The sequence below is a fragment of the Melanerpes formicivorus genome, unplaced genomic scaffold, assembly GCF_026170545.1.
Source record: "Melanerpes formicivorus ecotype bairdi unplaced genomic scaffold, bMelFor1.0.p_v2 SCAF_30, whole genome shotgun sequence".
Lineage (NCBI taxonomy): Eukaryota > Metazoa > Chordata > Aves > Piciformes > Picidae > Melanerpes > Melanerpes formicivorus.
This window is the reverse complement of record NW_027142382.1, coordinates 461,890-533,978: the sequence shown is the minus strand read 5'-3', so window position 1 is coordinate 533,978 and position 72,089 is coordinate 461,890. Positions and strand designations below refer to the sequence as shown.

The 72,089-nt window shown below is 41.0% G+C and overlaps 1 protein-coding gene across 3 annotated transcripts; it reads right to left on the bottom strand.

Annotated features, from left to right (window-relative positions):
* Positions 1-19,271: 19,271 nt before the first annotated feature.
* GK (glycerol kinase) lies at positions 19,272-64,297 on the bottom strand. Of its 3 annotated transcripts, XM_068155038.1 has the most exons (21): positions 64,132-64,297; positions 55,955-56,028; positions 55,172-55,278; positions 54,516-54,593; positions 53,222-53,301; positions 51,845-51,982; positions 51,244-51,353; positions 50,597-50,663; positions 49,487-49,504; positions 48,507-48,542; positions 47,828-47,895; positions 45,616-45,658; positions 44,891-44,971; positions 42,872-42,950; positions 40,966-41,062; positions 39,226-39,310; positions 31,869-31,989; positions 28,273-28,416; positions 26,581-26,661; positions 24,807-24,893; positions 19,272-21,721 (listed from the first exon to the last, which is right to left on the bottom strand). In XM_068155038.1, the coding sequence occupies exons 1-21, from the start codon at positions 64,207-64,209 to the stop codon at positions 21,708-21,710; spliced, it is 1,686 nt and encodes a 561-aa protein (XP_068011139.1). In that variant the 5' UTR covers positions 64,210-64,297; the 3' UTR covers positions 19,272-21,707. The 3 variants fall into 3 exon arrangements, with proteins under 3 accessions (XP_068011139.1, XP_068011141.1, XP_068011140.1); XM_068155040.1 differs by lacking the exon at positions 24,807-24,893; XM_068155039.1 differs by lacking the exon at positions 49,487-49,504.
* Positions 64,298-72,089: the final 7,792 nt, after the last annotated feature.

Below are 72,089 nucleotides of genomic sequence, written 5' to 3'. Positions count from 1 at the left end.
CTCTTGAAATTCAGGGAACAATAGAGGGAGTGACTCCAGCTGTTGTAAAGCAAGATAAACTCATCCCAACACCAACGGGTGGTCTTTGTTGTAGATAAATAGCTGTATCAGCTGAGTGTGCCACTGGGTTGTGCCTGTGTAGATCAGAAAACCACAAAGGTCTCCCTCAGCCAGTCAGTCCAGCAAGGCCTAAGTGTTTTCCATGGTTTCATCTGTTCAAGCAAAGAAAAAAAGACAAACAACAATTTCCATCCTGCTTCTCTGCCTACCTTTCATCATAAAGAAATGTTGCATCAAGACCATAATTTTCATTACTTCTGCTTTGCTCTAGACACATTGCACATGGGAGACAATAAAAACTGCCCCAGTCAGAAATACTTCCAGCTTCACCTTAGTTCTGGGCTGCTTGCAGTCAGCAGGAAGCCAGCTGCAGTGCTGAGCTCCCAACCAGTGACATCAGCAGCAGTGGGGCCATGGTCCCCATGGACTTTGTCCAGTGTTTGGGGGAACCAAACTAAAAACCCCACCTGATCTCACTAGAATGTTGTAGAGGTCATGTAGTGCATACTCATTATCCCACTTTGCAAATTTAGTCTTTGTAACCATTAAAACAAACAAACAAAAAGTTTGACTACTATTACAGAGTAGATCATCATAGAATCATGGAATGGTCCAGGCTGGAAGGGACCTCCAAACTCATACTGCAGAGGGGGCTGGACTAGATAATGTTTGGAGGTCCCTTCCAACCCACACCATTCTATGATCCCATGAAAATATCCAGACACTAGCACATAATCATACAAACATCACAGCAAAACCTGTAGTTGAAAGGCTTGAGACAAGATGGTATTGAGAGCTCTTTTCTTTCATTGTTTGCATACAACAGCTGTATTTTGCTTAAAGAGTAAAAAAATCCCTACCCCCACCATAACAGGTGTTGCTTTCATATATTTTCCTTCCAGTACTCTCATCATTCAGCCCATGTCCAAGCACCCAAAACTGGCACCTCCAGCAATATCATCAACCTCCACTTACAGCCACATTCTCTTGTGTGCAAGGTTTTAAACAGCTGACAGCGTGGGAGCAGGGCAGCATCTGCAGCTGTGGCACCTTGCCCAAAGTGCTGTTCAGAGGGTCTGAGCTGTCCCTGCCTAGCAAAACCTGCACAGCTCGTTCCCTCTGTAGTGCTGAGGGAGAAAGCAGAAGTCCAGCATTACATTGGCAAGAGCCACCTCAGTGGGCAGCTCCAGCCCACGTCTCCAGCTGCACCAGGCAGCAAGTACAAAAGGTGCTTTTTGGAGGCAAGTGCTCTGATCCAAAACCAAAGGCAAAATCTGACATAAAAGATTTGTGACATGCCACAGTGCCTTTTATACTTGACTAGCTTGGAACTGCACCATGCCATTTTCCACAACACTCATTATTAAGGCACTGAGCCATGGAAGGGACTCCAACTTAAAATTAGAAACAAGTCCTACATCTCTTCTGAAATGGTCTCTGTTGCTACACAGGAAAAAAAAAACAAACAACAACCTGGTTTTCCTGACCATGGGATCTGGAGGTGATGTTCTGTGTCATCTTCCTTGTTCATACCTAAGACCATCTGTGTAACTGGCAGCCTAGGCTTAACAACAGCATTTCTAAACCTCTCCTTCATTCATACCCTAAGACCACCTATGAAACTGGCAGCCCAGACTTAACAACAGCATTTCTAAACCATACTTATCACTAATTTGCAGCTTACAAGTTGGTTAAACCCCGGAAAGCTTCACTTTATTCCCAAGCTGCTGCTAGGCCCCTGCAGGGGCATGCCACTCTCAACCATGCCACTCTCAGTTCATCTTTCCTCTCCCTGCTCACCCCAGCCTGCTCTGCAACAGGGGTTTTCCTCAGGTTTCCCTTTCCACTCAGCCCTCCTGCTGTTTGGGAAGCAACAGGAAACAAACTTCTTTCCTTCTGATCAGGCAACAAGCATTTAGGTTTATTCATGTGAGGAGACAAGGCAGGTGACACCAGTAGCAGAATAAGCTACTAGGCAGAATCTGCATCTTGAGTATAATTTTAGTATTGGGGTAAATAAGAGACATGGAGCCTCATGAGCAAACAAAATCCCCAGGGAAAAGCTCCTTCTGAGCTAAAGGCAGCCCATCTGGTCCTTAGCAGTTCAGATGAAATTAAAAGAGGTAAATGGAAAGTCTTTAAAAATACAGAAGAGTAATGCAAACAGAATCATCAAATGGTTCAGGCTGGAAGGGACTTCCAAAGGCCATCCAAGTCTGACCTTCCTGCAGTCAGCAGGGACATCCCCAACTAGATCAGGGTGCCCAGGACTTCGTCCAGCCTCACCTTCAGTATCTCCAGGGAAGGGATCTCAACAACCTCGCTGGGCAACCTGTTCCAGTGTTCCACCACCCTCATACTGAAGAACTTCTTCCTGATAGCCAATCTAAATCTGCCCTTCTCTAGCTTGAAGCCATTTTCCCTCATCCTGTCACCACAGGCCCTTGTAAACAGTCTCTCTCCATCCTTGATATTTTTCCCCCCTCTAATAAAGCCTCTCTGCACTGTATTTCATTTCTACTAAGTGGGGCATCAAAACCTGAAATAATAACAAGTGAATAAATAATAGATACAATGCTATTTTTAACATTCAGATCATCTTTTACCTGGAAAGAAGAACTGATAAGGGGTAAACCTCTGGTAGCAGGTTTAGGGCTTCTATTTTTTTGGTTGATCTTCGGAAGTCCCCAAAATAATGCAGACCTAATGCTGCCAATTTAGAATCATAGAATCATAGAATCAAAAAGGTTGGAAAAGACCTCAAAGATCATCAAGTCCAACCTGTCACCACACACCTCATGACTACTAGACCATGGCACCAAGTGCCATGTCCAATCCCCTCTTAAACTACCTCTCTTCAGGTAGTTGTAGACAGCAATAAGGTCTCCCCTGAGCCTCCTCTTCCCCAGGCTGAACAATCCCAGCTCTCTCAGCCTCTCCTCATAGGGCTTGTGCTCAAGGCCTCTCCCCAGCCTCGTTGTCCTTCTCTGGACACGTTCAAGAGTCTCAATGTCCTTCTTAAATTGAGGGGCCCAGAGCTGGACACAGTACTCAAGGTATGGCCTAACCAATGCCAAGTACAGGGTGTTGTAGTCTTGATTCATTCACAGGATCCAAGTGGAGATATTTACTGGTACCTTACCAGGTGAATCCAAGCAGTGTCAAGGGCAAGGCCTGCTGTGGTGCTGCACAGCTCTCCCTAGGATGCTCCCCTTAACTTCAGTCATGTCATCAGCATCTCTAGTAAATCTAACATGAAATGTCAAGGTTTACAGTTAATATTCCCTAAACAATTCTTGGTTTCCTTCCTCCACCCCCACTCCCCCACCCCCCCCCCCCCCACAGCATTGCATCTCTGTTGAGGAAAAAAGGGTTATTTGGAGTAGTTTATCATGATGTCAGTAGGCTATTAAAGGGAAAAAAAGGGTTATCTGAAGCAGTTTATCATGATGGCAGTAGGCTATTAAAAGAAAAGCTGAAATAAAGTTTTGAAGCAGAACTAGACAGAAGGCTTAAGTTGTGGATTTCCTTGTTCTATATGTCCTACTATTCCTACCACTTCTTTATGTCCCACTATAGGGCTGTTTAGTCTTGAGAACAAAAGGTTGAGAGGGGCTCTTATCAACATCTATAAATATCTGAGGGGTGGGTGTCAAGAAGAGGATGCCAGGGTCTTTTTGGTGGTGCCCTGTGATAAGACAAGGAACAATGGGTACAAGCTGCAGCACAGGATGTTCCATCTCAACACCAGGAGACACTTCTTTATGGTGAGGGTGACAGAATCACAGAATCAACCAGGTTGGAAGAGACCTCTAAGATCATCAAGTCCAACCTAACTAATCAACTAGACCATGCCACTAGGTGACTCATCCAGTTTTTTCTTAAACACTAGAACAGACTGCCCAGAGAGGTGGCGGGGTCTCCTTCTCTGGAGACATTCAAAACCCACTTGGATGCATTCCTGTGTGACCTGCCCCAGGTGATCCTGATTTGGTAGGGGGCTTGGATTCAATGATCTCTGGAAGTCCCTTCCAACCCCTAACAACATCCAAAGAAGATACATTCTTTCCCATGAAGCAGTGAAAGAAAACCGAAAAGAGCATAGCTGTAAGAAAAAATATACTCATGAAACAGAGAAGGAAATGAAAAACTGGCACTGAGAAGCCCATGAGCTAAGGAAAGAGAAAAAAGGGGAGAGATTTTTTTTTTCTGAATAAAACTCCGTGCATTTAAATTTAAAGGGTAAAGAAACAGAAGACTGGTTGGCAACCAGTCTAACACAGACAAGATGCCAAATGAGCACTGAAAAGTGGCAAAGTGTTCTGGCCTAGCCAAGCTGATGGATGAAATACAGACAGTGTGTCCCAGCTCTTAATGTTGCCAGCAATGAAAGTATCTCTGGATTGCCAATACCACTAGGAATAAAGTTATGTAGACTCTTGTCCTCCCAGAGGTTAGCCCAACCACCTACCAAACTTACCTCCTATCTTGAAGTTTGATATTGTATTACAGCACTCCCTGTGTTGTCCAGAACTCATGGATGTGTGTTGCTTTTTTTTCAGGCTGGATGTTAGGAAGAAATTCTTCATAGAGAGAGTGATTGCCCATTGGAACGGGCTGCCCGGGGAGGTGGTGGAGTCACCATCACTGGAGGTGCTTAGGAGGAGACTTGGTGGGGTGCTTGGTGCCATGGTTTGGTTGATTAGATGGTGTTGGGTGATGGGTTGGACTCGATGATTTCGACGGTCTCTTCCAACCTGGTTTATTCTAGTCTATTCTAGTCTAGTCTAGTCTAGTGTTTTTCTTGTTAAAGGAGGGGGGAGGGGATACAGAAAATGAAATGTCAAGCACATTAACTGCACCTCACTCTGGATGCTTTCATGTCCAGATAAGTAAGCAGCCTTTTGGTCCATCTCCCTCTGCTAACCACATTGCCCCTCTGCAAGGTAGGACAAGTCTATATGCTAACTCAGATCAGGTAAGGCCTGTCTGCACTTCCATGGTGATGTTCTGTGCTGAGTACAAACAGGGACAGAGCTGTGAAGCTTCACAATACCTAAACTGGGGACATGACAAAGCTGTCAAGAAAATACTTTCCCTGCTCAAAGACCTTTTAGCATGTTTTTGTTAGAAAGCATGATATCCACATCCTAGATTGTCCTCATTTGAAGAAGGAAACCAGAAGGCAACCTGGAACAGGTTGCCCAGGGAGGTGGTAGAAGTCCCATCCCTGGAGGTTTTTAAGGCCAGGCTGGATGTGGCTCTGAGCAACCTGATCTACTGTGAGGTGTCCTTGCCCATGGCAGGGGGGTTGGAACTAAGATGATCCTTGAGGTCCCTTCCAACCTTAACAATTCTATGATTCTATGATTGAATACCAAGTGGAGAACCATCAGTCTCATAGGGATCAACCACACAACTAAACTACAGCAGGGCTGCACCTTGTCCTTCAAGGATTGAATACCTAGTGGAGACCCAGGTCTATGATTCTATGATTGAATATCTAGTGGAGAACTATCAGTCTCACAAGGATTAACTACACAACTACAGCTACAACAGGGCTGCACCTTGTCTTTAGGCTGTGTGGGCAGCCAAGAAGTGAATGGTCCAGGTCCTGAAAGCACACACACAGATGCAGGTATTATGAAGATTCCTGAGGGGTGGAGGAAATTCTTAGCCATCAGGCCAGTATCTGATCAGCTATGTTCTCTTTTGCAGCATTTCTGGTTAGCCTACAATTTATTTATACAGGAATCCCCCATGCAACTGCTGTGTATTTAACATAAAACTGCAGTCATGAGAGTCATAACTCAGCTAGTGGTGCAATGTTGGGTAATGATTGGTGGAAAATCCACAGTAATAGAAGGCAATAAATGATCATGTTAGTGCAGGGAAAACAACCCTTTTCTTTTCAAACACAAAGGAACATGTGCAAATCCTCACAGACAGTAGCAAAACCTTCACACTTGTTGTCTGGCAGCTGGAACTATGTATAACTGTGGTGGGTTTCCCAAAAACAAACAGTTGCTGTGACCCTGAGTACAAAATATGTAGCTTTTGAGGGTGGTACAAGTCCTTAACAAGTCAGGCCTCTTCTAGTTCAGTGAATGACCTCCTAGTGCCTTTCAAAAAATAAATATTTCATCAAAATCAATACTGAGGTACAAAAAATTTTGGTACCTTTCCCATTATTGACTAAACTCTTTTTAGAGTTTAAGGCAATGAAACATTTATTACTTCTTCAAACTTTTTTTTTTCCTCCTGAAAAACTCTTACTCCAGTTTTCCTGTCCTGTCCTTTGCTGATTTCACTTTGCTTCAGGCAGTTTATATTTCAAAGAGGCTGTGATGTCAGTAGTACATCAAGATTTGTCCTACTTAAATTTATTCTATCTATTTTACTAGCTCTTCTAAAACAACAATCACTTAAAAGGTTGCAGTACTGGATCTGCATATTCATTGTTCTCATTCATCAAGGAACTCAGGCCTCCTGCTCCTACAGAGGAGAAGGATTAGGCATGCAAATAATTGAAAGCTGATTTCCAATTCTGGAAACACAGCTCCACTTCTCTCTCATTGAGGCTGATGGTAACATTGAAACATAGTTAAAGACCTTTTCCAGATGGAGACATTTCGCTGGATCAGAGCTGTTGCATCCAGCGCTTTGTCCTTGGTATTGTTTTTATTCTTTGTCTGTCCTAAAAGCCAAAGAAACAACAAACCAACCCTCGGTGGAAATTCAATAACTTCTTGTCCTTCAGCTAAAAGATGGGAAAAGCACAAGAGGAAATACAGCACAGATAATGAATAGAGAGACATCTTTTTTATTTACAGATATTTAGCCATTTTAAATCATGTTTTGATTGTGAGTAACACAGTGAGAAACTGTTCTGTAATTATTATTATTTTGTGAGACTTTTAAGCTGTCAGATGGCAATGTGCATGGATAGTTTTGTTTAGCTGCAAAATCAAGGTGCCCTGTAGTCACAGCTCAGAAAGACTTCTTGTGCTATCTGCTCTGATTTTTATACCTCACTTCTTAATACTCAGCATAAGTAGACAGAAATCACTCAGAGCCCAGTATCTGAAGGGGGCCTGTAAGAAAGCTGGGGAGGGACTTTTTAGGGTGTCAGATAGTGGTAGGACTAGGGGGAATGGAAAAAGCCTAGAACTGGGTAGATTCAGATTGGATGTTAGGAAGAAGTTCTTCCCCATGAGTGTGGTGAGACACTGGAACAGGTTGCCCAGGGAGATGGTGGAAGCCTCATCCCTGGAGGTTTTTAAGGCCAGGATGGATGTGTCTCTGAGCAACATGATCTAATGTGAGGTGTCACTGCCCATGGCAGGGGGTTTGGAACTGGATGATCTTTGAGGTCACTTCCAACCCTAACAATTCTATGATTCTATGTCTGGGAGAATTGCTGGGTGGTAGGAAGTGCTACCAGACATAGACATGATCAGCAACTCCCAGAATCACACAGAATCAGAGAATGTTACAGGCTGGAAGGGACCTCGAAAGATCATCCAGTCCAACCCCCCTGCTAGAGCAGGATCACCTCCACCAGATCACACAGGAATGCATCCAGGCAGGTTTTGAAAAACTCCAGAGAGGGAGATTCCACAACATCCCAGGGCAGCCTGTTCCTGCTCCTTGGGCCCCTAGTAGCCCATGACCCCTGTGCATGACCCCTGTGCTGGGCAAGCCATGCAGCATGTCCTATGCCAGCAGCCACTGAACAGGGTTTTCTGGCAACAGCTTCCTTTGAGCTACTAAAAAGCCCAGTGGACAATCAAATCACTTTTATTCCCACTATTTGAATGCAATTTTCTATTATTTAATTATGGTAAGGATGAAGAAAGATGTCATTAGGCACTGGTCAACTGCTCCTTCTACTGATGAAAATAAGGAGAAATTAAGCTGTTTTCTCTTGATCCCAATTCATAGTCTTAGTAACTGCTGGAGTAAACAATCTCTTTAGATGTAGTCATGATCCAGTCAATATGTAGGCATGCTATTGCATCCCTAAACCTTCCTCCCTAACTCCCACTTGTTTCCTACATGTTTGAAAATGTTATCAGTGTACAAACAAGACCTGATCAGGCCCCAAAGAGACTGAGAATCCTGATCAACAGTCCACTATGTAGAATTTATTCTGGAGGAGCTAAGTAAACATCACTTGATTGATTTAAAATGATTAATCATGGCATGGAATAGCAATGTGCTCATCAAAAATTGTTTCTAACTGGCAGTTAAGTTCTGGAGTTTTAACTACTTTTGGGGTGTTTTACAGAAACACTGCGCATTGGACTCACCAGGAACAGCAGAAACAGAATTAAGATGGTGAAGAAGGCCAATGGCATCCTGGCCTGCATCGGAAGTAGTGTGGCCAGCAGAAGCAGGGAAGTCATTCTGCCCCTGGACTCAGCACTGGTTAGGCCACACCTTGAGTACTGTGTCCAGTTCTGGGCCCCTCAGTTTAAGAAATACATTGAGACACTTGAATGTGTCCAGAGAAGAGCAACAAAGCTGGTGAGGGGTCTGGAGCACAGCCCTGTGAGGAGAGGCTGAGGGAGCTGGGGATTCATAGCCTGGAGAAGAGGAGGCTCAGGGGAGACCTTTTTGCTCTCTACAACTACCTGAAAGAAGGCTGTAGCCAGGTGGGGGTTGGTCTCTCCTCCCAGGCAACCTGTGACAGAACAAGAGGACACAGTCTCAGGCTGTGCCAGGAGAGGTTTAGGCTTGAGGTGAGGAGAAAATTCTTCGGAGAAAATTCTTCAGAGAAAGAGTAAGTGGCCGTTGGAATGTGCTGCCCAGGGAGGTGGTGGAGTCACCATTGCTGGAGGTGTTCAAAAAAGGATTGGATGTGGCACTTGAAGCCATGGTTTAGTTGTCATGAGGTGTTAGGTATTAGGTGATAGGTTGGACTTGATGATGTCTGAGGTCTTTTCCATCCTGGTTGACTCTATGATTCTAAGATTCTTTTCAAACTAAAATGATCACTCGGGAAAACAAGCACTTTGGCTCAAAACTCAATCTGATTATCACAGTTAATCTGCAAGAGATATGTGGTACCAAAAAAATTAAATAAAATACAAGTCCCACCAAGCAGTCTGGAAATCACAATGATTACAGGGATTTCACATATTCATCCACCTACTCATATTTTGCTTTCAGAACAGCCTGTGAACTTCATGCATTCTAAAAATGAACCACCTTACTCACTGTTCTGTTCCTCCATCAGAGAGAGAGAAAAAAATCAAGCCACACTTAAGCCAATTATTCATATTACTGATTAAATCCTGAAAAGTAGAAAATGGCTCAGAGCTTGGCAGTCTCTGCTGCACCCTAATATGAATGTGTATATCAACATCTCGGTTAGGTGTCAGTGTGCATGCTTCCTGGAGCAGTTTCAGATTACCTCTGTCTGAGAGCATGAACTAGGCGGAGCAGCGGAGGGAGCTGGGGTTGCTCAGCCTGGAGAAGAGAATGCTCCAGGGAGACCTGAAGGGGGCTACAAGAAATCCAGGAAGGAATTTTTCACAAGAGTTTGCAGTGACAGCATCATAGAATTGTTAGGGTTGGAAGGGACTTCAAGGATCATCTGATTCCAACCCATCTGCCATAGGCAGGGACACTTTCCACTAGATCAGGTTGCCCAGAGCCACATCCAGCCTGGCCTTAAAAACTTTCAGGGGTGGGCCTTCTACCAACTCTTTGGGCCACCTCTTCGGGCCACCTCTTCCTGTGAGGAGGGGAGATTTCAGCTGGATATTAGGAAGAAATTCTTTACAGTGTGGGTGGTGAGACACTGGAACAGGTTGCCCAGGGAAGTTGTGGATGCCCCCTCCCGGGAGGTATTCAGCTCCAGGTTGGATGAGGCCTTGTGTGACCTGGTCTAGTGAAAGTTGTCCCTGCCTATGGCAGGGGGGTTGGAACTAGATGATCTTTAAGGTCCCTTCCAAGCTAAACCATTCTGTGAATCTACAAATCTGTTAAATACATGCAATTGCAGGACTGTGGATTTTTAGATTGGTTTCAGTGTGTCAAGAACCCCAGAAGGTTTCTAAATGTCACCTGCTTAAAGCTGACATCAAGGGAACAGCTGAGAGGGAGCTGCCCTTGGCTGCCATCCCAGTTAAGGACTCAGTTTTTGCCCAAACTGCTTCAGTATTTAGGTCCTATTACTGGAATGTTATCACAGTATCACAGTATCACCAAGGTTGGAAGAGACCTCAAAGGTCATCAAGTCCAATCTGTCGCCACAGACCCCATGACTAGACCATGGCACCAAGTGCCACATCCAATCCCCTCTTGAACACCTCCAGGGACGATGACTCCACCACCTCCCTGGGCAGCACATTCCAATGACGAACAAATCTCTCAGTGAAGAACTTTCTCCTCACCTGGTGGTTCAGAGCGGAAGATCCCAGACTGCTGATGTGACTCCACGTGAATTACCTACTCTTCTTGGGAGCATGGTGACTCACTTGTCTTTGAAGTTCCAGAATTAATCCTCAGAGTCCCTGAATTTGCCCTAAAACTGCCACCTTGCACTGTATATTGGGCATGAATTAAGGGCAGGCTGTGGGTCCCACTGCTGTGAAGCCTAAACACAAAGGGGTGGTGAAGACAACCCTCGTAGTTGAGAAGGTGGTGTGAGGGAGTTCACATCTTGCCTGCTGGTTGCTTCCTATGGCATCTACATTCTCTTGCCATTCTCCACAAGACTGCAGCCAACGCAAAGAGAGAGGGGCACTCATAACCTGTGGTCTCTGCCAGGGTGCTGCAACCATGCAGTATAGAATCATGGAATTGTCAGGGCTGAAAGAGACCTCAAGGATCATTTAGTTCCAACCCCATTGCCATGGGCAGGGACACTTCACACTAGAGCAGGTTGCTCAGAGACACATCCAGCCTAGCCTTAAAAACCTCCAGGGATGAGGCTTCTACCACCTCCCTGGGCAACCTGTTCCAGTGTCTCACCACCCTCATGGGGAAGAACTTCTTCCTAACATCCAATCTGAATCTACCCATTTCTATTTTTGTTCCACTCCCCCTAGTCCTATCATTACCTGACACCCTAAAAAGTCCCTCCCCAGCTTTCTTGTAGGCCCTCTTCAGATACTGGAAGGCCACAATAAGATCTCCTCAGAGCCTTCTCTTCTGCAGACTGAACAGCCCCAACTCCCTCAGTCTGTCCTCATAGGAGAGGAGCTCCAGCCCTCTCTTCATCCTCATGGCCCTTCTCTGGACATGCTCCAGCATGTCCAGATCCTTCCTGTATCACCTCAGGTGCTTGGTTTTTAGGGGAAGCATTAGATGTAATGGATAACCAAGATGAGAATCTTTGTACTGCCTCATGGCTGGAGGGAGAGAGTGGAGCTGGCACATGTGGCTTACCATGTTACCACATGAAAGAGCAGAATTTTGCCTTCCAGGGTTGGCTTTGTGCTCCCAGAGAACTTCCAGGCGCATTGACAGGAGCGATGGGATGAGGCCCAGAAGATTTACTAGTGTTGGTGTGTTCATAGCTAGGCTTTCATTTACATGCAGCTGTAGACACAACAAACAGAATGATTACATTAAGCAACCAGGGTTAAAAGACCCTGACTCTTTTCACTTCTACTAGGATAAGGAGCATAGTATTATAAATAAATAAATAAATAACAGAGCAACATTGCCCACACATATTAAGAAACTATTTGTCTCTTTTGAGTCATTTAAGCACCTAGGGTGTGCCTGCAACAAAACAGACAGTGAATACAAAGAAACATGAAGCAAAGATGATGACTGGATGAGATCCAAAGTGCCAGGCTGCTACCTGACTGATTCAGACACAAGTCACCAACAGAATACTGGTGTCCTTGGTTGCCCAACTACTGCCAAGGGGGCAAAAGACTCTTCCAGTATCTGGTAGAAAAGTAGCTACACAAAGACAAAGTGTAATCTCAGCAGACATCCTAATGGCCAAAGAGAGGGTCCAGGTTTATAGCTAGTGGCAAGCATCTACTGTCATATATCTGTGCACAAGGGGTAAGTGTACTCTCTTAGTCTGATTTAGGCTGATGTCTGTGCACAGCTTGTTTTGTGAGTAAACAAAGGGCTTCTCTTTGTCATACTGCCAAGTGAGCACCTTTAATTAGAAATGGACTTAGCTTTCCTGAGAAATATATGCAGTCAACAAGCATCTTTTTGTTTAAACACTCTAACCATATGGTGCTTTTCAGCAGAGGCAAAACGTGATTAAGAAAGCTCCTGTGCTCAGAAAACACAAGTTATGCTTTAAACCTTTAATCAATCAAAAGCTTCAGATTTAGAGCAGTGCTTACCATATTCATATAGAAGTGAGGGGTTTATATATTGCTACACAATCATTCACAATTGTCTGTCTTTTCACAGAATCACAGGATGGTAGAGGTTGGGAGGGACCTCCAGAGATCATCGAGTCCAACCTCCCCCTGCTTTAGCGGGGGAGTTGGACTTAGATGATCTCCAAGGGTCCCTTCCAACCCTTCCCATTCTGTGACTCTGTAATATAGCACATTAAATACTAAGGCCCTGCCTTTATCTAGGAGCAGCAGTTTGTTCTTGTCATGATGTAAGGTATATACATAAACCTATAAGATACTACCATGAATCCTAGCAAACACCTAATGTGTGGACTTTACCCTAACTCTTATTTAGCTCATCCCTCTGTATAGTGTTTCTTCTGGACCATAGATGCATGACTGCAGTACAGGTTAGGAGGTGATCTGCTGGAAAGCAGCCCTGTGGAGAAGGACCTGGGAGACTTGGTGGACAAGTTATCCATGGGTCAGCAATGTGCCCTTGTGGCCAAGTTCAGTGGGATCCTGGGGTGCATTAAGAGGAGTGTGTCCAGAAGATCAAGGGAGGTTCTCCTCCCCCTCTACTCTGCCCTGGTGAGGCCTCACCTGGAATATTATGTCCAGGTCTGGGCTCCTCGGTTCAACAGGGACAGGAATCTGCTGGAGAGAGTGCAAAGGAGAACTACCAGGATGATGAAGGGACTGGAGCACTGCCTGATGAGGAGAGCCTGAGAGCCCTGGGGCTGGTAAGTCTGGAGAGGAGAAGACTGAGAGGGGACTTAATAAATGTTTATAAACATCTGAAGGCTGGGTGTTAAGAGGGAGGGAGTAGCCTCTTCTCTGTGGCACCCTGTGATAGGACAAAGGGTAATGGATACAAACTACAGCACAGGAGGTTCCACATCAACATGAGGAGGAACTTCTTCACTGTGAGGGTCACAGAGCACTGGAACAGGCTCCCCAGAGAGCCTGTTGTGGAGTCTCCTTCTCTGGAGACTTTTGTACCCATCTGTATGCATTTCTGTGCAACTTGTGCTAGATTTTATGGTCCTGCTCTAGCAGGGGGATTGGACTCGATGATCTTTGAAGATTCCTTCCAGCTCCTAACATCCTATGATCCTGTGACTGTCAGTCCAGAGAAAGGATTAGGTCTATAAGTTTGGATAAGGAGTGTATGCTCTGAAGAGAGTATCTTCAAAGAATGACACTGTCTAACATCTAAGTCTGTCAGGCTGTATCTCACCACAGTAAAAGGGTGAGGGGACAGACAGAGAACCCCCAGCTTCTTGTTCCTGTTCTGCAACAAGAATGCTTTTACTGACATTGAATCTAGACTCAAAGTGATGGACTAGATAAGCAAACCTGAAATAACCAACCAACAATGGTTAGCAGCCTTCTGGACTAATATGCAATGTTTGCACTCTTTTCAAGGAGAGAGCAAGAGACTGGAATTTTGGAGATGCCTGTGAAAAGATGGTAGCTCAGTGCAAGGACCTGGAGCACAGGGCCTACAAGGAGCATCTGAGGGAGATGGGGTTGTTCAGTCTGCAGGAGAGAAGGCTGAGGGGAAACCTCATCGCTCTCTACAACTACCTGAAAGGAACTTGGAGCGAGGAGGCAGCAGCCTTTTCTCCTTGGAGGCAAGCAAGAAGACTAGAGGAAATTGTTACAATCTGCACCAGGGGAGGTTTAGGCTGGATATTGGGAGATATTTCTTCATTGAAAGGGTTCTCAAGCATCGGAATGGTCTGCCCATGTTAGAGGTTGGAATGGATCTCCAGAGATCATTGAGTCCAATCCCCCTACCAAAAGCAGGATCACCTAGGGTAGTCTGCACAGGAATGCATCCAGACAGATTTTGAAAGTCTCCAGAGAAGGAGACTCCATAACCTCTCTGGGCAGCCTGTTCCAGTGCTCTGCCACCCTCACTGTAAAGAAGTTTCTCCTGATGTTTTTCCTTGTCTTACTACTGTGCACCACCAGAAAGAGATTGGGTCCCTCTAATTGACACCCATCCCTCAGATATTTATAGACATTGATGAGATCTCCTCTCAGTCTTCTCTTCTCAAGACTAAACAGCCCCAGGTCTCTCAGTCTCTCTTCATAGGGGAGATGCTCAAGTCCCCTAATCATCCTCATGGCTCTCCACTGGACTCTCTCCAGCAGATCCCTGTCTCTCTTGAGCTGGGGAGCCCAAAACTGAGCACAAAACTCCAGGTGTGGTCTCACCAGGGCAGAGCAGAGAGGTAGAAGAACCTCCCTAGACCTGCTGAACCCACTTTTCTTGCTGCACCCCATTTGCATTCTTGGCCACAAGGGCACCTTGCTGTCCCATGGAGAACTTGCTGTCCACCAGCATCCCAAGGTCTTTCTCTGTGGAGCTGTTCTCCAGCAGGGCAACTCCTAACCCGTACTGATGCCTGCTGTTATTCCTCCCCAGGTGCAGGACCCTGCACTTGTCCTTCTTGAACTTCATGAGGTTTGACTTCACCCAGCTCTCCAACCTGTCCAGATCTCATTTCAGTGCTGGGTCAGGGGTTGGACTGGATGACCTTTGTGGCCTCTTCCAACTGAATGTTTTCTGTGATTTCAAGCAACACAAGAATAAGAACCCATGTCTTATGCACTGCAAAACCTCTACCTTCAAAGTAAAAGAAAAGCAAGAGGCATGGAACTTACTTAGATCCCTTTTCTTCACTATGGGACATCAATTCACTTCACAGTCTAGGCAGTATCCAAGATTAAATATCCATAGAGAGAAAGAAATTACCTACTTATACTTTAATGGCTGCTTTGTGGGTATGGACTGTTAGGCCCATGTGCAACCTTGGTAGCTGAACTTCATGACTTTTAGGTGAATGTTTGTAATCTCTGCGCAATTTCTGTAAGCCAGAACTACCACACCTTTTGGGCTTTTCTTGTGTGATGAAAGAGCTGATTCTCTTTCCTCATATATGTTTAGAACCATACATTTACTGTAAAGCAGTTTGGCAGTGCTGATCTGCAGCATGTAAATGAACTGCTCGTATGCTGATCCTATCTTTGTTTCTCTTGTAAGGTAGCACAGCTCTGACTCATGTGCTTGCAGAAATATTTAAATCAGGATTTCAACATTTTCTTTTTGACAGTACCATGCCATGTGCTGCTGTGATTGTTTCAACAGATGCTGCTCCGAAAGGCGAGTGGCAGTAAGTGATTTTATTTGTCCTTCCAATGAAGCTGTAACAAAATCTTTCAGTAATTTCAGTCACTCAAGGATGTTCTGTAAACTAGGATCATCCTGCTGTCAGGACCTTCACCCTGTTTGTTATATTGATCTCTTACTGTGTTCCACTGCTTTCTGGTAATTCTGGTATGTTTTTCTCTACCTTTTCTACATGCTTATCTCACACAACAAATAATAAAACCCTGCCTGCATATTCCAATATGCAAATCATTTGCACATCAGCTGGGACTCAGTATTTCACATACTCATGAATAAACAAATAATCTATTTCAAGACTGGCAATTAAAAGCTTTCAGCACTATTATAATATGCTTAATTTAATTAATCTGAATTCTATTTAACATTGCTTGGCAAACCTCGCATAGTTTATGTGTGCTTGTTGGTGGAGTATCAGCAGTCAAAATAGATGGTATCAATCAAAGGAATGATTGCGTGATCCGAAACCTGTTGTGGGTATAACAACACCTCACAGAATCACAGAAACATTCAGGTTGGAAAAGACCCTCAGGATCACCAAGTACAACCAATAACCCTACTCTACAAGGTTCACCCCTAAACCATATCTTCAAGAACCATATCCAAATGACCTTCAAACACATCCAGGGCTGGTGACTCAACCACCTCCCTGGGCAGCACATTCCAATGCCTCACAACTCTTGCAGTGAGGTTTTTTTTCCCCTAATGTCCAGTCTAAACCTACCCAGTTGCAACCTGAGGCCATTCCCTCTTGTTCTATCACTAATCACCTGTGAAAAGAGACTAGCACCAGCTTCTTCACAACATCTTTTCATGCAGTTGTAGAGAGAAATGAGGTCTCCCCTCAGACTCCTCCTTTCCAAACTAACCCTCCCCAGTTCCCTCAGTTGCTCCTCATAAGATTTATTCTCCAGGCCCCTCCCCAGCTTTGTTGCCCTCCTCTGCACTGGCTCCAGCACCTCCACATCTCTTCTGTATTGAGGTGCCCCAAACTGAACACGGTACTCAAGGTGTGGTCTCATCAGAGCTGAGTGCAGGAGGACAATCACCTCCCTGCTCCTGCTGGGCACATAATTTCTAACCCAAGCCAGGATGCCATTGGTTTCTTGGCCAGCTGGGCACACTGCTTGCTCATAATTCAGTTACTTGTTGATTAGAACCCCCAGGTCCCTTTCTGCTAGACAGCTTTCCAGCCACACTTCCCCAAGCCTGTTGTGTTGCTTGGGGTTGTTGTGACCCAAGTGCAGGACCTGGTCTCAGTCTCATTAAAGGTTATCCCCTCACAACTCCTCAGTCTGAAGTGCACCAGTGTTCAAATTTCCCATTATTCTTTAAAACAAAAAAACCTCAGAGAATATCTGATGTCTTCAGTTTTGTACTCTGAGCGCTCCAGACTCTTTTCTTCTTTATAAAGCAGTTTCTTCTTCTAAGTCAGTTCAGAGTGGCACAACTGTTTATGAAGCAGCACAGTGGGTGCTGTGTAGAGTGCTGACTAACCCATCCTGTTGCCAAAACAAACAGAAGCAATGGCTTTAGAGCTCGGGTGGGGTGGGGGGAGCACTTGCTCTAGAAAGTCACAACTGATCATGACAGTCATCCTGTCTGCAAGCCCTTTCCTACTTGCACAAGTGTATCTTGAAGGATGGAGATTTCCCGAGCAACCTGCTCCCATGTGTGGCCCTTTTCTTTTGTCAGAGTGGGATTTCCTGTTTCAGTTTGTACTCAGTGTTTCACTCTGTCACTGGGCACCCCTGAAAAGGGTCTGATTCCATGGCTTTAATACTCCCTGCATCAGGTATTTGTGCCTGAGCTCTCCAAGAAGAGCAGCCCCAGATCACCCACCTTCTTCCATCTGACAGAAGCTCCAATACTTTAACCATCTTTGTAGCCTATGACAAGTCTCCCTGTGGTATGTCTGTGTCATTCTCATGCTGGCAATGCCAGCACTGGAACCAGCACTCAAGTATCTTACCAGGGCTGACAAGAGATGCAGAGTTGCCTCCCTTGACTTGCTGGTGATGTTTTGCTTGATAAAGTTCAAGGGGCTGTTGGCCTTCTTTGTTCCAATTGCTGCCTCTACCCATCAGGACCCCCAAGATATTTTCTGCAAAGCTACTTGTTAGTGGGGTAGTCCCAGCGCATGAGGTTGTTCCTCCTACAGACAGGACTTGGCACTTTCTGTTGCTGAACTTACTAACGTTCCTGCCAGCCCATTTCTCCAGCCTGTTGAGCTCCTTCTGGACAGCACAGAAAAAATCATTCCAGCAACACTCCTGTGGCATTTCTGAAACTTTAAAGGGCTGATACTCCTTTGCATGCCCTTATCTCCAGGACTGCAGAGTACTGCTTCCATAAATGCCAGTCAGTTCCAACAGCTACAGATATATAGGTTATGGCTTGGATGCTGAGATGATAGTAAGAAGCTTGTTTGTACAGTGTTCCAGTAATAGACTAGACATTGTATTAACTTTAATTGAACCAAAAATCTTTATACATATATATTGATGATACTAATTAGATTAATAAGGATCTAATGTCAGAATATTCCAGCTTGAAGAATCATGACATTTGAGCATACTCTTGTGCAGCACGGCTAAGGGCTAGGCTGTAATGTGAAACAAAGACACTGAAGTCTCAGGAGCAGAGGGAGAAATCTGATGTTGAGTAATAACATATTACCTAAGGGCTCTGTGCTGTGATGATATTTAGATGACTTATTTTTGGGGGGTGTAGGGGGAGGGATGACTGTGAGTTGTTTCTGACTCACACAACTGGTTTTGATATAGAGGAGTAAAGACTTTGTAAAGAATATGGATGAAGTCTACATCTTTGATGTAATTACACAGCACTACATGTACAGAAGACTACTGGGAGGAATAAGAGAGAATATAGCAGGGACACGCCGCACATGGACCTTCAATACATACACATAGCTCTGTGCTTCTCATCTAAAATAATAGCAATACCTCATGTTCTTGGCTAGTGCCCCCAGCAATGTTTTCTACTGCATGAATATGTCTTCCCCCAGCTCATAATGACTGTTTAATCGCTTGCAACTACCAGATCATGTTCTAAGAGCAAAAAAGTGTTTGGCAAGCTGGCCCCACCATGCAATGCTGTTGGAGACCCTGGGATCTGTAATATGATCATGCTCCTTCTTGTTGTTTTACCTTTGTTTTCCTGCTTTTTCCCAAATATGGTGGGCCTTGCGGTGATGCAATTTCTAATCCAGCCCTTAGAACTGAAGAAGACTCCTGAGCAGGTTAGAGCATGTGTCTGTGACACTTATAGGGTGCTCTGTTGCTTAATATGCATCCGTGTATATCAATCATAGAATCAACCAGGTTGGAAAAGACCTCAGAGATCATCAAGCCCAACCTATCACCTAATACCTCATGACAACTAAACCATGGCTGCCACTGCCACGTCCAAGCTTTTTTTGAACACCTCCAGGGACAGTGACTCCACCACCCCCCTGGGCAGCCCATTCCAATGGCCAACAACTCTCTCTGTGAAGAACTTTCTCCTCACCTTGGGCCTAAACTTGGTGCAGCTTGAGACTGTGTCCTCTTGTTCTGGTGCTGGTTGCCTGGGAGAAGAGACCAACCCCCAACGCCTTATATCAAAACCATTGTGAAAATGTGTTTGAAAGACAAGGTGCCAGAAGAAACGGACAGCTGACATCGGTTTATGTATGGTATTTTAATACCAAATTAATACATTTCTCAAGTAAGAATTTATAAATTTGGCAATTTATAGAAAAAAATAAATCACAGCTTCACAAAAAAGCTAACTTTCAACGTTTTGTCCCCTCCCCCCAACACGCAGTTTACAGTAAACTTTATCTATGTTGGTAGAAAGTTAACAGTGGTGTGAAATCCTTAAAAAATATTTGCAACAGCAATTGAAAATAAAATAATGATTTCTTTTTTTGTTGGTTTTTCTTTTTCTTTTACTCAGTGAAAAAGTAATAGGAATTGTGTTTGTCAGAAAAAGATAAATCAGAAAAGCAGCAAAAAAATCCCTCTTCTACCTAGCTGTGCGCTACCTTGCCTCACTGGCAGAGGCACCACTTCAGCATCAATCGTTCCCAGGTTCAGTACTTCAGTGTTTTTTGGCAAGAAGTCATACTCAGAAGCGTGGTGTCTGAGATGTGTGCTGCCCTTACCCTGTGTGCTCCAAAGGCTGCTGTCACTCCAGTTCCTTGGGGTAAAGTGGTACCACCGGCAGTTTTGCATAAAGATGAAGAGCATAAAGATTGGATTTCTGTGGGTTTGTGTCCATTTTCCACTCATTCTTCACCTCTCCAAGACAAACTGGAAACCCCAGAAATGTTACTAGTCACACCTCACATTTGTGTATTTACAGGAGATACAGGATTTAAGGATAGTTTCACGTGTATAGAAAAATCTCCTCTCTTTGAGTTACATATGCAACCAGAGGACGAAAAACATTCCTTCTCTAACTTCTTAAAAGTCACATTTTCAAAGGACATTGCACTTGAATAATAAAAAGGCAATTAATATGGATTTGATATTAAATATTGTTCAGACCTGAACTTCTGTGCAATCCATTGCTTCAGACACACACATTGAACAACTTGTTTTTTGTTTGTTTTAAAACTAAGCCTACAAAGTTTAACAAAGAAAACACAAACTTTGTAAAGACAAAAATCTCTTCAGAACAAACACAGACAAAACCACCGTTCCCTTTAACTCCTAGTGCATTTAAACACAGCTTTGAAACTCTCCACCTTGTTCCCACATTGAGCCTCACTGTCTATAGTGATCTAATAACGCTATACAAACCCACATTTGCTGTGACCTAACCGATAAGGCTGTTATTTGTCACGGTGTTGGTACAAACAGGAAAGTTAAAGATTATTGTCTCACTCCGTTACCTATGGAGGACAAAAAGTTTCAAAGCAAATGCAACTCAGCAGTCTCACTCCTGGCCTGCAAAATTCCAGTGGCCTGTTTCAGTTGCTAAGAGCTTACTCTTCCAAGCCAAGGGTTTGGGTTGTCCCAGCCTATTTTGTAATAACTTGCTGTTAAAAGTATGGACATGGAAACTGAAAAAGAAATGTTGGTCCCTGAGATATACTAAATGAGATAAAAAACTAAAGTACTGATGTTTGGAGTGGACCCTCTTTAAGGAAAACTAAGTTAGCCTCAACTTTCAAAAATTTAACAAATAGTCAATAAAATATTCTTAAACAGGATGACAAAATATATGCAGGATTAGCCAAGAAAAGTGCATTGTACAGAGCAGTTTCAAGAGTCACCAGTTGCTGAGGATCAAAAATCTGTCTCTGCATCAAATTTGTCTTTCCAAACTAACACAAAAGTACAACATGAAACATGGCCTTACCCAGAACATCTATTTACTCCTATCTCTAAAGGTATAGCTACAGGACTCAGTATCTTAAATACTTATAATGGGCAAACTGACTACTCAGGCCAGAAGCCAACCCAAACTTTTCAACTTTGTAACTGACCGTTTCAACAGTACTCTGTGGACCACAGCAGCAACCTCTCCATTGCCAAACCAGCAGCGATGTCTGTTGCTGAGAATGTATTTTGAGCTCGTGAGACTTGTACCATTGGAGGTGTTTCAGGTTAGTGGTCACTACATTAAAACATCTTTGGCAATCATAGACATATGAAAGGTAATTCACAGGAGCTGGAAGAATTGCAAGATGTTTACAAAGTTTTGTAGTGCATTGTTAACTGTCTGTAGTGTGTTGCATAAAGTACCAAGAGCCAGAAAAGGATGGCTAAATATCTGACATCACCTCAGAAATTGCAGGGTTTTCTATAGCCCAATTTTCTCAAACAAACCAGGAGCTTGTGAAATTTTAGAGGGTGATGTGAGATAGTCCACGCAAAGGCCTCCAGAGTGCTTAGAGTTGAAGGAGAAAGGAGGAGAGTAATGGAGGGCTGAAGACTTAAGTATCAGTGTACCACTGGGGGGTTACTCAGGGACCGGCAACAGATGGATTCATGAATGGATTTAGTCACACAAGTAGTATAATCACATTGGTGCTGGAATCTCTTCAGACAGTAAAACAAAACAAAACAAAAACATTCAGCTGCATCCAGGGAGTCCACTAAGTAGTCTCATTTACCAGAACCTTAAATAAGAAAGAACATACATTAGAAACATAGAATTTACTCTATAACATCAATAACATTCTATAACACAGCTGAGCTGGATGAGGAATTCAGTATAACTATCTTTGTTTTCAATGAATGCAATTATAAATTAGGTGTATCTTGCAGTATCAGACAAGACAGCACCTCAGTGTGTTGGATGTGCATATGTAGGAGAGAGGAGACCACACTATGAAGATGGGTAAATTTTTAACAAGAATTGAAGAAAAGTACTCTAAGCATTTTTTTTTCTGACTTCAGCCTTCAAATCTTCATGAAATACCATTGCAACTAACTTGCAGAACTGCAGAGTGATCCCTAAAGTAAATGAGCATGCAGCTTGGCAGTGACTGTCACAACATGAGAAAATAGGAAGGAAAACCAGAATTTAAAAAGCAACCCCAAGGGCACTGAAGCAGGAAGAACTTAAGATTACTACCACTATCAACATCATCCTCTGTGAGAATAACTTTGTACTCCAGATGTCACATAAGGTCCTGTATACAGTCACTCCCCACTTATATATTGCTTGAGGGCTGCCAGTTTAAGCACTAAATAGCATTTCTTTAAATCTGAGTCTAATGAAATGTATTGTCATTTTCAGTTAACTCTCATCCACCAAAAATGTATAGCTACAGACCGCTGAAATCTCAGAAATATCCCTTCCAAAAGCACTGCGAAAAACTTAACAGACTTTTAGCATGAGGATTCCAGCTGCTACACACAATTTGCTCTAATAGTGAAATAACAGAAAATATTTCACCCCTGGGAGAGAAAAATGAAAACCATAAAAGCAGGCACAAGTAATTGACCCCAATTTGATGAAATGATGAAATAACATCATGAAATAGAGTATTGCTCTTCATAGTCAGTCATCAGGTACTGCATGAAAAGACAGTCAGTCTAGCAGGTCTGTAAATGGATTTTTGCTGCATTAGTGTTCTCTATTCTACCACAGCAGATTTTTTCCTTCACATTTCAGCAGCTATAAAATCATGGCCCTACAGAGGCACATTCAACAGCAGCACTGTTGCCATGCAAGACTTAGTGCTGTTTCAGCACATGAAGGATGAATTCAATCCACAGTAGATTCAGTCCTCAAACCTACCACATCGATAACTGCATTGCAGCTCTGGTGTTTCATTAAAATTTAAAACGCAACAGAATCATTAACAGAGTTTCTGAACTGAATTAGAAGGAAAGTCAGGTCAGCTAGTTCTGGCTTTCAAAAACAAAATTATATTTACCAGAATAAATGTCTGAGCCCTGCTGCAATCAGCAACACAAACTCCATACATTGTGTTCTACCTTAACAGAGTTCAGAAAAACAACTGCTATGTGTCATCAGTGATGCAATTTCTTTTTAGGGATTAATTCCTTTTAAAGCAAGTGACAGCTGGAAATTTCTTGCAACTTCTCCTGTCCCCAGTCTTATCATATAAATAATAATTCAATATATTGGAATATGAAGTCAATCTATTAGTATATACATTAACTATATCTGTTTTTATAGCAACAATAGTTACTTGAAAACAAGGGTAAAAATGGGGTCTGAAGGCCAGAATGGATTAAGCTGAATACATTTTACACTTATGAGTCAGAAAGGCATTGAGAAGATTAGGGATGGGAGAAAAAGAATAATCTTTGTTTTTTTAATGAGTTCCAGCAGTGCAAGTGTAGGTATTTCTGTGCAGGTTAATGATTAGTTGATTTTTTAAAAAAAAACAATAAACCCAGAATTTTAGTTGCTTATCTGCCCACTTAACACTGATCTTTGGATTATTTTAGATATCCTCCATGTGGTGAATAACCTGCCCTGAAATTAACATTCAGGTTTCTTAGTTCAGCTTGTTAAAAATTTACCCACTTATTCATAGCTGGTTTTGTTTTATTCTTCATAATCAACATTGCTCTCATTCAGAGATACATTTCAGAGTTAGTAAATCAATGTCAATCCATTTGTTCAGTTTGATTTTTTGCCTAGCATTTTGTTTATTCTGATTTTACTTCTACAAGCTCAGTCTCTCCCATGCAAGGAAAACAATCATTGAATAGTTAAGTCAGGCTGAATGGCTAGACAGAAAATGCAAACATTATCGCAGCAGCATGCAAGAGTCCTCAACTATCTGTTTAAGTAACATCCCCCCACCCATCCCACCAAATCCAAAACAGAGAAAGAGAACTAAACCACCACCCTCAAAAAGCTTACTAAGCAGCAACTATGGCTATACTGTAAAGTATTTTCTTTGGAAGGAAGCTATGAAACAAGACAGCAAAGAACAAATGATATCACCACAGAAACTTCTCTCTCTTGCCATAAGAATACCTTAATGAAATGGCTTACTTCTGGCATAAGTAACTAACAGTCATCCACACCAAGAACTTTCTTTTAAAATAAAACATACATTAATAAGTTGAAGATGCATCTTCATTGCATATGCACACAGTCCCTTTCTGCAGTTTTGCAGACAGGCCTTTAAGGGTCTCTTCTCTTTATACTAAATGAATTCACCTATCCATCAAGAGCAAAGCACAAAAAGAATATTCTAGAGATTTAGTAGATGAAGATTTCTGACAACACAATAGAGGACCAGAAAAATGAAAGGAGTGCACGAAGCCTTTCGTGCATAGAAGAAAAGTCTTCACCTTATTTAAACAAGACCCTCAAAATAATGTTTAGCATTATGAGAAGAAATGCAGGATAAAGGATGGAACCTTATTCTAACTGCAATGCACACTGTACTGCAGGCAATGCAAAACTCTGCTAGGCTGCTCCAGCCTGTATCCCTTTTATAAACTGTGTGCAGTCTGCACAAGCTCGACAAAGGGAGAGGTCAAAGTTTCATGTGCACTCACAACTACGAATTTCATGGCACATGAGGAAGGCATTCACATGATTCCCTTTGGTACCATATGCCTAATTCACGCCCTCAAACACTCGTGTGCATGAACAACAAAAAGCATCAGTCATTTTTGCTAAAAATAAACAGATGGAGTACAAAATAACCCAACACTTAAACTAGTGTAGACAGCTTTTAAAGTGATCTAGTTCAAAGAACAACTAACCTGAGGCGTACTTTGCTCCGATAAACATTATCATGCTACTCATAATAAAAAACCCCAAAGGCAGACTAGAGAAGATACTAGGGTCACCTGATGTCATCCAGGGGAGGGTGTTTCCAGTCAAGCAAATCAAAAAAGAAATATATAGATATAAATTGCAATATATTTGTTTAAAATCATTTGAACAGCAAAAAGTAAACAAAGACAGTGACATTTGCAGAAGAAGTCAAAGAAATTATGCATAACCCCCACGGCAATTCAGAAAAAGACTCCGAATGTAAGAGTTCAAGTCTGAATTTCACTGTTAGCACTACCCAGGTTGAGCCCATTTCTAGCATTCTTCAATCTGAAGTACTCCTAGTAGGCAAAAGACAAAGTTTCAAACCAGCAACTAAGGAAAATAACATTTCTCCCCTCAGCGTTAAACTAGATAGTCACTGAGGGTAAGTCCTGATGAACACATCTCTTTTCATAGGAGCTGAAGAACAAGATCTAGTTTTGTTTTCTGCAAGGCAGCACTTTCTATCCTTCAAAAGCAAATAATGATACCTGAGACACTCATCAAGCAGTTGGGATTTTAGAATACATAACAGACAGTTTAGATGTAAAGCTACTAAATCATAATGGACAATACTGAAGTGAATCATGTTACTCACACTAAGTTACTCATTCCCCTTCCAAGTAGCCTTGACAGAATTGTTTGCATGATCGTGTTATTAAACAGAATACTTAAATGAACATATAGGATGGTAAAAAGAAAACTCTAGCTTTACCTTTCAATAAAGAGAGTTCATGCAGCTTGAGGGCTGCAACTGTGGATTGTGAGGGGAGCTCACATTTTGAGGATTCTTTACTTAACACTTTTAATTCCAATAGTTTTTCTGGTGAAAGGGAAATGGAAGTGAAGATAAAGCCCAAAAATGATGTGTTGAGGATGATTCAGGACTAAAAACTTACCCTGACATAGTGCTGAAATATAAATTCAAATTCTAGATCATAGAAGACTGTGGGTTTTATTTATTCAAACCTGACAGATGAAAAAGCCCTCTACTTCAAAAGAAAGATCTTGCTCAGTCCTTCAAAAGTCTTTGTATAGTCTCTGTGTGTGAACAATAGGTCTATGCAATCCTTCACTTTATGATAACTTCTTTCTCTTAGCCCTTGTGGCTGAACAATTTTGATGTGACTATCAATCCCTTCTTCCTACACAGCCAACAATAAAGCAAAGACACAGCAAGAAAAACAATAGGATGAAACTTTTTTCCTTGGCAACATGAAGTTTTAGTATAAGAAAGTTTCTGAAGTCCCTGCACTGCTTTAGAAACTCTTCTTTTCTAGGTAAGTTTTTTCTTTTGTAAAGCAATGCTATTCTGCAAAACCTGCAGTTAGTCTTGACTTCATGTCCTTTGCTTTTAGAGCCCTACAATATACTGCTTGTGCCCTCCTTTCAAGAGGAAGACCTACATTTCTATTCTCCTGCTTTGTCTCCACAGCAGTTTTCAAAACAACTGCTATTCTGCAAAATGTGAAGTTAGTCTTGACTTCATGTCCTCTGCTTTTAGACCCCCAAAAGTTACTGCTTGTGCCCTCCTGTCAAGAGGAAGACCTACCTGTCTATTTTTCTGCTTTGTTTCCACAACAGCTTTCAGTAATAATTTAAAAATCATTGGATTAGGTCAGAGATGGTATTTACAGAAAAGGCCACTGAACTCAAGATTAACTACCTAGGCTCAGTGGCTAATTAATAACACTTGACCTGCATTAATTTCTCATTTACCATTTGAAGAACCTTCAGAGGTCTCCCAGCCCATAGATTTCATCACAGCTTTTTTCCATCTGGCATAACGAAATTCGCTTTCTGAAATGGAGAAATCAGCAAAAAGAAAAACCTCTCAATATGAATACAACTACAAACACAACTATTTCAGAAGCAAAGACTACAATATTAGCTTGCCACTTTTTTTTTTTTTTTGCACAGTATAATTTATCTGTACATGACAAGTACTATAAAATGCATATTGGAAAACCCCAAAACAACTACTAAGCAAAACCCCCAAATCAAAATAAAATAACCAAACCCCTCAGAGTCATGCACACTAAGGAGAAACAAACCTTGTTCACCAACAAGATTTACATGTAGGACAAAATAAAGAAATTGTTATTCATGCAGAAGCCCTTCTGTGTTGAAAATACCGAATAGAATAGAATAGAATAGAATAGAATAGAATAGAATAGAATAGAATAGAATAGAATAGAATAGAATAATAGAATAGAAGAATAGAATAGAATAGAATAGAATAGAATAGAATAGAATAGAATAGAATAGAATAGAATAGAATAGAATAGAATAGAATAGAATAGAATAGAATAGAATAATAGAATAGAATAGAATAGAATAGAATAGAATAGAATAGAATAGAATAGAATAGAATAGAATAGACCAGGTTGGAAGAGACCTTCAAGATCATCGTGTCCAACCCATCAACCAATCCAACCCACCTAATCAACTAGCCCATGGCACCAAGCACCCCATCAAGTCTCCTCCTGAACACCTCCAATGATGGTGACTCCACCACCTCTTTGGGCAGCCCATTCCAATGGGCAATCACTCTCTCTGTATAGAACTTCTTCCTAACATCCAACCTAAACCTCCCCTGGTGCAGCCTGAGACTGTGTCCTCTTGTTCTGGCACTGGCTGCCTGAGAGAAGAGACCAACCTCCGCCTGTCTACAACCTCCCTTCAAGTAGTCGTAGAGAGCAATAAGGTCACCCCTGAGCCTCCTCTTCTCCAAGGGATTATGAAGAAGGGATTATAACATCAAAATGGTAAGACAAAATTCTGTACCAAAAATTAAGGAATAATTGAGAAGACAAAAATGCATTTGTCTCTCATATGGACTAATTAGGACAAGTCCATTTCTAGAAGCACTTAGGAACTGATGAAAAGGAGATAACAAAAAAAAAACAAAACCAAAACCACCAAAAAATTAATGCAGGATTTTTAAACCCAAAAGAAGTCTCCCAAAACCAGTCAGTTTGTCCTTGCTATATCTGTGAAAACTCACAAATGCACAGGAGCTTGAGGAGACATCTTTCCAGTAAAAACCTGTTGAGGTTTCTTTAATTGTACTTTCTGTAAATCAAAAGCTACTAACTCTTAATGCCCAGTGCCAAGTCTATTTCAAAAAGAAGAAATTAAAAAATTCTACCACATTCCCCTATGGAGTTTTGTTGTTTTAATCATTTAATCATTCCTTACTGGTTAGTAACGGGACAAAATTAACCAAGTGAAACACACTTTTCTCTAAAGCAAATGCTACAAAGGTGATCTTCAGCATTTGTGAAGGTATTTATATATATTTGGCTACTTTTGTATCAATATGTTAGTCTGCAACAAAGTAAAACAAATCCTGATCTGTTAGGCACAATATATGAAGTTTCAACTTGTTAGATAATATGAGAGTTTTACCCTCTGGGTTGATCTGTGGTTCGAATCGTTCACATGTCACTGCTGTCAAATCTCCAGGATTCAGACTCCAAATTCCAACTCCTTCTGCAGCTCCCGCTGCCATAGCAGCTCCCAGAGCTGTTGTTTCAGGCATTGAGGGCTTTACTGAGGTAAATCAGAGAAGGCCATGATGATTTTTAACAAAGTCACCTTGACAGCATCAGAACTAAAGAGTTATACATGTATCTGGAAATCTATATTTTCCACAACTGCTATGTGCTTCCTTTAAGTTTACCAACTGCAGACCTCATTTTATTGTCATTAACATTGTTATGAGGTTAACTTCAGCAATGAGTTGTTCAAGTATTTGAAATATCTTAGATCACTACTTCCTTCAAGACTGAATCATGCAACTGCCCATTTTCACAGCACTGGCAGGGTTAGAGAACTCTACCATCAGTTTCATAACAGTATGCCTGACAATAAAATACTTTGTTTTCTCCTTCCCTCCTTAAAGCAGTGATTACTGGATGAATTATCAGTCTTGTTCCTGTGCCCTAGATATTGTGTTATCAAAAGAATTTATACTTAGAAAAGGCATCTTAAAGGAAGCTAAATACCTATCTTCTTTGCCTTATAGACACTATAGAAGACCATCCCACTCCCAAATGTCAATTTGTTCACTTAACTCTAGAACTGCCTGCTTCCCTGCTCCAGAGGGCCCTTTAAAGCCTGATTTTATTGATCATATCCTTTCACCTTCTAACTATGTATCTGCACTGACGGCATGAGCCTTAATTTGTTATTGAAGGCAAGGTCTGGTATCTCTAGAGTTACAAACTTACCACTGAAGTCTCACCTATATGCATAAGAGGCAACAATATTTCTCAAAACAATTTTCTAGAGGCTGCACATTAGGCTAGATTGCTACATTCATACAGCAAATTGTAAATCTTCAGTATAGATGGAGATGTAACACATAGTTTACAATAGGCAGCAACTTGAGATCTACTGCAAGTGTTAAAACATATCTTCAGAAACATGCATTCTTCTCACTGGTGCTGAAATGCTCCAGGTTTCAAGTAAGGTCTTTAAAGAGCTTTAGCATATTGAACACATTCTTCAATAGCTAAAACCCCATTTTCATTATTCTAGGGGACTTCTGTGCCATATGATCCTTTCTAAAATGACTGCATTGTTGTCAGATCAGAACAGTGGATTGTAAACTTCTATTTGCCTCAGAGAGAAACAGCTCCATTTGAGTTTGCATATCATATTATATATGCCAAGAAAAGTGGTTGCAGGTTCCCCCCACTTTTGTTGTAATCTCTATTCCCTTCTTCATTGCTGCTGTGGGAGGAAACAGAATGGACATGTTTTGTGGGTCTTCAGTTACACTGTAAATGAAATAAAAAGTTTGTGGAGGCAAAGGAAACAGAAAAAAAAGGGTATTTGCTATTCACTGAAATGCAAGAGCAAATTGTGAATGATGGAGGTACAAAGGTCTGATTTATCACTGAGTAAGACTCTGAGGGCCAACTGTTGCAGGAGGAGTGTTAATTTAATAGAATTATAGAATTGTCAGGATTGGAGGGGACCTCAGGGGTCATCTAGTTCCAACCTCCCTGCCATGGGCAGGGACACATTCCACTAGATCAGGTTGCTCAGAGCCACATCCAGCCTGGCCTTAAAAACTTCCAGGGATGAGGCTTCCACCACATCTTTGGGCAACCTGTTCCAGTGTCTCACAACCCTCATGGTAAAGAACTCTTCCTAACATCTAATCTAAACCTTCACTCCTCTAGCTTGGATCCATTGCTCCTAGTCCTGTCACTATCCAACATTCTAAAAAGTCTCTCAGGTTTCCTGTAGGCCCCTTCAGATACTGAGAGGCCACAACAAGGGCTCCTTAGAACCTTCTCTTCTCCAAACCAAACAACCCTGACTCTTGCAGCCTGACTTCATAGGAGAGGAGCTCCAGCTCTCTGATCATCCTCATGACCCTTCTCTGGACACATCTTAGCACATCCAGATCTTTCTTTTAAAATTGGTAGATGCTTAGAAATTTCATAGTTTCATAGTTTCATTCAGGGTTGGAAGGGACCACAAGGATCATCTAGTTCCAACCCCCCTGCCATGGGCAGGGACACCCCACACTAGATCAGGCTGGACAGAGCCTCATCCAGCCTGCTCTTAAACACCCCCAGGGACGGGGCCTCGACCACCTCCCTGGACAACCCATTCCAGGGTTTCACCACTCTCATGGTGAAGAACCTCCTCCTCACATCCAGCCTGAATCTCCCCACCTCCAGCTTCATTCCATTCCCCCTAGTCCTATCACTACCTGATATCCTGAGAAGTCCTTCCCCAGCCTTCCTGTAGGCCCCCTTCAGATACTGGAAGGCCACAATGAGGTCACCTCGGAGCCTTCTCTTCTGCAGACTGTACAGCCCCAACTCCTTCAGTCTGTCCTCATAGGAGAGGTGCTCCAGCCCTCTGATCATCCTCGTGGCCCTTCTCTGGACACGTTCCAGCACCTCCACATCCCTCTTGTAATAGGGGCTCCAGAACTGGACACAGTACTCCAGGTGGGGTCTCACCAGGGCTGAGTAGAGGGGGAGGATCACCTCCCTCGACCTGCTAGCCACACTTCTCCTGATGCAGCCCAGGATCTGATTGGCTTTGCGGGCTGCAAGTGCACACTGAGAGCTCATGTTGAGCTTTTTGTCCACCAGCACCCCCAAGTCTCTCTCCTCAGGGCTATCCTCCAGCCAGTCACTGCCCAGCCTGTATTTGTGCCTGGGATTGCCTCGACCCAGATGCAGGACCCTGCACTTGCTCTTATTGAACTTCATGAGGTTGGCCTGTGCCCACCTCTCCAGCCTGTCAAGGTCCCTCTGGATGGCCTCCCTTCCCTCCAGCGTGTCTGCTGCACCACACAGCTTGGTGTCATCAGCAAACTTGCTGAGGGTGCACTCAATGCCACTGTCCATGTCCCCCACAAAGATGTTGAATAAGACAGGTCCCAGGACTGATCCCTGAGGGACTCCACTTGTCACTGGCCTCCACTGGGACATGGAGCCATTGACAGCCACTCTTTGGGTGCGGCCATCAAGCCAGTTCCTTATCCATCTAGTGGTCCACCAATCAAACCCATGTGTCACCAGTTTGGAGACCAGGATGTGGTGTGGGACAGTGTCGAAGGCTTTGCTCAGGTCCAGGTAAACGACATCAGTTGCTCGCCCCTCATCTATTAATTTTGTCACCTGCTCATAGAAGGCCACCAGGTTGGTCAGGCAGGATTTGCCCTTGGCAAAGCCATGCTGACTGTTCCCAATTGGTATGACAAAGTTCAATACCATCATAGTGCTGTAGCATTTCAACCCAAGAAATATCAGTGATTCTCTACAAAAGAGAAACTAAAAACTAGATGAAAGATCTAAACCCTTTTTCTATACGAAACCACCCCAACATTCTCAAGCAGTAGGAAAAGACCAGCAACAACTACAGAGCAAGGCATCCAATGTGCCCTCATTAGGGCAAACTATAATCAGCCATTACAAACCAATGTTGCTTTCAGCTTTAAACAGAAAACAGCAGCTGTAACATCACCTTACCTACTGGAATACAGAGAATGTCTGATTGGAGTTGCATGAGGACTTTGTTATTGGTCATTCCCCCGTCTACTTGTAGCTGATTTAGTGGTATCCCACAGTCCTTGTTTATGGCATCTAAAAGCTTAAGTAAGAACAATATATGTTAAGATTTAATTGCAGAGAAATCCATGAATAGCCCTTGTAAAATAATGATAATTCAGCATTAAAGAACTGAAAAATGTAAATGTTTTGAACAGACAACCTGGTATACACTTCAAGAGGAGCTGCTGAATGTTGAACTGTTTTGAAAGAGCAATTGTGAATTTTACATTCCACGAGACAAGGCTGCAAATATAAACTGTTAGTGCAAGATTTTGTAAACTCTCTTTGGCACAATGGACAGCTGAAAATAAATGAAAATTGTTAAAGTGTTTACAAGAGATAATTAACAAAAAATAGAGCATTTAATTCACTGACACCTATCAATATGCTTTTTTTAGAGGGTTTTCCTGAAAATCATAGAATCATAGAATGGTTCGGGAAGGGACTTCCAAAGGTCATCTAATCCAACTACCTCTGCAGTCAGCAGGGGCATCCTCAACTAGATCAGGTTGCCCAGAGCCCTGTCAAGCCTTACCTTGAATATCTCCAGGGGTGGGGCCTCAACTACTTCCTTGGTCAACCTGTTCCAGTGGTCCACTATGCTCATGGAAAAGAACTTATTCCTAAATCTACTTTTCTCTAGTTTAAAATCATTGCCCATCATCTGATCCCTACAGGCCTTAGAAAACAGTCTCTCTCCATCCTTCTTGTAGGCCCCCCTAGAAGGTTGCTATTAGGTCTCCCCAGAGCCTTCTCTTGTCCAGGCTGAACAACCCCAGCACCCTCAGCCTGCATTCATAGCCAAACTGTTTCAATTCCCTGATCATTTTCATGGCCCTCCTCTGGACCCACTCCATCAGGTCCATTTCCTTCCTGTATTGAGGGCTCCAGACCAGGACTCAGTGCTCCAGGTGAAGTCCTACCAGAGGAAAGAGACAGAATCACCTCATTCAAACTGCTGGCTGCACTTCTTTTGATGCAGCCCAGGATGCAATTTACCTTCTGGGCTGCAAGTGCACATTGTCTGCTCATGCCCACCTTCTCATCCACCAGAACTCCCAAGGCCTTGCTGCAGGGCTGCTTGCTATCACCTTGTCCCCCTGTCTGTATTGATAGTGAAGATTGTTCTGGCCCAAGAGAGTTTAGCTTACTTAGGTTACTACTAGTAACTACTTAGCTACTGGTTACACCATGGCACTATCCTAGACGCACCTATGAAATACAGAAGAGTGGTTTTTCTAGGGTTATATAAGAGCAGTCAATTAACTCTTGTTTACACAATGCATCCTTTTTGTTGAGAAAGGCAGGCAATAACTAGTGCAGAATGATTTTGTCATTTTTCACTTTATTTGATTAAAAAAGAAGTGTGCTTTTGTCACCTTTAAATAACAAAGCAACACAGACCATGAAAAAGCCACATTCTGTGCTGTTTTGTAGTTCACAAAGCCACCAGTTACAGCAATCCTTACTGGGAAATGTCAACATGTTTTTTTGTTTTTAAAAAGGAATTTAACAATGTTTGGCTTGTAAGGTAGTAAAAACTATACAGAAAGATGAAGAGATTCTACCTGTTCCCAGCAAGTCAGTCAGCAAGGTCCATTTGCAGAAAATCTTTAAAGCAATTAAATGAATTACCACAGGATAAATAATGGTTAATAGAGGGTAAAAGGCCAGTTTTCATGGTGGCAGCATCTGTCCGTGGGCCTTCACTGCTCAGTACACTAGAAAGAACCTGGGAAAGAGAATCCATAGCACAGCAGCAAAGTTTGTTGGCAGTACTGAGCTAGTAATGCTCTCCACCATTTGTTTCCTTCACATGTATCATTTTAAGTTTGTCTGTGCTGACTTCACTTGCCTTTTTTAGCAGTCAGAACTCCAGCAACACCTCTTAATCTCATCTTTGCGCACAGACACTGCTGGAAGTTCTGGCTGTGTTTACCACTGTGCAAGACCATGTTGGATCTCACTATGCACTCAGCAGAGATTAAAAAAAATGAAACAGAATGCTAGAAATCAGGAAAGGATGAAGGAACAAAACAAATCATGACCATGCTACTGGTATTTCTAATGTACTGAGGTTGGATGAAGGTATCTGAGAGTCTGTGTTTTGTCTAATGAAAGCACTGTACAGTTCCTGGAATTTAAAAATGGATTAATTTTCCATGATGCCTTCTGGAAGGATTAACATAACAACTGTCATCTGCCTGCACAAGAAATGATCTTCCTGTTCCTGAGGAACAGAGTCTTAGGATTGAATGGTACAATAAACCAAGCAAAAACTCCAATGGACATGAAATGTGAGGGCTTTCCTGAGGGATATAAAAGACTTCAATTTCAACTGGAGTTAAAAAGAAAGAACTTTGTTTCTGACAAGACAGAAAAATGTGTCTTTTAAATATGTACATATGTTTTATCTGTGTCACTGGGACTTAAGCTGTTAATTTAAGCATGTCCAGAGACCTGATTTGGCACTCCTCATGCTAAAAAGACAGTGAGTAAAGTACAGGAAAGTGATAGATTTGTTCAAACAGTTAACTTCATCCTCACTCAGACTGAGAGCTTTATTCCACTCCCTCCTACCCTAGCCACATGCCCTATCTCTCATTCTGACATTTGCTATACTTCTCTTTGAGGCAGCTGAGGCCACTAATCCAGCAGAAAAACAGCCCAGCAAAAAGAGGGATGATTTTCTGCTGGAAAGTTCATTGGGCTGTCATGAGAGAGAATTGCTGGGAAGAGGGACAAGGAAAGAGAGACACAGACAACAAACTAGACTATCAGTTTAGGTTCCTGTAATTTTAACCAGACTTCTAGTACCAGAATTACAAGCTCCCTTACAACTTTTTGAGGACTCAGAGGCTAACAGCTTCCAAAGCAGATGTCTGGGTGAAACTTCTGGCATGTCTTTTCCCACATGAACATTTCTCACTCCATGTCACTACAGAAACAGCAAGCTGCTTTCCTCCTTTCACACAATTTATCTGGGTGTTATTTTAAAACTCTGTATGTTTAAATAGGAGCAGTTTCAAAACATGTTACCAAATTCAAGTCTGACTGTTACCCTTTGGGTTATAGGGACTTCATTTTCTCTTCTATTTCTGTGGAACACAGGGAATGTAGATTGATAGTTGATGGTGATACAAAGATTTTAATGCTCTGAACATACTAGTATCAACCCCTTTGATTTGGTTGGAGAATTCATTTATTCTGTGAGAGTGCAGGGTTGCTTTTGCAGAATGCCAGCTAAGGCAATAGAAGATGTGATGGGCATAAAGTGAACCCAGATTTCCCTTGGTGTGTTTGCTGCTCTTACTTAAACTCTTTTCTGTCCTTGCGTAGCAGAAGCAACATAAGCTATCTCCATCACAGCAGACAATACCCATTCTCTCAGGACTCTGGGATGCATCTCATCAGGTTCTGTAGACTTGTGTATGTTCAAGTTCCTCAGGTAGTCACAAACCTGGTCTTCACATGGGAGGGACTTTGCGCCCTTATGCCTACCATGTGGTTTTTTAAATTGTGAGGTGCTGGGATAGAGGTTGCCAGTGAAGACTGAGTTAAAAAGGTTGTTGCGAACCTCAGCCTTCTCCTCATCTGTTACTAGCTCACTATTCTTGTTCATCAGAGAAGGTATGTTTTCTTTATCCTTCCTTTTTCATTGATGTACCTGTAGAAGCCCTTCTTGTTATTCTTTGCATCCATTGCCAAGTTCAGCTCCAACTCTGCCCTGGCCTTCCTGACCTCATCCCTACACAATCAGGCAGGATACCAGGCAGGATACTCTTCCCAGGATACCTGTCCCTGCTTCTGCTGCCTGTACAGCTCCTCCTTGCCTTTTAGCTTGACCAGCAGGTCTTGACTCAGCCACACTGGTCTCTTCCCTTCCTTTCTAATTTCTTACACCTGGGAATTGTGATCTCTTGCATTCTATGGAACATTCAAGAGGAGATTGGACGTGGCACTTGATGCCATGGTCTAGTCATGGGGTCTGTGTTGATAGGTTGGACTCGATGATCCTCGAGGTCCTTTCCAACCTAAGTTATACTGTGATACTGTGATACTGTGATGTCCTCAAAGATCTGCCAGCTCTGTTCTACTCCCTTGTCCCTAGGGGTTCCTACTGACTAACTTCCTGAAGAGTGGGAGGTTTGCTTTCTGAAATTCAGGGTCCTGACTGTGCTTCTTGACTGATTTGTGTCCCTCAGTTTTGTGAATTCCACCAGTGGATGATTGCTGCAGCCTAGGCTGCCTCCAGTCTTGATGTCCCTGATGAGCTCACCTGCATTGGTGACCAACAGGTCTAATATTGCATCTCTTCAGGTAGGGGTGTGTATTTCTTGTCTCAAGAAGTTATTGTCAAAGCACTCCAGGAGCCTCCTAGATTGCCTGCAACTTGCTGTGTTATTTCTCCAGCAAGTGTTGAAGTCCCTCAGCAGAAAGAGAGCTTGTGAGTGTGATGCCTTCTTGTAGCTGGAGTAGAAATACTTCATCCATATGCTTCTCTTGACTGGGAGGCCCCTAGCAGACTCCAACCACAAGGTTCCCCTTGTTGCCTTATCTCCAATTCCTACCCATAAGCTTTCAACTTGCCCATAGCTATTCTTCAGGGACATTCAATCCATTTCTTAACACAGAGGGCAACACTTCTGCCTCTTTTTCCCCTCCTGTCCCTTCTAAACAGCTTATATCCATCGATAGCCACACTCCAGTCATAGGATTCATCCCACCAGGTTTCAGTAGTGGTCACTATGTTGTAGCCTTTGAGCAGCAAGGTAGCTTCCATCTCCTCCAGTTTGATGCCCATTCTGCATGCATTTGTGCAGAGGCCCTTCAGTTGGGCTGTTGGACATGTCCCCTTTTTTAGAGAAACACCCATTAATTCCCTTAAGGTATTTCCCTGATGTTTCCCTGTCGGCTGCTACTACCTCAGGAGCCTCTGTGTCATCTCTGTGAGACTTAAGGCATTCTGCCTTTTCCCTGCATGCTTCAGGGCAATGGGTTGAAGGCCCTTATTAGTCCCCCATCCCACCAACCCTGGTGTGTCATCCCACACCTTGTCACATAAAAACTGAGGATACTCTCCACCTCCCCCTTCACACCTAATTTAAAGCCCTGTCAATCAGTGCTGCAATATTATGTGAGAAGACCCTCTTCTCACTTTGAGAATGATATCTCCTGTTTGATGCCAACAATTCTGGTGCTGTCCAGGTCATACCATAATCAAAGAACCCAAATTTGTGGTGGTGACACCAGCTAGAGAGCCTTATATTAGTGGACTGGATTTGATTGTTCATTCCAGTTTCACTGTCTGTGACTGGAAGAAAGAACAAAAGATGGCCTACACCCCAGAATCTCTCACCACTCTTCCTAAAGCCTTTAAGACTCTTTGAATTGCTCTTGGACTAACAATCATTACTTCCTCTCCACCTACATGGGAGATCACTGGACCCTCTGTTCCACTCAGAAGGGAGACACCTATTCAAAGTGAGGCTCGACAGAACTCTGGGCAGCTTGATCTAGTTGAGGATGCCTTTGCTTACTGCAGAGGGCATTGGACTAGACAACCCCCTTCCAACCCAGACCATTCTATGATTCTATGACTACAACCCTTTTTACTTGTGGGGTGGTAGGCTTTTCTGAGTGTGGACAGTCCTCTGGGTCACCATATTTCTTTTCAAAACAGTTTTTGCCCAGGTACCAACCGTGGCTAGTCCTGCCTGTGCAACCTTCAGCACAAACTGCTGCAGCATGCCCAGATGACTCTACACACCCTTTACCTTGACCTTGCTCAGTGCGCAGGGATCACAGAATCACAGAATGATAGGGGCTGAAGGGGCCTTGAGAGCTCATCTAGTCCAGCCTCCCTGCCAAAGCAAGATAACCTATACCAGATCACACAGAAACTCATCCAGGCGGGTCTTGAATGCTTCCAGAGAGGGAGACTCCACAACCCCTCTGGTCAGTCTTTTCCAGTATTCTGTCACCCTCACAGTGAAAAAAAAAACTCTTCCTCCTGTTTCCATGGAACTTCCTATGCCTCAGCTTCCACCCACTGCACCTTGTCCTGTCATTGGGCATCACCAAGAAGAGCCTGGCTCCATCCTCTTAGCACTCACCCTTTAAGTATTTACAAACATGAATGAGGTCACCCTCCAGGCTCCTCTTCTCCCAGCTAACAAGCCTCATCTCCCTCAGTCTCTTCTTGTAAGGAAGCTGTTCCACTGCCTTAATCATTTTTGTGGCTCTGCACTGGTTTGTCTCAAGCAGTTCCCTGAGGTTCTTCTTGAAGCCAGGGACCCAGAACTGGACACAATATTCCAGATGTGGCCTCACCAGGGCAGAGTAGAGAGGGAGGAGCACCTCTCTCAACCTACTGAGCACAGCCCTTCTAATACAACCCAGGATACCATTGGCCTTCTTGGCCACAAGAGCACATTGCTGGCTCATGGTCAACCTTCCATCCACTAGGACCCCCAAGTCATTTTCCCCTTCACTGCTCTCATCACATCCTGGGCCACTTAAATAGCCTGCTGCAGCTGCAGCTCCACCCCTGCCTCTCATGTCTCTCTCTCGAGATTGGCATGCTAGGTACAGGGGGTTGCTCTGCTCACCAGGTGTAACCCAAGACCCTGTTCACCTATTTCTGCCAGTCTACCAAACTGCCACAGGCAGGGTTTGGCTCCAGGGGCTGATCTTGGAGACTGGTCTCTGTGGTCTGACCCTACGATCAGTTCAGAGTGTGTTTCAAGTGCCTGCTGAGGCCATGGCTCTGCTTACACCTCACCTGCTTCTCTTGCCAGATCAGCTGGCTCAGCAAGGGGGCTTGATCTGCTTGCCATGTGTAACCAGGCTTTGCAAACAAAGAGACCCCATCCACCAATCTTCACTGCTCTGCCCAACAGCTTCAGGGATGGGTTGGCTCTGGAGCCTGGTGTCTATAATCTCCTACACATGCAACTTTTTAGATCACTAGCCTTGTTTTAGTGTCTCTGTTCTGCCGCTCTAAATACTTACAAAATACATTCACTTTATTTTAAGTAATAAGAAGCAGCATCACCACCCCAAAATAATGCATGACCCAACCACATCATTGCAGCTAAGCCCATAGGAACATTTTTTTCAACATTTCATGCAAAGAGAAGAGTAATATCCAAGTACAATATAAAGCATATGATTAATCTTCATTAAATCTTTTCAATCCTCCCTCTTTCTGAAGAGCTACAGTCCCTGTTAGCATACAGATTTACAATTAATTTAGGTCATAATTTGCCATTACCTCTCGTGTTTGAAAGCAGACTGCCTCTAGAGCAGCAAAGGCAATGTGGTTTTTATTTGTAAACTGAGTAAGGCCACAGATGATTCTGTTGGAGAGAAAAAAAAAAACCAGTCAGATATTTTTTTACACTGTTACTCCACACCTTGGCCTTCTAATTCAAAGCTCATTCAGTTTCATTGCATGAGGATTGCTTTATAATATTTTAAAGATTGGTTCTCTTTGATGCAGATTCTCTCATCTCTGTTTTCCTGGCAGATATGCATTCACTGTCCAAGCAATAAAACTGCCAAAACCTTAAAATTTTATAGCTAATCTGCATGCAGATAGTTCATACTCATACAAATTCTAATCTTCCTTTAAGAAGAGGAAATGTATCATTAAGGCTGATTTTTCTTTAAAAAAAAAAAATCATTAAAATCTTGATACATTTTCTAGTGCTTTCAGTTCTTAAGGAAAAGCCCAGCTAGGTCAGTGCTGTGTTCTAAGTGCCTAACATTGTTTTCAATACGTTCTGTTCAGTAGTTGCTTTTGCACCTTCACAGGGATTTTTTGATATGGAAATGATGCTACAGCTAACCACGAGTAAGGTGAATTCTGTCAATGTACTATGAACTGTGGAGCAAATAATCATCCTTTTATTCTATTTCATCAGCTGAGGATGTGGTGCACTACACAGAAATGCTGCTACGTATGGTGCTGGATAAATGCAAGTTCAAAGATATTAAAGAACATTTTTAGTTGTTGCCATTCCAAAGGTCACTTTTAGCAATCACAAAGTTAAGCTTCATGATCTTAAAAAATGTAAAAACATTTAACTCAAAGATATTTTTTTTCTTTCTTACATATGAAGGACATCTAACTTCCAAAGATGGAATTACTTAAAACATTAGGAACTAGGTATTCCTTAATATTTCTTTTCTCACTTCAGGAAAGTTATTTCATATTTAAATTTGTTATGCTTCTGTGATGTCCGTGGCATGTTGTGATTCCAGCAGCAGTAGCCAAGCTCACAATAGGAGGAAAGACAAATAGAAGGTTATTGTTTGAAGCATTAGTTCTAACTAGTATCAGCTAGTTAAGTCTCAACAAGCAGGAAAGGGATTGGAAGGAGCGGAGAAAAGGGTGTTCGACAAACTGGAAAGAAAGCTCGACAGAAGGCAAGAGGAAATGAGAAGTGAAGAGGAATAAAGTAGCCTGTATCATTTGAGACAGTGAAAGCAGCAGCCATGGGAAACTGAATTCAAAAAAACCTCATCAGCACTAAATTCTTCACTTTCTACTTCTGTTGTCTGACAGCTCACGTGTGTGCTGACGTCCTCTTTCTATTTAGCATGATGAACACCCTTTCAGAACCAGAAATGTGTGAGCAGAAAAACCCTGCTGGTCCTGTTAGTGGCAAGAGCAATACAACCATATTTTACTTGTCCAGCAAAACACACAATCTAACTCAGAAGTTTTCCCTTCTCCTTGTCCCACCCACCCCCCTTTTTTTTTCCTTTTTTGTGTTTCAGAGAGAGGAGAGAACAGCTGAGCTAGCCAGTCCTTCTTCTCCCAATAGCAGTTGCTGTTTTGAACAGATTAAGTACAGAAGAGAAATATAGTGGTTGCTTGAAGATACCACACATCACAGGCACACCAAAGGACAAAAAGAACCATTGCACATACTTGGAAGAACTAGTGAAAAATATTTGCAGACTCATTAAATCTCCCTGCAAACACAGTGTTTAGTCAGATCCTTACCCCCTTGCACTGGGTTCCCAGTATGGTGCATACAGTCCTGAAAATGCTGGCACAAAGTAGCAGCCATAAGAGGTCCCTGCTTCTGCAGCCATTTTTTCTAATGCACACACAGAAACAGTCTTCACTTAGCTTTTCACAACTGTACCAACACTTAAACATGTCACTTAAAGGTGTTATGATTTAAATAAGGAAAACCTTCAGAATATGTCAGGTAGCTACAAAAAGAAATCAAGCCACATGCAATTAGAAAATACACCTAACTGTAGCTACAATTAAAAAATACAATGAACTGTAGCACTCTGGTCCTCATTAATTACTTATCCATTTGCAACAATATAAATGGAATGTAGGGCACAGAGAGGTGTGGGAAATGTAAAATGAAAAATCAAACCCAAAACACCAAATCATGTACTCAGCATTCTGACCTAGATTCTGTAAGGTTTTCAAATAGTATCCTGTGGGTAAAGAATTCAACCTTTAAAGCAGTCCAAAAGGTCACACTTGACTTGCATTCAAGTCCAGGCGAGCAAGTAAAATGGGATCAAGACCAAAGGGAGTTGAGAACTAAATTCCCATTAATTTCAAATTGATTTAGAGATCTAGATTCTCACCTTACACATATAACCACAAGGCCAGCTACAAGAAAGTCTGAAGGATTTTTTAACGTCTGAGTAATGACTTTGTGTATGTGAACTAATATTAAAACATTTGCAATTGGAAAAATATATTAAAACACCTAAAACTGTAAAAGAAGTAACATGCAGCTCCTTTATGTAAGAAAAAAAAATATCAAAGTGAGTGGGTGTTTTTTTTTTGCTTTTGTACATTTCTTCTGTTTTCATTCATGAGAGTAGTACAGCAATAGAGAAAAGAAGTAGGAAAGCTTATTTAAAAAGTCTTTTAAAAATGGTAGTTTGATACATCTCTACTTAGGAAAAGAGTGAAGGGAGAAGTAAAGACATGGTCAGGGAAACACAAAGAGATGATGAAGTTCCATGTGACTTTAAAATCACTGAAAGGATTAAGGCTCTTGAAACTCAAACCTTCCAAAGGTCTAGTCAAACTTGTAAAGCCAAGAGGCACTGTAGTGTTTCAACAGCTGGCTAATTCATATGGCAGTACTTTATACTTTTCTGTATGACCTGCACAGGTTTCTTACAGAAAAAAAATAGATTGGTGTTTTAAGTTTTGAATTCTACTTTTTTCCACCATTGAATAAGCTGTCAAATTATTAAAAATACACAATTAATTGCTTTTTAATCCTAAATCTCACTGACTCAGTCAGTTCCAAACTGCCATACTTGCATGCTTCCAGCATTTTTCTCCTTTTTCAGAGTTTGGTATATTCTTAGTTTTTAAAATGTCACGCACCAGCTTGTTTCATTTCAAACAAAGCTGAGAACATCAGCTACCCAAATGCTAAAGGATTACTGTATTCTTAGCCAAAATAGATTACTATCCTCCACAATTCCTTTAAGAGGCATCTTTGCAAACTGAGGTACTCAACCCTATGGATATGGAACATTCCACATAAACCATTGCATATGTAGATCATATTGATGAAAGGATGGATATTTATGTTTAGGATCAAATATGCCCTGGCTTCTGTCATAGAGATGTAGATAATCTTGACTCTGGAAAATTCAGTATTCCAGGAAACCAAGGAATGCACTCTAAGTTTACTATCTTCCTAACAAGGCTGACAAAAGTTTTCAAAGACTGTATTGATAGAGTGTATGAAATACATGTATTAATAAATAGTGATTAAATGGAAGCAAACCAAATTGTTCAAGCACATGTGTCTTCCGTCTTCTCTACTTGAGTATGTTGAACTTTCATTCAACATTAAAGACATCAATACACTGAAAAAGAAAACCCTGAACAGCTCCCAGCTGTGAATACTTACCGATTTCCTGTGAAGACTTAAGAATACCTAGATTGTCCCTCAGCCAGCGAATAACAGCACCAGCTATTGCAACAGATCCCTGAAGGAAAAAGAATCGCAATGACATTAGGATTTTGGTAGCTTTGTGCTCCTTTCTACAAGAATGGAGAAGAGGGGTTTCTGTGGCCTCCAATTGCAAGCTTACAGTTAGAGCTCATAGCACTCCCAAGAGTGCTCACAAACCAAAGTACAAGTTTCTTGGCAGGTGAAGACTGTTATGTAAAAATGGCAGCCTTTTACAAAGGCTTCCTGTAGAAAAGATGAATTTTGCATGACTTTCAGGGTAGAAGGTGTTACCGTGACATTTCCTAAGCAGTGTTCTTGTCTCTCTAACTTAGGTCTTCTGATGAATATAGAGTGATGCAATTTGGTAGCCTCAGCCTTCCATTTCTGACAAATTAAGACTTTTATGTTTTTGATTTAAAAAAAACCCAAAACCGATTTTGTCTAGAGTCCAAATTACAATGTCCAGACAGACAAAAAAATTTCAGCACTTGCATTTGCCAGCCAAATTGCTCTGCTGCCTCAACATTATATAAAAGACATATGCCATTATATCATAGATGAATGGCATGACTTCCATCTCAGTCCAAAGTCCAAATGGAATTCTTTACAAGACAGTGTCAAGTCTACTAGACTAAGCTTCAAACAAAACAGGAGCAGCATTGCATTTTCATTCAAAATCATTGCAAAGATGAGCAGCGATGTTTTCTAACCAGCTAACTATTACAGCAGCAAAATGTACGTTTGATTAAAAGAAAAGGCTACATCCACATTTCTTGCCACTCTGAAAAGTGCCTTAACCACAGCACATGGTATATGATTCTAGAATGGATACAGGAGAAAGGACCTTTAACATCTGGTGAAGCCATTTCTTCAGACAATATCATTAAAAAGTTACAGATGTCCTGATCTAGTTGGAAGTGTTTCTGCTGACTGCAGGGAGGTTATACAAGATGACCTTTGAGGGTCCCTTCCAACCTGATGCATTCTGTGACTCTATGACTGTACGTGGAAGAAGCAAAGCACACATGCATGTATTAGAGCATGCAGAAATACAAATTACTCTCAAGATAGCTCCAGTTCTTGCTTGAAGAACATGGATTAGAAACAAACCTCTCACACACATGTAAAATGAACCCACTGAAGTTTGTCGGAACATGGCCAATACCAAATCAACTTTCCCCAAGGAAGGAAAAGAGCAGAGCCTTCCACATCCTATTAAAGTACTGTAAGCTACAAACTATTCTCCCAATATAGAAAATACTGCATGCTGTCTTTTCCTGTTTCACATGAAAAACATAAGTTCTTTAGCAGCTCAAAAGCTTTGGTGCCAAATAGGAGCTCAGCTGATCTGTGCTTCAGAAGAAGAGATTAAAAAAAAATGGAGTCAGGAGTTAAAAGTAAGAATTAATTTTTCTTCAGAATTTGTATGTTCTTAGAGCTGTATGGAGAACTGAGGAACTAAATTCTGCAAGGAGGCACCTAAGTCTTAGCAGTCAAAAAAAGCTCAATTGTTAGAGTATTCTTGTCCCAGAAATTTGATTTGGATTTTTAAAAGAAGTAAAAGCCATTAGAATGGAATAAAATCCCCAAAATATTAAGCTGTGACTTTTATTATGAGAGGATAACTGGAACAGTCACATTTATCCTTTTTTAATCCAAATTTTAGTAAAAAATTTTGGGATTTATTTATTAATGACATTTACGAAAGATTTGAAACACTGTGTAACAGAAAAAATGTTTCAGCCATCATGATCTAAAATTATGACTGACATAATGTAGAAGCATTTTTATCAGATTACATGATATAGAGTGTAGATAAGGATAAACAAAACCACACATAAGCCTTGAGGCATGCAAGTTATAACACAGAGCTATTTTGACTTCCATGCAACTGAAGATAACAGAAGGATACTAGAAAACAGAAGTAAACCTGAACATGTATCAATACAAGAAGGAAGAGATGACTACACTTACCTCTAGTGCATAACAAACAGGTTTGTCTCTGCCCAATTTGTACGCTATTGTGGTTAGAAGACCATGCTCAGAAAACACAGACTAAATGGGGAAAAGGGAAAGTAAAGGTAGAACATGAACAGAGGCAGAAAATACTTTAATAAAAATAGTAATAAATAAGATACAAGACCTTCACTAAAACCAAAATTAAATATGGAAAGTTTTACCGAAGTAAATTATCAGACACTCTAAATAAACACTTAAGATAGAACCCTTAGATCACTGCTGTTAATGTTTTTTTCCACAAACTGCCCCAGATGTCTCCTCACAGCAAAGAACAGGGTGCCTTTAGAAGGACATGTGAATGAAAAAGAAGCCAAAGCTTTGCACTATTTATTCAACTACAATTACAAAGAAACAATGGGAGAAAATGAAGGGAAGAAATAAAATAGCCAAAACAAGGAGAAAAGCACCTCTGGGTGAGGTTAAGAAATATATACAAGGAAAGAGCAAGAAACTTGCTATGAAAAGTTCTTTTTGGAGGCTTGAGGAGCCAGGAAGTGGAGTCTGACTGAAACACCTTGGACAAATTATTACTTTCTATTCTTAAAGATTTCAGTATGCACTTTTCCTAATTTTTAACAATATAATTGTTGTTAATAAGCTTCAAAAAGGTTAATACATAGTTCACCAAGAACTTAAATAAAGATGCAAAAAAAGCAAACTACTAAAAAAATGCCACTGACCTTCTGACCTGTATTGCACAGCAAGAAACAACCTGTTCCATACCTAGCATGAAAGCAAAGCAAAGTTAAACCCAGGCCATTCAAAGAATAACCTGTTAATGCAATTCATGAATACATGACGCCCTTGTAGAGAATCGAGACACTTTTGCCCCTTGAAGGTTGTGTTATCATTAACTGATGATAAAAATAGCCAGGAAAAGTTGATCTAAATGCAGCCTGCAGCTGAAAAATCTGGTCCCACACCTCTCTCTCTCTAACTACTTTTTGTACAATATTTAATCAAGGAACAGATACGGTTGAAAACTAAGACTGAATTCCTCTTCGGTGGCAGTGTTTACCTACTTCAGTTTAAGCTGAACAGAAAAGCTGCTTTACAAAATAAATATTTCCCAATATCAAATTCAAGCTTTTAAAGGGCAAAATTTAAGGAACTTCTTTCCTGGCCACAAAGCAGAATGTTTTCTTTAAACATATTCAGTTCAAACATTTCTAAAAATGGCTCATTACTTCTTTGAAGCTCACATTGCATACAAGGCCACAGTTTAATACAAGGATTACAAAATATAATCCACTCTAATTTATTCTAAGAATTTATGAGTTCCCTTCCATTTTAATACCCTGAAAATTAAAAGCTTAAAATAGTACTGAAATAGTCTTAAATTATATTTGGAGAGAACAGGGGTGATGAAATAATACAAAAAGGTTAAAAAAAAAATAATTCTCTTGGAATCATATAATGCATCTGACTGGAAGAGACCCACAAAGGTCATCTTGTATAACCCCTCTGCAGTGAGCATGGACATCTTTAACTAGATCAGGTCGCTCAGGCCTCAGCAAGTCTGACCTTGAATGTCTCCAGTGATAGAGCCTCCACCACCTCTCTGGGCAACCTGTTGAAGCACTTCACTACCCTGATGGTGAAGAACTTCCTCCTTATGTCCAATCTCAATCTGCCCTGCTCTAGTTTTTATCTTTTGTTTAGCTGATCTGTTTAAAAGGTCTCTCGTGTTACAAAAGTATTTCATATAAAAACACTTCATCACAGTATTACTTAGAACCATGTTTGTTTTACTAAAATACAAGGCCACTAACCATTACATTTGTGAAGAAATACAAATAAAGTGAAAGTTAATTAGCAACAAGTATAGATTAATGTGTAATTAATCCTGTGGAAGTCCCATACTGTGTATACACTTACATGCTCAGTGAAGCACATGGTTGTAAATGGAGCAGTAAGTTATTTAAGCGGTGAGCTTCTCAACTGTTTGATTACACCAGTTGCCTGATTTAACTGATCAGCTATTTTAAATAGAGGACATGAAAAAGCTGAGAAATAGCAAAAAAACCCACACAAATATAAAATCCTCCAGATTGAGTTAGACACAGGAGCAAAACAAAGCACTAGGACTGAAATGAATCTTTCCAATCTAGCAGTGTGGTGGATTTTTTGTCACTGAAGTAAATGTAATCTAACTCACAGGCCCTGTTTTAATCTATGTTTTGAAGAATTCTAAAATGAAAAACCTCCTCTCACAGAGATATTTCATAGAATCATAGAATTGTTAGGGTTGGATGGGACCTCAAGGATCATCCAGTTCCAACCCCACTGCCACGGGCAGGGACACCTCACACTAGATCAGGTTGCTCAGAGCCACATCCAGCCTGGCCTTAAAAACCTCCAGGGATGGGGCTTCTACCACCTCCGTGGCAACCTGTTCCAGTGTCTCACCACCCTCATGGGGAAGAGCTTCTTCTTAACATCCAATCTGAATCCACCCATTTCTATTTTTGTTCCATTCCCCCAGATCCTATCATTACCTGACACCCTAAAAAGTCCCTCCCCAGCTTTCTTGTAGCCCCCTTCAGATACTGGAAGGCCACAAGAAGGTCTCCTCGGAGCCTTCTCTTCTCCAGACTGAACAGTCCCAACTCCCTCACTCTGTCCTCATAGAAGAGGTTCTTCAGCCCCCTGATCATCCTCACAGTGACTTTTTTCCCCAAAGTGTGCCTCACAAACCATGTAACTTTAGTATCTTCACTATTTAATATAAAAGTTAGGACACTGTTTACTTTGTAGGTCAACACATTTGAAAAGTAGAACTGTAGTTAGATGGTAACTACCAAAGTTTTGGCAATTAGCATGAAAGAGAAGGTAACACTAAATTCAAAACAGAACAAGTGTGTTTATCTTACAGCTTCCACAATAACTTACGTATTTTTTGCCTGCCCATCTTGAAAACACATTTGCCCAACAAGGGCAGCAGACTGGTCACCCAAGCACTGAAAAGAAAGGGTTAAGGTTTTTTTAAAAGATTATTTCTGTACATGAACCAGAGGCTTGAGAAATGAACATGAACAGATGTATTTAATTATAATCTATTAGAAGCATGCAGGTAACTGAAAGTGAGGACACATCTATACAGACAAAGTGTGCTTTTTACTACTCTGTAAGAACTGCAAATCCAATGTTTTGGGCTTCTTGTGGTAAACAATTTAAAGAAGTTAAAATTAAAATTTACTAACTTTATTCACGTTGTATTGGGAAAAAAAGAGAATCTGTCCAACATATCTGGATTATGAACTCCTTTTATATATAAACCAGAGCTTGCTTCCATTTTTTAATGCTCCTCATTTACTGGACATCCTAAGTTTCCAACAGGACTACACATATACATTAAACCTGTCAGCTCTATTTCCACAGTCAGACCTTAACCTAATAATGAAGAATCCAGTCAATTAATCTCCTAAATTTTACTTCATGTTTATCATGAAGTAGAAAGCCACCAGCTTAATTTCTAGCAGGATTCACTCATCTTAAAGGTTTTTCTAGGGGAGATATGTTCATGCAATATCAGATTCTCATGCCAGATTTGAGTTGAAGTAGGACTTACCCCTGAAATAGGTACACCTGTCAAAGCTCCAGATTTCTGTTTTGCAAAAAGAGAAAGAAAAGCTCCAAATTAGCTTTTCATGACTACAATTTAAAGAAACTTGTAATACAAATTTGTAATGTTCAAAGGAAAACAAAGAAGGATTATATAAGTAACATGGTTCAGCTCAGGTGTACATTGGACTTCAGCTTAATGCAGCTCATGCCTAAAACCGCTAAAAAGTAGAGAGCAAGAAATTGGCAATCATATTTTATTTCACCTCAATAGTTCTTAACATAAATTTTGTTGAAAACACAGCATACAGAAAATTTGACTCAGTGTAATTGGTGCAGTCAAGTGTCAAGTGTAAAATGCAAAAGTGCAAGATGGCAGTGTGTAGGAAAAAAAGTGATTGTGATGACACAATAAGCAAAGACAGATGCCTCATTTTAATATACAGCATTCAGAGTCTCATATAGATTTTCATCTAAAAACTCCCACACTGTTTTTCAGTTGTGTTCTTGCAATACAAGAAACTTAGTCTCACAAATGTTTCTGTCTTTAAATTGTTTGTGAAATTGTGAAAACACGTTTCAAGTGAAGCCATGCAAGTGCATTTCCAATCTGATTCTTGTTTCCTTGATTTTTATTTTAATTGACTGCTAATTTAACTATGTTTCACTGTAATAGAATGAATATTTGTAGACAGAATGGTCCATTTTGTTATTTATAAAATGAGACAGACAATATATTTTTAACTTCAAGATCAAAAGAAATATTCAACAGCTTGTAAAATAAAGCAAAAGCATACATCACAATTACATTTTAGAAACAACTTTGGCATGAACTCTAATTGTAGTATCTCAAACGTGGAAATACCTGCTAGATTAATTCATCTAGAAAGCGTGCTTTTAGCTAACCCTTAAACCAATGGAAATGCACAGAATCTGAACAGAATGGATAAGATATATTTTGTCAGCCTAATGGCAACCTCTACTCACCAGGCTAGGACAGATTTTCTACAGTCAGCAAAAGGAAGAAAAAGGAAAAAAAATGGAAGGAAAGAGGAAGAGAAAAGTTCATGTTTGAAGTGACCAGCTGCTTTGTTTTAGTTTCCATTTACCTCACTCATTCAGTTTTAATACAACTCATTCTCATCAGACCTTCACAGCAATAAAAGTCAGCAATGACTTCTAGTGGCATCTCCATTAACAGATTACTAAAAATACTTACATTTCAGGCAAGTTAGAGTTGTATGTTAAATAAAAATCTCATAACTTGTCTTAGTTACAAAATGCATCTATGTTCTCAGTATAAAACAGGGTAAACTACTAGGAATAAGAACATAAAATCACAACATTCAATTTATCTTATTCTGAAGCTACTAAATTAGATGCCACTGTATCAGATGAGTTAGTGCTGCACCAAAGTAAACTTGACATTTCATCCCTATATCCCCATGATAACAAATAATGATTTACTCCCAAGTAATAATCAGAGCTGCACCCAAAGCAGTAAGATTAAAAGGACATCAATATTTCAAAATATGCATTATGCAAATTTACACCACAAGAAGAGTTCATTTTTCAAAAAGAAGGCAACCTAAGGTGTTGCTTGTGAATTTCTAGTTCACAGAAACTAACTGATCTTGCCCTCAGCTATGTGGAAATAAGACATTATGGGTCTTGTCCAGTCTTCTTACTTAGATCATGAAAACTTCTATAACAATGGGTTTTTTTCAGTTGCACAGGAAGCAAAAATACTGTGCTCTAAGAACTTCAATCTCATTCATTTAATGTACTGATTTATACATTGCATTCTGACAAGCATTTTTAAAATTAATAAGTAACTGTAATAAAAAGTCAAAATTTTATCTTTATCAAAAAGTTTTCCCATCTTGGTTTGCCTATTTAACATTTAAAAGAGAAAAGAATGGATTCTCAACTTCATATAATATTATACAGCAGTAGATACTGACATGCTAATCACAAATCAAACAATGCTGGTCTAGAAAAATCCATTAGTCATAATCTATGGAAATTCTGCCAAATCTATCTTGCTATAGTTATATTTTCACAAGATTAACTTCACATACAAACAAGAAAACATACCATCAGACCATATATCTCAGAGGAGCTTCGTACTTTTGGAAGTATTTCCATAGGAATATCAAAGAACCTGAACACAATACAGAATAATTGAGATATATATATGGTCAGCATTAAATCAGAAAGCGTATTGCATTTATTTTCTTAACTAGATTTAAGATGCAAAGAAAAAAGTGTAAATGCATCTTGGATTTTGAGGGTTTAATCCATCTTTTTGTGGTTTTCCACTTGTTACAAAACATGACACTGAATAATGGAATAAAACAGTATATATTTTAGTATTTTGAAGACATATCCAACTCTTTCATGTGAGAAGTCATTCCTCTTCCAACAATACCTTTGTAATTTTGTTGCTAATGATTTTAAATTGAAAGCAGAGACACTATCACTGTAACTGCCTTAAAATTTTGATTACGTAATAAAGAAACTATTAAATATAATTGTTTCCCTGAACCATTCTTCAACCTACAGAAAAATTTGATACTTTTAATTAATTGTAATTAATTACTTAATTACTAATGTTAATAGTAAACACAACAGTAATGGTTGATCTTAGTCTAGATAATAGATTCTTACTATTAAATTAATTTCTTCACACATCACTTATTGAATTTATTTAAAAAGCAGTATTACTGAAAAACTTAGCTTACTGGCAGAGCTCAGGATCCCATTCCAAGGAATGAATGTTGAACAACATTGTTCTGCTGGCATTGGTTACATCTGTACAGTGAACACCTCCATTCTTTCCACCTGTCAAACTCTGAACAAAAAAAAATTGTCAACAGTAGTCTCCAAGAAGAAAAAAAAAACAAGCTAGGTTTTCTTAAAATCTAAACTCACAACGCTTTCAGCTTGTGACTGGGATGTCTGATATTTCCACAATAAGAAAATAGGCAGACTTGTTATAGTGCGACGAAGGCATGAGAATAAGAGTACAACAGCACCTCCTGGATTCTTACATTACAAAGGTGACTAATACACATTTCTAAAGTCTGTGATTTTTCCAAAAGCATGAGAAAAATTTTACAGCAACCTATAACTGGTAACCTACCCATAAGCATCTACAAAAAGTATAGTGATGCAATGACAGTAACAGTTCTCCTTGTAAGGATCTTTAATGAAATCTCCTTAACTTGCATTGACATGATGGTGCAATCAGTGGACATCACGTGTCATGGTCCTTTGCAGAGGAATTTACATGAAATGGAAATTCATTTCAGAAAGAGTGATAATAAACTCACTAATACATACCCATATAAGCCATGAATCAACAGTCCCAAACATAGCTCTTCCATCATCAACCGCTTTCTTAATCTCTTCCACATTATCCAAAAGCCATCGGAGTTTCACTGCACTAAAATAAGTGCTAAGTGGAAGACCAGTCTTAAACTGTAAAATAAAACATTTACTTCAAACACCATGGGAGTATCTTTGCCATGAATATTGTAGTTTTATACCAAAATGGTGATAGTAAGTAAAAATTGAAGAACCAAAACTCAAGAGAAATTACACAAACTTATTATTTAAACAAGCGCCAAGCATACAATGCACAAGTCTGAAAAACAAATGACCAGCACATTAATGGACAAAGATCAAAGCTGATCTAAACACAGGTCAAAGACCATCAATGTGGAAACAGCTGTTTGCAGAAGTCCTGCCTTATCTAGGCTATCTCCATACGACAACAAAAATGAGCAGTACAACACAGCATGGAATTTATATTCTACTAAAACCATAACAACAGTTTGTATTCTACCAGAACTTAAAAATCAAAAAGGGTAATATGATTTTCACGTCCATTTCCCATCTATGGAAATCCATGTACAAACAATGACAACATAACTCATAGAATTGTGACTTTTTTTTGCAAGGATTTTGTTTCCAAATTTTATATATAAATATATATATATATAAATATATATATATATAAATATATATATATATATATATATACATATGTGTATAAAGAATTGATTTGCTCTTTCTAAACTATCTCTCCATTTCTCAGAAATGTATATAAAAGCAATGACAATGCAAATCAAGGAATGATGACACTTTATTGCAATTATTTAGTTTCCAAATTTTTATATATATATAAATAAATAAATTAATTAATTAATTGTTCTTTCTAAATTATCTCTCCATTTCTCAGATCAGTTGCAATTAATTTCAATATTAAGGTGTAAGGGAAGAAAGGATTATACATTTCACATCAATAAATTACTTTTCCAAACAGTTTTTATCTACATGCTTTTCATTTTTGCATATGATGGTTACTTCTCATTGGATAGACAGCACATGAATGCTGACCAGACAAGTTATGAGACATGACAGACAGGTCATGACAGAAAAGTTATGAGACAGTCTCACTAGCGATTTCTCATTTATCTTCTCTAGTTGAATGTATGTAAGGAGCCCTAACCACATAATTTGGGAAAACAAACTTCCCAGTGTCACATTGTTGCAAAATGTTATGTGCCTGTTTTATTATTTGAGAAGATAACGAGGGAACAGAAGCCACAACTGACTTAGTTTTTATTTGGGGAATTTAAATCACACATATACAAAACATCATACACTGCAGCAATGAGTTCAGCTACCATTTAAATATTCTGGACTATCCCTTACCTTAAAAAAGGCTTTGTTTTTTCCTGGAATTCTTTTAATAAGCCGTTCAACTGTTGACTGGGTTCTCAGGTCAAGCCATACTGAGAACGTGAATAAAATGAACTGATCAACTGATTCAGTACAAGAAAAGCTATATGTACAAGCTTCTTACACAAAACTAGAGCTCTTGCCAGTAAAGTCCTATTTTTATTTTTAGCTTTTCACATAGCTGAATAAATATTGTATTGACATTATATTTTAACTGCACTATCATAAAACATAAAAATGGTTAAACTAATTTGATTTAGAAGAACAAACAATTAGAGAAAACAAACAGTATTTTCCACGTAATAGTATATATATACTTTTCTCTATCAGACCACAAGCAAGTGACTAATCTTACTTTGCTTACACCAGAAGACTGTCATTAAACTAAGAGGTCAAAACAAATGGCAGATTGATTATTTACTAATCCTATGAAAACTTTGAACTGAAGTGCTGTCAGTGTTATCAAGGTAGTTGAGTTTAAGATAAATCTGTTAACAACATATATTTGAGTATAGAAGAGTCCTGGCTTTTCAGTGATACTATGCTAAACTAAATCTGGTATTTGATGTGGCCTCAAGGGGCAAATCTAGACAATTACCATTTCTCAGATGACATAATACGAAAAGCTAAGGTAAAGCAAAAATAAAACTTAAAATCACTAATTATTCATTAAGCCTGCTTACCACATTTTCCCTTTAAATCTGAATCAAAAGCATCTTGAAAATGTAGTAACATCCTTCATTAAAAAATAAAAAGTGAAGCAGAACTCTGCTTTTTGTTAAAAGCCCATGAATCAGCTTACTAAGTGATTATTTTAACATAATAGGGTTGTGGGGTTTTTTAAATTTTTGTTTTGTTTTGTTTTTAATCACAGTGGCTTATACAAAGACACAGATATAAAAAAAAAAAAATTCAAATAATTTAGTAGGCAAGGCCACAATGAAATCATAAAATCATAGAATGCACTGGGTTGGAAGGGAGCCTTGAAGGTTGTCTTGTCCAAGCCCCCTACAGTGAGCAGGGACATCTCCATCTAGATCAGGATGCTCAGGGCCCCATCAAATTTGACCTTGAATGTCCCTAGGGAGGGTGTCTTCATCACATTTGTGGGAAACCTATTTCAGTTTTTCACCACTCCCATTCTGAAGTACTTCCTCCTTATGACTAACTTAAATCTACCCTGCTCCAAATCTGCAAAGGAAACTAGGAGAGCATTTTTCTACAGCACGTTTTATGACATTGCATATTCAGAAAGTATAGTAGTTACCAATGGCATTATAAAGAGGTTCTCCAGTTGTCTTGTCCCAAACCACTGTTGTTTCTCTCTGATTGCTGACTCCAATGGCTTCAGGACAAAATAGAAAGAAGTATCCTTTTCAGAAGGTTTGTTTTCCCCTTTTGGGGGGTGAGGGAAGGAAAGGAGAGGTGGAGAGGAGGGAGGAACAGGTAAGGAGGAGAGGAAAGTAAATGGGAAATAAAAAGCTTCCATATGTTTCATTTTATAGTCTAGAAATATTACTTCTAAAAACTCATCCTTCAGCTTTTGCTGATTAACCTATGTGCTCTGAATTTATCTTTTTTTTTTCTTTTTTTTTTTTTTTCTCTTTTCTACCACTAACTGAGACAGCAACAATACTGACACAGAAAGGAGCTCTTTCCAGGAAGTCCTAATTTACATTTCAGAATTTCTTCATTTGTCACTTGTCTCTGGGATTTTGCAAGATTAGGTTAAGTCTACTTCATGGCTTCTGTGTTGCTAATATGCACAAAGGACTTCCTTTTTCATTATTTCCCCCAAACAAACTGCTCTCAATTCCAAATTCACATTTTACTTGAGCCCAGCACATGCTGCTATCTATTTATTGACTTAAAAAACAGAGAATCTGATTTGCTCGACCATAAGCATGTCAGTACTATGAATACCTTTAATGTTAACGATGGGTATGTTCAGTTGTTGAAGTTTCTCACAGGTCCTTTCCACACATTCATGGACAGACTTTAATATTTCCTTTGGATCTTGTTCCACCCATCTTTAATAATAAACACCAAAGGGAAAAAAAATTACACTTAGAAAAAAAATTAAAAATTACAGTCTGAAAGACCAGCTAAGCATTTCTATCCAATCACACCTACACATTATGTATCTAGAAAGAGTGTAATGAATTCCAAACCTTTTAAAGACAGTAAGATGTATTGTCACAACAAAACCATCTGCAGAAAACAAAGAATTTTGTTTTGTTTTATTCAATATAGAGGACTTGGGCAGCAAGTGCTAGATCACTTAAGAAAACAAAAACCAAACACAAACCACCTCAGAGAAGAAATTAAGGGATTTCTATGGACTAAGCTGAAGACTACGACAAAATTGTTGTAGAAATGACTGGCTTTACCACTTAAAATGAGACCTTAAGTCTCATTTAAACTTTAGTTTCAAACTTTCAAGTTAAAAATTTAAATAAGTGAATGAGTGATCAGAGTAAAATACTAAATATTTTTAGTTTACCTAACTTGGAGCACATACCAGACACCCACTGCAAGGGCATTTCATGCCATTTCTTCTACCTCACAGTTTTTTATAGAAGGTGTTATATCCTTAATTAACTTAATCAACTAAATCAACTTCAGTTTTGATAATTCATAGATAAAACCACACAAACTCTACCAAAATGTACACAAATAAAAAAAAAAATCACAGAAAACTCATACCCTTCTCTAGGAAATTTCTGTTGTATCTCAACTTGATGGTGACTCAAGAGCTCTGCTGTTTTTGCATTAAAAACCTGCAAACAAAATACATTTATTTTTGTGAACACAGGTATTTAAACAACAATACATTGACATTTTGTCTTTTGAAAAAACAACATGCCATGATAATTGATAGTAATTTTCTATCATTGGACCAAATATTCATACAATTTGGGTTCAGATATATTATTTTTTGTAATTAAGGTAAGCAAAGGATATTTTTGTAAGCTCTGCTGCTAATTATAACTGTTTTTTTTCCCTCAATGGATTGGGAAAGAACCACATGTTTCATTATGGAGGTTGTATAAATTTAAGTAATGATGCATTTCAGCACATAATTCTCATTAAAATACCCACTGCTGCTATTCTTTATTTACTGCTCTGATATTCTAATGCCAGAGCTATGCCTTTACTCAGCTTAGCTCACTTTTAGGAAGAGTGATTTTAAGAGGGAATCGCATGTACTAGTTTAGAAATCACAGAAGGGAACTGTGAAAAAAGAAAAAGCATCTAAGCAAAATCCAAATTGTTTCACAACAAACTACATATACAGACCTCACTGCAGCAACACAAGACATTAAAAAAGAGAAGCACATGCAAAACAAAAGTTACTTAGATTTGGATATACTACCAAAAAAAAACCCAAACCAAACAGCAGAGCAGAGAATCCTGAGGACTGTACTTATGGCTGTTCTTAAAGAGCTAGAAGTTTAGAGGCTCTGCCTTGCCATAGGAGCTCAGCTAGAATACAGTGATCTACATTAACTGTCAAAAGTAAACTACTATGGCCAAGCTAAGATGACACCCAGCAAAACATCCAACTTAATTGCATGATGAATAAGCCAGAGTAACTGACTGGGCAGTGACAATATTCCTGGGAAATGGCTTTCTCACTTGTACCATGCAGAATCCTTTACTTGAAGAACATTCAGAGACCTAGAAAGTAAAATCTAACAGCAGACTCAGATGAACTGCAGATCATGCCAGTGGGACACTATCCCAACTTATGGCAAGCAGAGTGGGATCAGAATTAGAAACTATTCTTGTGCTTAGGGTACAAAATTCAGTTATACATATCTACTTTCTAGAATACAACTGAATCTCTTCTAGACTTCCTTGGCATTTTTCCACATTTTAAAGGGATTTCTCTCAAAAGTTTCTAATCCATGAACTCTTGATTTAATTTAAATAATATGGTTTACTCTGAAACTCTTAAAACAATTCTGACAAAGAGCAGATGAAATTCAGATTCTCCAGTTCTTCAAAACCTTGAAATATAGCTTTAGAGTGAAACTTTGAAGTTTAGAAACATTCTAGTAATATCTTAGAATCATAGAACAATTGACAGGGCTTTGAGAGATTTCTAGTACAATCTCCTTCTCAAAGCATGGTCAGGCTCTGAGATCAGACGAGGTTGTTGAGGACTTTATCTAGGTAGTTCTTGAAGATCTCCAAGGTTGGAAAGAGCAAACCTCTGAAAAATACCAAAACCTGACATTTTTTCCACTTCACTGTGCAGATGAGAAGCCTTTAAAAGGCACATTGTCATACTTTCCTGTTATCCATTCAAAAGATTACACAGAAAAAGTACCACTGTATTCTTTTTTACCATATTTCCTGAACTGTGTTTCATTTACCAGCTCGTGCTTGACAGGAAGGTATCCTAAACAGGGTAAGCTTTGCCAGTACTTCAAGTTTGGATGGAGCTAATATAATGGGATATGGGTTTTAAAATGCTATGTCATATCATAGTATCATTCAGGGTTGGAAAGGACCACAAGGATCATCTAGTTCCAACCCCCCTGCCATGGGCAGGGACACCCCACACTAGATCAGGCTGGACAGAGCCTCATCCAGCCTGGTCTTAAACACTCCCAGGGACGGGGCCTCGACCACCTCCCTGGACAACCCATTCCAGGGTCTCACCACTCTCAGGGTGAAGAACCTCCTCCTCACATCTAGCCTGAATCTCCCCACCTCCAGCTTCATTCCATTCCCCCTAGTCCTATCACTACCTGAGATCCTGAGAAGTCCTTCCCCAGCCTTCCTGTAGGCCCCCTTCAGATACTGGAAGGCCACAATTAGGTCACCTCAGAGCCTTCTCTTCTGCAGACTGAACAGCCCCAACTCCTTCAGTCTGTCCTCATAGGAGAGGTGCTCCAGCCCTCTGATCATCCTTGTGGCCCTTCTCTGGACACACTCCAGCACCTCCACATCCCTCTTGTAATAGGGGCTCCAGAACTGGACACAGTACTCCAGGTGGGGTCTCACCAGGGCTGAGTAGAGAGGGAGGATCACCTCCCTCGACCTGCTAGCCACACTTCTCCTGATGCAGCCCAAGATCTGATTGGCTTTGTGGGCTGCAAGTGCACATTGAGAGCTCATGTTGAGCTTTTTGTCCACCAGCACCCCCAAGTCTCTCTCCTCAGGGCTACTTTCCAGCCAGTCACTGCCCAGCCTGTATTTGTGCCTGGGATTGCCTCTACCCAGATGCAGAACCCTGCACTTGCTCTTATTGAACTTCATGAGGTTGGCTTGTGCCCACCTCTCCAGCCTATCAAGGTCCCTCTGGATGGCCTCCCTTCCCTCCAGCGTGTCTGCTGCACCACACAGCTTGGTGTCATCAGCAAACATGCTGAGGGTGCAGTCAATGCCACTGTCCATGTCACCCACAAAGACGTTGAACAAGACAGGTCCCAGGACTGATCCCTGAGGGACTCCGCTTGTCACATATAGTTAATAGGAGAGATTAAGTTTTGCGTGTATGTAGCAAGGGATATTTAATTGAAAAATAAAGGAAGTGGCTTAGCAGTACTGGTAGGACTGTGAGATCTAGGCGAGCACTTGGACTTGATCTCAAAGATCTCTTCCAACCTTAACAGTTTTATGATTCTATGAAACTGCCTTTCTGCCAAAAGTGTAGTGACATTTACTAAGTTTTTAATATAAATATAGAAAGATTTTTAATTGGACTTATATGTATCTAACCTAGTAACAATGTTATATATAATTTGGAATTTATTCACCATTAATCATTCAGCATTCCTTGAAACAGAAGGCAGTGCACAAGGATTCCTACTGTCAGCAGGAAATAAATACAGATTCAATTACACAAGGTCATTCACTGAACCTGGAACATGTGGCCCACAGATAATAAAGGGTGAAGCTTTAGCACAGTAAGGCTTTTTGCTTCCCTCTAAAGAAGCTGTTCTAAGAACTATAATCTCTCAACAGAAACAACTCTATAGATGCACAGAATTTTTTCATGTCCAAAGAAAAGAACTAGAAAAACATGCCCTCCTAAACCATCACAAACAAACCCACAAGCTTCTGACATCCCCAACAAAAGCAGCAGGCAATCCCTGTACCACAGGGCAAGGGATAAAAAAGTTTCAGTGAAAGAATACCATGTTCTACAGTGATAAATAGAATACTGATACAGTAAAAGATTCAAAATATAAACAAGTCATTACATTTAAAGCTGGAAGATGACAAACAAAATGGGGAATAAATAGAAAAAATCAAATGTCCCTTCCTCCTCTCCCTCCCCCCATCAAAAAGCCCCAAACAAACCAACTCAAAAATTCCCACAAAAACCCACAACCCAAAACTACAAGCCAACCTGTTGCCAAAAAAAACCCCACATTTTCTGTGTTTCTCTCTGACAGTGGGGAGAGACAGAAATGGGTGACAATAAGCATGAGTAATTCAGATAATGTCAATACAATCCTGTTGAAACAGGTTTGAAGTTTATTTGTCACTGCTTCCCTTCGTTTCATATTCATTAAGAACTTGTTCCAGTTTATGACACTGATCCCTCACTTTTTGTAGGAAGAAAAGAAAGTCAAAGTTAAACTGGAACAGCTACGGCTTAGTAGGCAAGTAAGCTCAGAGCCAGAGTGCTGAATTTGCATTGAAATAACCCATCTTGGAGAAGGATAACAGATAAACAATTTGACCTTTAGCATTAACTAGGAAGTTAGAATTTATGAATAAACACAGTTTAACAAGTCTCTGAGAAATCATCTTCCTTGGAAGGCACCTGATGAACAGACCTCCCTCCCCCCACAAGGAGGTACAAAAAAGCAATCCTACAATGTATTTTTAGTGAGAAAAGGGCAAAGTTAGGAGGAAAATAAAGCAATGACACTATTTTTAACCCTTCTTGTTCACTATACAATCAAGTTTTGCTTTTGCCCAGGAGGTCATATTACTTCAGTAGACAGTTCTCCTCTGAAAGGTAAGTTCAGTGGGTCTAAGTTTTCATTATCTAACCCCAGATTTTATGTATTAAAACAAGTGGTTACACTATGATATAGCTTGATTTGAATGGTTCTTCTAGAAATTAAGTAAAGAAAGAAAAGATGGGAAAAAAATTGTCTGTGGTTGACTGACAAAATTAGAACTTGAAGTACTGTGTATGTACTTCACTGCATAGGTACTTCACTGAATATTTAGATTCTTGCTGTTTCTGAATAAAATGCCAGAAAGACTTTACCCAACAAATACCTTCCAAGAGATAAGGTACTGGTTCAGTTGGTCAATAGTGAAAGAAGTCACAGTGGAATTTTTTTATATGCTTCTTGAGCAGAATACAATGGAGAATGAAAGATTCAAGTATCTGATGAGAATATCTGGCAAAACATCAAATCAGAATTCAGTCATCTGGATACACTTATTTAACCTACTTAGTTTATTTTCCTGTTTGATATCTTTAAGAATATGAGCCCTAAACAATTGCACCAGTACTTAAAGCACTATGGTCTCCCCGGTAACTCTCCATCTGTAATGCAGATTCAGCCAAACAACAGAAAAGTTGAGATCTCAAAAGCAATTACAGTTTATTTTGCAAAAGCAAGTACCTTAGCAGAGCAAAGATCCAAATTAGGGTCCCTGGAAGTTAGAACTATAGCAAAAGCTTAATGTGCATTTCATGTGAGAGGCAAGGATAATTAAGGATTGACAATAACATAAATGCACCTAAGTTCTGGTGGTCCTTTATGGTCTGTGCTCATACAGCCTCATTCATGTAAGCTGAATCTCTCAGAACTTTTGTCCACACAGAGAATAATTCTGGAAAAAAAAGGATCTAGAGGGACATCTAGCTAAACCCACTGCTCAGGTAAGCTTAAATTTAAAGTTAGACCATGTTGTTTCAAGCCTTTTCCACAGGCTTTTTGGGGCCCCCGGCCTCAGAGCCTCTCAGATTGAAACATTTCCTCCTTACATCTATCTGAATTTTCTCTTACTGCAACTTGTGCTCATTGACTGCTGCCTTTTGCTGTACACATCTGAGTAAAGGCTGGTCCTGTCTTCTCTGCAAACTGTGGCTAGATAGATGAAGATGCACCCTCGGACTTCCCCATGATGAACCAGTCCATGATCTCCCAAACTCTCCTTGCCTTGAACTGCAGCACAGTGATCATCTCAGTGATCCTCTGTTGGATGAAACCCAGCTCTTCAGACTCTTTCTTCCTCTATGAAGCCCAAAACCAGACACAGTTCTGCCTTCTAAGTGCCACGCAGATGGCAATAATTACTTCCTTTGATCTGCAGTCTGCACTTTTCTTAACATGGTTAAGCTTCACCACCACAAGGACACACTGCTCACTTGTATTCAACTTGCTGTCCAGCAGGAATTTGGGTCCTTTCTCACCAAGCAGCTTCTTAACCTTCTGTTCCAAGTGCTAACCTTTGCTGAACCTCATGAAGCTTCTGACAGGCCCCTTTCCAACTGGAATTTGAATCTTTCCCTTGGTTTGTGGTCATCTACAACTTGAGAGAGCATTTCAACACCCCCAAGACTGTTGATGGAAATATTATGCAGTGTCAGCCCTTACTGTGGTCTGCTGTGGGACACCATTTGCCAACCGGCAATCTCTAACTGTAACCCAGATATCTTTAACTTCTTTGAAATCATGTGTCTTCCATCTTAAACTAGGTAACAGTTGTACTGTACTACTGAATAGACATGTGCAAAGCAACCAACATTTTGATTTTGACTCATGACTTGGTGAAGATGAAAACTGCCGGAAGCACCAGACAAAAAAATATATGTAGAGAAGTAAACAAAACATCTAACACAGTAAAAGATCCAGAGATAGAGTAAAATAACTCAGACAAAACAGAAGACCACATCACATGTTGGCTTAAATTATTTCAAAGTAAAGTCTCTTTTCTAACTGTGGCAATCTCTTTCCAGCAGAGAATTCTCCAGAAGGATGTGTTATTGCCTGAATGACTGATGTGCCTTGTAGCAGATCCCTGGACACTTTGCGCTTTCCTTTCCCTCTATACAATGTTATGATTTAATTTGGTGATGGATCTACCATTTTTGTTCAAATCCACATAACTTTATTACCACAATAGTTTGACCACTGTGACAAATTTGAGACAATGCTATTTCAAAATTAATTGAAAGTAACTGAGAAGGATATATGAAGAATTTATGAGTGACAGACACAATATACTTAAAAAAAAAGAAAGGAAGAATTATGACCTCTTAGTTATTTGTGTGAGAACCTGAATGAATCCTCAGAGGAAACATACTTCATGTTGACAGAAAAAAACCCTGACTGTATACAAACCACTGATGAATGAATCTAGTGCAAAAAATTCCTTGTTAGAAGAACTTGTAGAAATACCTGCAAAAGGACCTTGAATATATATTCAAAGCTCACAATGTCTCATAAGTTCTACTACTGTTATTCTTATGGGGTAAGAATAAAGTTAACTCAGGACACATGCAAAGCTGATAAAATTTATCGTCAGGTGTTATAGGAAAAATTTCCAAGTCTTTTTTCCAAAAAGGATTCCTGACTTGCATTCCAAGATAGCCTGCTGGTGTCATTTGTCAGTTTGGAGTGTCTCTCCTCCCTCAGATCTGTGTTTTGTCATCTGACAAACCCATGAAGGTCGTGATCTTGAGTAATAATGGTAACACAGGTCAAGCAGATATTCTAGTCTACTGCTTCATGAAAGAAAATGCCACGAGGGAAGCATTAAAACAAAACAAAACAAAACCCTAATCAACCAACCAAGCAAACCCCAAGCATTCATCTTCCTAGTTCAACACTGCACATTTGATAACACTTTTTTCTCTAGTCATCTCTATTCCACTTCCACAGTAGAAAGTATCACTGGGGTCTAAGTTGAATTACCATGGCTTACTGATTAGGTGACAGTACATTTTTAAGCAGGAAGTTTATATATAATGTTTCATATATAATAATAACATTTATTAATGTGTATTGCATTATATAGAAATAACTAAATCCTTAAAGGGCTTTTATAATTTTTTATATATCTATGAGATTTACATATTAATCATCTCAACCTTAAATAAATTGTCTTCCTCTGGTGTTTGAACAGTCCCATCTTTCTTAAAGTTTGCAAGTTCAGTCACCTGAATACCTACAGTGCACAGGATGCAGTGACACTAGAGTTGTAGCATCTGGAACTGTAGCAGTTACTCCAACAGGCCAAAGCAGGCTTTTGAAGGGAACACAGCAGAGTCATTGCCTCATTTGAACAGCAGCTAACCACAGTTACTGAACTCAAATGGATCTATTTCTCTAGTGCCTGAGCATCCTGTGCATTTTATTTCATTCCTGGCGAGATACCCGACAGATTAAAACCGCTGCCAGCTCGAAGCAGCAGGGTTTTGCAGCCCTTCAAGAGGCAACCATAAACCCCGTCACTCTGGGGTCGGGCAGGCACTGGCTCCTCTCGGGTCTCCGCGGGACTGGCAAAGGCTGTTGGCCCCTGAGGGCGGTGGCAAGGCAACCAGATGATCGCCCGTGGACACGGCCGGTCGGCCGGCGGCTCCGCCGCTCCCGTGTCCGCTGGCGTCCGTTTCACCCCAAAGCGATGCCAAAGCCACGGCCTGCCGCGGAGCAGCGGGATGCCGGTGCAGGGCGAGACACAGGAGACGGGACAGCGGCAGCACGGCCCTGCACGGCCCGCTCCCCCTGCCCTTCCCCAAGGGCACAGCAGAGGTCGGAGGGACCCCGCAAAGATGCGGGAGAGGGAAGAAGAGGGAAGGAGAGGAATCAACGGCTCCCTAAGGCCACGGGGCCGCCGTCTGTCCCCGCACGACTCAGCGCCCGGTGCTGCCTCAAGCCCCACGATATGCTCACCAGGAAACGAGTGGAACTGGTGCCCTGATCGATGGCGCCCACCAGCGGTGCCAGCACCATCCGGTCCGACGCAGCCATGAGCCCCCTCAGCAGCCCCCTCCTCAGCCGCCCGTTGGGTCCCCTCAGCGATCCCTCAGCCGGCGGTTAACGGCCGCACCGACACTGCTCCACCCGCTCGCGGCCAGCCGCGCGTGGCCGCCGGGGTGAAGCCGGTGGGGGGGCGGGACGGGGGGCGCTGCCGCGCGCGTTGTCAGATCGCAGCCAACCAGCGCTCGGGGCGCGGCGGGGGCGTAGAGGGGCGGGGCGGGCCCGGCCCGGCCTGGGCAGCGCAGGAAGTCGGCCAGCGGTGGGCGGGGGGGCGTGGAGGGGGAAGCGATGAGCGCGTCACATGACGGGTGGCGTGGCGCATAGCGGCCCCCAGCCCCGCCCGAGACCTGTTGGAGCGAGGGGCGCCGTTGGCGTGAGGGGCAGTTGGAGCGAGGGGCAGTTGGCCTGAGAGGCCGCTGGAGCGAGGGGCGCCGTTGGCGCAAGGGGAGCCGTTGCACTGGGAAACCTGAGGTGTTTGCTTAGGGAAGCCCATGTACTCTGGCGACGGTCTTCCGAGGGCTGTGCGAGGGTCCCGAGGAAGCCTGCTGGACTAGGTCCTGGGGTTATTTGTATCCTGCGGCGGCGTTCCCTTCAGCGAGACCTGTGTCTTTTGTAATCTGGAGGGTAAAGGGGGGAGTACAGAAAAACCCCTCGAGGGGCCCTGCTGGCTTTCCCAGTTGGGCACAGAGTGCCGCCGCTTTGAGGAGGGATCGAGCCGCAGGGGATGAAGAGCTGCCAAGCCGGAGCCTCCTTTGGAGTTTTTGCGTTCAGCGTGAATATTGCCGAGGGAGCGTGCAGAACTGTCACTATAGCCGTGCTATCGGCCAAAGGAAAAAAAGTTAGTGGCCCCAAAGGAGATGGTTTCATTTTTCAGAGTTTTGTTCTGTGTCAAACAAAATTACAAAATACCTTCAGAAAATACAATTCTGATCCTTCCGTGCTCTGTGTCGGTGACTGGTGCTTCAAGAAAAACTGCTGGTGTCGCAAGACCTGCGACAGTGTTGCAAAAGCTAATAACTCTGACTAAAGCAAACGAGGACTTACCTAGTGACATGTTGCCAGCAAGTCAGCCCCCACAGACGCCATTAAATAGATCCGTCTGTGTTTTAACTCCCCAGTGGGGGTAGTTGTCCCCAAATTCGTGGTGTTTTGTCATTGCTGCTGCCTGATAGTCAAAATCCGGTTGGTGCCACTTAGTAATTTGCTGTGTGACAGCCAACGCTTCCGACATACCCTTCTTCAGCTGGTGTATAGGAGGCTTGGTTGGGATGTGAACAGCATTATCTGCCAGTGTGTAATAGCAAAGGGTTCAGTTGCAACCCATAATTGCCAAGTTTGAAATGAGACAAATACAGTTTAGTAACAAGATCCATATTTTCAAGAGTGAGAATAATAAAGCACTGGAACCACTTGCTCAATGTTATGAAAGATTCTCTGTTATTCTAAAATGTGATAGCCAAGACTGGTATTTTTTTTTCTTAGAATTTAAGCTGTGGTTCAGAGATCAGTTTGCTCAGGGATGTGCTACAACCCATAAAGAAGGATCCACAGCAGGTCATACTGCTAGAAGGTTCCAGCATCCCAGCTTTGCAAGAGATGCCCCCTTTTCATCCTTCAATGGTCACTGCATATGCGGCCAGCAACTTCTACTCTAAATCCACAGGCAACTGCTGCAGCTGACTTAAAAATTTAAAGGTTTATGTAAACCTACAGCATCTCTATGTAGATTAGCCATTCAAGGGATCAATCTCATGAGATCATAGGTAAATCTGAATTCATTAGTATGATTGCTAGGAAAAGTGGGAGATTTGTGTTCTTTCCCTTGTGTCTTTCAGAAACTACCATATGGTGTCTTGAACATATTTTAACTTGAGATAAGACATGACTATTTTCAGCAAAGGTTGAGCTCTCTCAGGATCCAAAAAGAGGGAGGAAGCAATATTTAATTGGTATTTCTGCAAAACATGAAATGCTACTGCACCTATGTTAAATTTGTAAAGATCACCAAATTACAGAAATTTTCTAAGAGGTGCAGATTTACCATTTCCTTGAGTGCTCTTTAACAATGCCTGCATATTTTCATGGACCAGGAACATGAGAAGTGGCAATGATAAGCTGCATCATTTCTTTAACCTGCGACAGACACACAAGCAAGCCAGACCAAGGGGGAAGAATTTTGTCTGAAACTAGCAAATGTAGTCACTGAGAACAGCTTGTTCTTCCTAGCTCATACAACAGTGTACTCTCCCTTCTTTTACATTTCTATTCAGTGTTTGAAGAGAATTTTTTTATTACTATTATTCTTCCTCCTGGGCTATTTATTATACAATACGTAAGCATTACTGTTTGCAGAGTTACTAGTACAAATAGTGGGCGCTGTCCCAAGGAATCTGTCTGCAGGGGAAGGGAGGGTGGAGCTGGGGCCATACCTTTACAGCAAGATGGTGTGAGACCACCCTGCCAAGGTATTTTTAAAGAAATTTAGTTTCCTTTAAAGGAAGGAGCAAGGGTATCTGTGTGGACTAATTTCTTCTGCTCCTGGCTCAGGTCTCACTGAGGTAAGTCTACACAATAAAGCCCAGGCTGTTAGCTGTTTTATTACACTAATGAAGAACATATAAAATATGTTAAAAAATTATCAAGCTAATATCTAGCAAATGCTGTTTGGCAGTTTTGTGTGTATTATTCATGACAGAAGGAAAGATTTGGGAAGTTAGATGTACTTACTGTTGGAATCTCAAGCCTGGCAGAAATAATGGAGGCTCCCATTTATTTTGGAGAACTTAATTGCAACAAAGGTGAATTTGATTCCCCAAAATATTGCATTTATAAAGGTGGTGCTTGTTTTCAGCTGCTTGTGCAGCATGGATTCCTGCAAATGGTGCTCCTATTCCACATACAGCTTTTTAATCTCTTTTTCTGACTGAATTTAAATGGAAGTTTTCCTCACCTCTGAATATAAACCTACTCTTTTTGTGTGTGTGTGTTTTTTTTTTTTTTTTTTTTTTTTTTTGGGGGGGGGGGGGTTGTTGTTGGTGTTATTTTAAGGTAGTGAACACATTTAGAATCACAGAATCATAGAATTGTGAGGGTTGGAAGGGACCTCAAGGATCACTTAGTTCCAGCCCTCCTGCCATGGGCAGGGACACTTCACTCTAGATCAGGTTGCTCAGAGCCACATCCAGCTTGGCCTTAAAAACCTCCAGGGGTGAGGTTTCCACCACCTCCCTGGGCAACCTGTTCCAGTGTCTCACCACCCTCATGGGGAAGAACTTCTTCCTAACATCCAATCTGAATCTACCCATTTCTATTTCTTTTCCATTCACCCTACTCCTATCACTACCTGACACCCTAAAAAGTCCCTCACCAGCTTTCTTGTAGCTCCCTTCAGATACTGGGAGACCACAATAAGGTCTCCTTGGAGCCTTACCCAGACTGAAGAGCCAGAACTCAGTCTGTTTCCATATGACAGGAGCTCCAGCCCTCTGCTCATCCTTTTGGCCCTCCTCTGCACATGCTCCAGCATGCCCAGATCCTTCCTGCAATAGGGGCTCCAGAACTTGACACAGTGCTCCAGATGGGGTCTCACCAGAGCGGAATAGAGGGGGAGAATCACCTCCCTTGACCTGCTGGCTACACTTCTCTTGATGCAGCCCAGGATGTGATTGGCTTTCTGGGCTGCAAATGCACACTGGTGGCTCATGTTGAGCTTCTCATCCACCAGCACCCCCAAGTCCTTTTCTTCAGGGCTGCTCTCATTCATTAAGCATATACACATTTGTTAAGCATATATATATTTGTTAAGCATATATATATATATCAGAGGCAAGATAATTTGGTACCTAAAGAATGTTTTTCAATAACAAATAAACTCTGTTCTTAGGTTTGCTATTGGTTTGGTTTGGCTTTTCTTTTCCATCTCAGCAGAATAAAGAGATGTTGGTAATTACATTCTGCTTTTTGTGGATGATTCTTTTTTTGTTGACCTCAAATTAAGGACAGAACATGACTGTCAGGCTACTCCAAGCACGTGATACAGTGTGTATTAAAGACTGGATGCCAGAGGTTCACGTATCTTTCCCTTCTGCCTCATAGTGACAGAGAAAGCTCAGCAGTACAATCCTGTGCTTCCTTACTGATGTCTGATATTTGTGTTCCCCCAGGAACTGAAGGGAAACATTTTGAACTAGCCTGGAACAGGTGTAGGTATAAAGCACAGCGTGTGCCAGGATGATGAGTCACGCTGTCACAGAAACCCTTTTGCCTACTGGGAAGATGAGTGGTATGTGTGTGAGTGCGTATGCCTGCACACGTGAGTAAATTCAGTCACTCTCCCTGGCTCAGGGAGCAAACAGATCATGACCTTGGTTGACAGTGCCCTCACACAGACCATCTGCAGCACTTGTCTGCAGTGAACCTTTTCATAGATCCAGAGGAAGAAGATTAGAATGAACAATTAATTCTATGTTCTCTCTCCTGGCTTTATTTTGGAAAGTGTCCATATGCTGTTACTCTGTCACAGTTTGGCAAGAACAGTTTTATTGTGAAGCCATGACTGTGGTGGTGCAATGAGTGTCTCACAGGATGTGTTTTACTTCTGACCTGATATTAGACAATAGTTTTCCCTGAATGACATTTTATATTTAGAATCACACTCGCCTTGTTCAAAGCCCTGAGCAATCATTGTTGTAGTTGCTGTCTTTCTGGTGGAGAGTGGATATTTCCAAAAATAAGCTTGAGTGAAATGGATGTGTATGGTAGTAAGATTAGAAAAAAGGTTAATTGCTCAAAGTACTTATATTTGATACTTTTGTCTCTAAGTTCTGGCTCAGAACTGAAAATGAATGATACATACTCCATATGTTTCCATATGTGGTGAAGATACTAAAGAGGAAGCAGTGTAATTACATGAGAACGCTGTGAATGTCACTGTTCTGGATTTGAACAAATTCTGTTAATTCATCACTAACCTGAGCTCTTAAATCATGTGGAAGAACTAAGCCAAAGCAGAAAAATTTCAAGTAAGAGTTGCCTACATCCACAGAGAATACAGAAGGCTAGTGTCTATTAAACGTGCCATCAAATATACATTAAGGAAAATACATGTGTATTATGCTTTAGAAAATACATGACTTAATTCCATTTTTCCAATTCAGTTTGGTTATTGCATAATTAATTAGCAATTATTATATAGTGGTCTGGTCAATTAGGTAATTAGATGGCCCTGTAATCTGTGTACTTTTTGTCTATGAACTTCAGAAGCTTTTGATGCATTGCCACTACAAAACCTCTTGTGGAAGTGTAAGGCTTCTAGCATTTTTTACATCTATAGAGAAAGGCTCAGAGCAGCTACATTACTCTGCGGTTATGTAGCAAAGCCTTAGCAGAGCAGAGGTAACAGACAGACAGTTCTCTCCCAGGTCCAAAGGCACTGCATTCTTTAGCCACTGCCTTTCTCAGGAATCAGTAATTACATTCCTCTTGACTCCAGAGAGAACAGGACTGAACAATCTGGTAATAACCAGCAGAGGCAGAATTCCATAGCTTAAGTTGACTTAGCAGCACATAAGTGTTAAAAGATGGTGGTTTTAACACTGCCATGCTGATCTCGGCTGAGCACAGTTTCTGCTTGTTGTGCAATGGGTCTGGGTTTTGTTGGATCCTTTTTTGAATTGTCTGAGCTCATTAATATGGCAGAAAACATACTCAGACCAAATAAAAGCGGATTGTTTTCTGCCAAGAAGTTGAATTGACTCACTTACTGTAACGAGTGCCAGAGCTGGTGCAAAAGCAGAACTTTCCACTGCTAGGAGCATGGGAAAGGTTAAGAATAAGTGAGAGATAATGTGGAAGAGACTAGGGACAGCATGAAATATTCAGCCACTGCAACCTCTTAGATTGCCTCAGATGCTCACAGACCTTCAGCCTCCGTATCATTGAATAAAAAGTTAGCTATCTGTTGGGAAACTCTGGAGATAGGAGTGGCTACGCTGTTGTCATGAAGACTGAACTGAGCTCTTTGGTTTTGAGAATAACTTCAATACACTGCTCTTTTCAGTATTACATCAGAAAAATTGCATCTCTTTCATAAAACTGAGAGGACAGCTCAGCTGTACAGAGGTCTTCTGGAGATTCTTTATGCTCTGGTTATATCCTAAGACAAAATGATGTTAGTTACCAGGAGTTGGAGTTCTTGGGGCCTGGTGAATAATGTGCAAGGGGGCTCTGGAAGAGACGTGTTTGTTCAGATGTAAGAAGATGAGGTCTAAAGGACAATTTCCATGAGACACATCTGAAACAGATGTGAAACAGCAGAATCTGAAACAACAAAAGTACTTCAAGCCACTACACCATTTTTAACTGTTCTAGCAGTTGTATAGTGCTACACAGACTATAGTGATTTAATAAGGAAGTTTTAGAAGGTCATCCTATAGAGTTTGAAGATGGAGATAGTCCTGAGGTCATTCTGAGGCAGTCATTCACTGTTCTCACCTTTGCCCTAAATGCAAGAATGAAGAATACCTCTGTGGGGCTGAGTGTTAGCAATAGGGATGAATGATATCAGAAGAGCACCGAAAGTTTTGAGGCATGAATAGGCAAAGCCCCATGGATATCCAAGGAGTACAGCAATTTTCTCATTTTAGAGACTGATGGGCTAGGGAAGCATGTAATTTCAGCTCCTCTGATAGTAAATTTGGCTAATTCTTAAAGAGATACATGATATTTGTGTGAAGGGATTCCTTACCAGGAAAAGGGTATCATTAATATGTTCTTCTATAAGCACCTAATGTCACCTACATTGGAAGTGGAACTGCTGATAACTGTGATGGCTACTTACATACCTAGGGCATCAAGGACTCAAGTAATGCAGATCCCAACCTCAGATTTCATAGCGTCAAGGAATTTTGTGCCAGAGGAGGGGCATGTGACATGCCTTTCCTTCGATTTTTCACTTTTACATCAATTTTTAACAGCTGTTGGGCAGAAATTTCTACTAGATTAATAGTTAAACAGGTATGTAACCTATACAGATGATTCAAAATAAAGGAATAAAGACCTAAGGGCAAAGCTTGCTATGGTAATTGGATAACCTAAACTTCAGAGCTGCTGCCAGACTGAAGCTTTCCCTACTTTAATGGCTCTAATCTTTTCAAGTCATTTTGAATTTTCTATCTATTTTCCTAAATGAAAGAAGAGGTTGGGTATTTAAACAAAACTTCTGTAGTCCCAACAAGGACTTGACATTTACAGTCCACTACTTCTTACCAAGTAGGTAAGGAAAGGCCAGCAGAACCTGATTTCACAGAATGTTAGAATGTTAGAGAGGTTGGAAGGGACCTCCAGAGATCATTGAGTCCAATCCCCCTGCCAAAAGTAGGATCACCTAGGGTAGTCTGGATGGGAATGCATCCAGGCAGGTTTTGAAAGCCTCCAGAGAAGGACACCCCACAACCTCCCTGGGCAGCCTCTTCCAGTGCTCCATCACCCTCACTGTAAAGAGGTTTCTCCTCATGTTGAGGTGAAACCTTCTGTGTTCAAGTTTGTATTCATTGTTCCTTGTCTTAATACTGTGCACCACCAAGAAGAGATTGCCCCCACCCCTTGACACCCACCCCTCAGATATTTGTAGACATTGATCAGATCCCCCGTGTTTTATAGGTAAAGATATTCTGGAGAGGTTGCATGTTGAATGTTGTACTATAATCCATGTCCACTGTTACTGGCTCTTCCAGCAGTACAGTAGTATTTTGGAATATCTTCCACAAAAGAGTATGGAAAATGCCATGAATTTATGTTATGACTCTAGGGGTTCTGTATGTAGAAGGGAAAATCCTGTCTGACTAGTATTGGGGATAAACAGGCCATTTTTA

Bases quoted from the DNA above. Each gene is read 5' to 3' on its own strand.
- GK (XM_068155038.1), bottom strand. From the start codon at position 64,209: ATGGCTGCGTCGGACCGGATGGTGCTGGCACCGCTGGTGGGCGCCATC. The intron at 45,659-47,827 runs GTAAGTTATTGT...CTTTCATGCTAG, and splicing joins GATGGGCAGGCAAAAAATAC to GTATGGAACAGGTTGTTTCT. The intron at 26,662-28,272 runs GTAAAACTCTCA...TCTCCATTTCAG, and splicing joins ACCACAGATCAACCCAGAGG to AAAGCGAATTTCGTTATGCC.